This window comes from Carassius gibelio, chromosome A18 (assembly GCF_023724105.1).
Source record: "Carassius gibelio isolate Cgi1373 ecotype wild population from Czech Republic chromosome A18, carGib1.2-hapl.c, whole genome shotgun sequence".
In the NCBI taxonomy this organism is placed as follows: domain Eukaryota; kingdom Metazoa; phylum Chordata; class Actinopteri; order Cypriniformes; family Cyprinidae; genus Carassius; species Carassius gibelio.
The window spans coordinates 21,306,695-21,378,783 of record NC_068388.1 but is presented as its reverse complement, the minus strand read 5'-3'; the positions used below and the strand labels follow the sequence as shown (position 1 = coordinate 21,378,783).

General features: G+C 39.6%; 2 long non-coding RNA genes across 3 annotated transcripts; both read left to right on the top strand.

Annotated features, from left to right (window-relative positions):
* The first annotated feature begins 29,514 nt into the window (after nucleotides 1–29,514).
* Nucleotides 29,515–31,035, top strand: LOC127934499 (uncharacterized). 2 transcript variants are annotated; one of them, XR_008147770.1, is made up of 3 exons: nucleotides 29,515–30,341; nucleotides 30,435–30,501; nucleotides 30,610–31,035. It is a non-coding gene; the product is annotated as an uncharacterized LOC127934499 (long non-coding RNA). The 2 variants fall into 2 exon arrangements; XR_008147771.1 differs by having other exon boundaries at nucleotides 30,435–30,528.
* A 512-nt stretch (nucleotides 31,036–31,547) lies between these two features.
* Nucleotides 31,548–41,154, top strand: LOC127934506 (uncharacterized). Its single transcript, XR_008147778.1, has 3 exons — nucleotides 31,548–31,809; nucleotides 38,811–38,896; nucleotides 39,918–41,154. It is a non-coding gene; the product is annotated as an uncharacterized LOC127934506 (long non-coding RNA).
* Nucleotides 41,155–72,089: the final 30,935 nt, after the last annotated feature.

Genomic DNA, 72,089 nt, shown 5'->3' with positions numbered 1-72,089 from the left:
AATAGAAAATAATTTTAGAAGGATTCCCCAACTATTTTTTAGATATTAACTATTTCTAGATAGATTTTTTTCGGAACGCTCATACAGTAGTTCTAATATTTGGTTTCAGCTGTCATTCTGTCTACAACTAGCATGATCACTGTCTCAGTTTACCACAACGGTGTACAGTTGAAAATATACATGCCTTGAAGTTGAGAGATCAAACTGCTAAAACTTGTGTGGTAGCAGTAGTGTGAACTCTAAGCCATCCTGTTTTCATGCTTTGAAGTGCTTCCCTTCACATTTGTGCAAATAGTTAGCAAACTCTTTGTACTCTGTACAGTGTCAGCCACAGAATCTCTTTCATGTCGCTAACAATATTGATTTTTCAGTCTTTGTTACAAAGCAGTGAAGATATAAGCCCCATTGAGTGGGAATACTAATCAGATGTTTCATCTGTGTATTTGGGAAGCTGGTGAGAAACCCAGCACTGGCCAAAAATCCATGCTTTTCACAGAGGCAGGAGTTAATATACAGTAAGTGGAAAAATCTGTGGATTTTGGTTCATCGTATTTCATTAGGTTCAGCTAAAAGTGCATACAGGTGCTTCTCAATGAATGAGAATGTTGTGAAAAAGTTCATTTATTTCAGTAATTCAACTCCAACTGAGAAACTCATGTATCATATAAGTTAAATGCACACAGACTGAAGTAGTTTAAGTCTTTGGTTCTTTTCATTGTGATGATTTAGGCTCACATTTAACAAAAACCCACCAAATCACAATCTCAACAAATTAAAATGCATTAAAAGTCCAATAAAAAACTTTAAAAACTTTTAAAAATTAGTGAATTGTTGGCCTTCTGGAAAGTATATTCATTTTCTATGGAATCCAGGTCTCTTTGACAGTGGCCTTTAGCTCATCTGCATTGTTTGGTCTCTTGTTTTTCATTTTCCTTTTGGCAATAACCCATAGATACTCTCTGGAGTCTCTTGTTTCTCATTTTCCTTTTGACAACAACCTATAGATTCTCTCTGGGGTTCAGGTCTGGTGAGTTTGCTGGTTAGTCAAGCACACCAACACCATGGTCATTTGACCAACTTTTGGTGCTTTTGGCAGTGTGGGGAGGTGCTAAATCCTGCTGGAAAATGAAATCAGCATCTACAAAAAGCTGGTCAGCAGAAGGAAGCATGAAGTGCTCTAAAATGTCTTGGTAAATGGGTGCAGTGACTTTGGTTTCCAAAAACACATTGGACCAACACCAGCAAATGACATTGCACCCCAAATCATCACAGACTGTGGTAACTTAACACTGGATTTTAAGCAATTTGGGCTACGAGCTTCTCCACCCTTCCTCCACTCTAGGACATTGGTTTCCAAATGAAATACAAAACTTCCTCTCATTTGAAAAGATGATTTTGAACCACTGGGCAACAGTCCAGGAATGGCTTTACAAGAGGAATACGACAACTGTATACAAATTTCTTGACAAGTCTGTGAGTGGTATCTCTTGATGTCTTGACTCCAGCCTCAACTTTCTGTAAACATGCTTTGATACAGCACTCTCTGAACAGCCAGCTTCTTTGGCAATGGATGTCTGTGGCTCCTTGTGATAGGTGTCAATGATTGCCTTCTGGACAACTGTCAGATCAGCAGTCTTCCCCATGATTTTCTAGCCTAGTGAACCAAACTGAGAGACCATATTGAAGGCTCAGGAAACCTTTACATGTGTTTTGAATTGATTAGTTGATTAGCATGTCACCATATTCCAATTTGTTGATATTTGTTGAGTGCATTGGTGGGTTTTGTTAAATGTGAGCCAAATCATTACATTTAAAAGAACCAAAGACTTGAACTACTTCAGTCCGTGTGCATTGAATTTTTTAATTACCCGAGTTTAACAATTTGAGTTGAATTACTGAAATTTTTCACAAAATTCTAATTTATTGAGAAGCACCTGTATTTCCACATGTGTGGTTCCAAAACGCAATAATTCCATTTTGATTTAAAAATGTGTTTTCTTTACCAAGAATGTGGCAAAATGAAAACCACTATTTTCGGTTTTAAACTTTCACATAGCATCTTTAGGTTATAATAACAATAAACATTAAAAATGAAAATCCAGGTTTTGATTTACAAAGATTTATTTTAAAATTGTGTATATATATATATATCCCCCGCCCCAAAATGCAATAAATCCATGATACTTTTTAAGATTGAAATAAATCCATATAAATCAATATGAAAGTTATTTTTCATATTGAAACTGATGAAAATGCACAACATAGTAAGTTGGTCCACATATGATAGCCTCTGAACTTGGTCAATACTAATCTTATATACTAAAAATGCACTGCTCAAAAATAAAAGGAACACTTAAGCAGCACATCCTAGATCTGAATGAATTAAAAAGTCTTATTAAATGCTTTGTTCTTTACATAGTTGAATGTGCGGACAGTGTCCTTAAAACAAGTCTAAATGAAGCTCAGTAGTTTGTGTGGCGTCCACGTGCCTCTAAGACCTCCCTACAATGCCTGGGCATGCTCCTGATGAGGTGGCGGATGGTCTTCTGTGGGAACAAGCATCCACCAACTCCTGGATAGTCTGTGGTGCACCGTGACATTGGTGGATGGTGCGAGACCTGATGTCCCAGATGTGCTCAATTGTATTCACTTCTGGGAAACGCCAAACGTCCTGCCTGGCGTTGGGCTGTAAGCACAACCCCAACCTGTGGACGTTGGGCCCTCATACCACCCTCATGAAATATGTTTCTGACTGATAAGACACATGCACATTTGTGGTCTGCTGGAAGTAATTTTGCAAGACTTTGGCAGTGCTCCTCCTGTTCCTCCTTGCACAAAGGCGGAGGTAGCGGTCCTGCTGCAGGATTGTTGCCCTCCTACGGCCTCCTCCAAGTCTCCTGATGTATTGGCCTGTCTCCTGCTAGAGCCTCCATGCTCTGGACACTACACTGACAGACACAGCTAACCTTCTTGCCACAGCTCACATTGATGTGCCATCCTGGATGAGCTGCACTACCTGAGCCACTTGTGTGGGTTGTAGACTCTGTTTCATGCTACAACTAGTGTGAAAGCACCACCAGCATTCAAAAGTGACCAAAACTGCAGCCAAAAGCATAGGAACTGAGAAGTGGTCTGTGGTCACCACCTGCAGAACCACTCATTTATTGGGAGTGTCTTGCTAATTGCTGGTAATTTCCACCTGTTGTCTATTCCAACAGCATGCGGAATTGATTGTCAGTCAGACTTGCTTCCTAAGCGGGCAGTTTGATTTCACAGAAGTGTGATTGACTTGGAGTTACATTGTGTTGTTTAAGTGTTCCCTTTATTTTTTTGAGCAGTTTACATTCATTAGTCATCGCTTCTAAAATGATTTCAACGGGTCATCTTGTTAATGCTATAAATTATTCACAGCAATAAAAGAAAATTTAATCATGAACAAGAACATGAACAACGTTATCACCTTGGACCACAGCAATTCCAAAATGACATTTCCCTTACATTCAACTTCCAAAAGTGCATTCATCTTTGCCATGTTACATTCATTTAGTTGATTAGTGATACTGTATGTGCTGTATTATCAAAAACATAAATGGCATTAATAAAAACACCAACACTGATAAGCTACACTATATTGCATTAATAATTGAATGTGATTCATCTAATAAACACAATATAGCGTATCTTGTCATTCATTTATGGCTCTGTGTAGTAAATGCATCTGAGTAATTCCATCTGTAAGCAGGCGATGGAGATTTACCGGTACCATTAATCACAAAACCGGCTTTACTGAAATGCACATGACAATCGCATGCGATTTATTATGCAGCCCTTGTTTGTTGATCAAAAAGTAAATGAGGAAAACTAGGATGCCATGTGTATTCAAAGCACTGCCATTACTGTAGATAGTGTGTGGAATGGTGCACTGTCATTGGTTGTTAATGGATATATCGAGTTCTGGAAAAAAAGGGAGACTGGTGTTTGTTGCATTGTTGTGACCAGATATAACACTGATTTTGGCAGAAACTCAATTCTCTCTCTCTCTCTCTCTCTTTTTAAATGGTGTTTATCATGTTTTGGAACCAAACTCTTCCTTTTATCTTTTGCCTTTGTTTCAGTGATCTTGCAGACATGTATTTATAATCCAAGGGTATTCTTAAGGCATAATGAATTCATAATGCATCATAAAAAACCCTTATAATATGTTGTATCATCTCATGAATATTCATAAGGACAGTTTTTAATGTATTACAATATTTACTTATTTGTGGTTATAGCTTTTAAGAGTATGATGATTTATAACACAATTAACAAGTTGCATCCACTTTTACAATGGATTATATTTTATATTGCATGCCATACAATGGTTTTGTTCCGGTTACTGATAAATTAATCGGACATTGGTCTGTTTCTGGGCATGGTATGTCACCCAAAGGCCACATCTATATATCCAAGCATAACCAGTTGGGAGTAAAACAGCAACGCTTAACTGGTGGGTGTTAACCAAAAAATATGTTGCAGATCTGTTCTGAGAGGGCCACGGACAGCAGGGGAAAACAATGGTTGATGTAAATAATACAACTGTCCAATATTTACTATTTGTTTATTTATTTATTTTGTTTTACTGTAAATATTCAGTGATTATCAATGAACCTGTTTAAATGTGTTTTCAAAAAGTGAGGTGACTTTATTTTCACTATTCAACTATGGATCATCAAAAGTAAACTTAAAAGTGTAAAAATACTACTTTCAGCAGCTCATGCATAACCCCAATAGCTTTGATCAGTCTTCAGCAGCAATACTATAGATGTGTTAAACATTACAGTAGTAATATTATGTAAGATACATGTATGTTTCATTAATCAAACATGTTCCTTAACTGGAACATTGATGGATAATTAAAAGTGCTTTTTAACATAAATATTATATTTCCTGCATTAGAAGTATTACAGTCAACACCGTTAATATGGATTACAAGTGTAAAATAAGAGTGATTTATATTTTTTAAAGCACCTGTGTGAAAGCAAAGCTAAAAAAAAGATGTGAGGATTAGAGGAGAAAAATTAAGAGATTTGTAATGCATTCCAGTAAATTATTTATCAGATATGTTGTATATTAAATGGGAGAGCAGTCATTCTGTTACACCAAAATACAAAAAAAAAAATAAAAAATAAGAAATAAAATAATCAGCATGAACCAAACACAGCAGACTGAAAATAGCTCTTACCATAAATATTTGTGTGATAGCAATGTCACATTAAAATACAAAGGCTTATATTATTTTCCTGACGGATACAAATAAAGCTTGAGGGAAAATGTACAACTAATTCAGTCAAACTGACAGATAAGGATTATGTGTAACCTTATTATCTGAAATTATTTGTTTCAGTCAGTTTGAATGGAAGTTCCCTAAAGCGGATGTGCCATGATGCCATCCATAATTTAAAACACATAAGGCTTGTTCGAAAAAAAAACTGGAAACGCAAAACGCCGCCACTGGGAGGGATAGTCCGCGCCCCTCACCCAAGGCCTGTAAGCTGTCGGCCGCGCTCGCTACCAAGGCTTACAGTGCTGCGGGCCAAGCTGTCTCTGCTTTGCATGCCATGGCTATCCTGCAAACCCAACAAGCCAAGGCTTTAACAAATGCACGAGGGTAGGACCAACCCGAGGTTGATGCAGGAGCTGCGCATGGCGACTGACCTCCCCCTTCTGGGTGACGGAAGTCACAACGCAGTCCCTCGGGTAAGCGATGTCCACTCTGGTGGTCCAGTAGTGCCGTTTCAGGTTCAGCCTGGTCTGTATGAGAGACATTGACAAAGTGCATTTTCTCGATGCTCCCATGTCCCAGGCTGTCCTGTGTGGCGACGCTGTCAGGGGCTGTGCCCAGTAGTTCCTGACAGAACAACAGCAGACTGAGGCCATACAGCACATCTTGCCACGACGTGATCCTCTGGTTTCCACCATTCCGTCGCAGGCAGTGCCTCAGCCTGCTCGTCGCCGAGGGCGCCCCCCTGCGTCCTCCACACCAGCTCCGCCCCGTGCTGAGAGTTCTTCGAGGCCGGCGCGTCGAGCCCCGCGCAGGAGAGCGGCACCCCCCGTGTCACTCCCGGCTGCAAAGTCCTCGAGGAAGTCGACTAAGCGGCCCTGACACGGGCAACTCGGAGATGCGGAGAACTGCTTTTCAGGAGATGGCGGAGAGAGCGCCACTCCCTCCCCCGGAGGAGGGCCGGGTGGAGAATCTTCTGGTTCTGTTCCGCCGCTGGTCGAACGGCCAGTGGCACCCACATTTTCATTGGAAGAGCAATTTCTCCTTCCTCCGAGTTGCAAGGCTTGTGGGCTGACAATGAGCGACGCACAGCTTCCTCATTCTCACCCACGACGCCCCCTTTCGCCAGCGGCCAAGAGGTCGCGGTTCGGAGACGCAACGCCTCTCCACGCGTCTCTGGCCAGTTCCTCCGGGAACACGGGGAGTGTGGTTGCGATGACCCAGGACGCAGTGCCTTCTGGGCCTTCCGGCACGACTCCCCATCGCTGCACCACTGCGGGTATGTCGACTGTCCCTTTGGTGCCACTTGTACGGTATCTGGGAGCGTGGCTTGCGCTGCCCAACCCGTCACGCTGGCTCATCCGGACGGTTCGACTCGGCTATGTGATTCAGTTCGCCCGGCGACCCCCCCAAGTTCAATGGCATGCTCGAGACTTCGGTGGCAGTCCAGGACGCCCCTGTCTTGCGCGAGGAGATTGCTGTCCTCCTGGCGAAGGATGCAATCGAGCCGGTCCCTCCAGCCGAGATGAGGACGGGGCTTTACTGCCCTTACTTCATCGTGCCCAAGAAAAGCGGTGGCCTTCGACCTATCCTGGTTCTGCGAGTCTTGAATCGGGCCCTACACAAGCTCCCGTTCAGGATGTTGACGCAGAAACGCGTTATCAAATGCGTCCAGCCCCAGGACTGGTTTGCAGCGATCGACCTGAAAGACGCGTACTTTCATGTCTCTATCCTCCCTCGTCACAGACCGTTCCTGCGCTTTGCTTCCGAGGGTCAGGCATGGCAGTACAAGGTCCTCCCCTTCGGGCTCTCCCTGTCCCCCCGTGTCTTCACGAAGGTCGCGGAGGGCGCCCTTGCCCCACTTTGGGAAGTGGGCATCAGGATCCTCAACTATCTCGACGACTGGCTCATTATGGCCCGGTCCCGAGAAGAGTTGTGCGATCACAGGGACTTCGTGCTTCGGCACCTCAGTCAGTTGGGGCTTCAGGTCAACCGGGAGAAGAGCAAGCTCTCCCCTGTGCAGAGAATCTCTTATCTCGGTATGGAGTTAGACTCGGTGAGTATGATGGCACGTCTCACCAGCGAGCGTGCCCACTCAGTGCTGAACTGCCTGAGTTCCTTCAGAGGCAGGATAGTGGTACCGCTGAAACACTTTCAGAGGCTCCTGGGGCATATGGCATCTGCAGCCGCAGTCACGCCGCTCGGGTTGCTTCATATGAGACCACTTCAGCACTAGTTACGCTCCCGAGTCCCGAGATGGGCATGGCGCCGCGGTACACATCGTGTCACCATCACACTGATGTGTCGCCGCCTATTCAGTCCTTGGTCGGACCTTGCTTTTCTACGGGCCGGCGTGCCCTTAGAACAAGTGTCCCGGCACGTTGTTGTCACAACAGATGCCTCCAACTCGGGCTGGGGCGCGACATGCAACGGGCAGGCAGCTTCAGGGTCCTGGACAGGACCTCGACTGCTGTGGCACATCAACTGCCTGGAGTTGCTGGCAGTGCATCTAGCTTTGCGACGGTTTCGTCCGCTAGTGCTGGACAAGCACGTGTTGGTCCGCACGGACAACACTGCGGCTGTTTCGTACATCAACCGACAGGGCGGTTTACGATCACGTCGCATGTCTCAACTCGCCCGTCATCTCCTCCTCTGGAGTCAGACGTGGCTCAAGTCGCTGCGTGCTGTCCACATCCCGGGGGAGCTCAATCGTGCAGCCAGCGTGCTCTCACGACAGCTCACTTTCCCCGGGGAATGGCGACTCCATCCCCAGACGGCCCAGCTGATCTGGAGTCGATTCGGGGAAGCCCAGGTAGACCTGTTTGCTTCCCACGAGTCCTCCCACTGCCAGCTGTACTATTCCCTGTCCCAGGCCCCCCTGGGCACAGATGCACTGGCACACAGCTGGCCTCTGGCTTTACGCAAGTATGCGTTCCCCCAGTGAGCCTGCTCGCACAGACACTGTGCAAGGTCAGGGAGGACGAGGAACAGGTCCTGTTGGTTGCGCCTTACTGGCCCACCCGGACCTGGTTTTCGGAACTCATGCTCCTCGTGACAGCCCCTCCCTGGCGCATCCCCCGGAGGAGAGACCTTCTCTCTCAGGGGCCTGGCACCATTTGGCACCCGCGCCCAGATCTCTGGAACCTCCATGTGTGGCTTCTAGACGGGACGCGGCAGACCTAAGTGATCTGCCCCCAGCGGTGGTAGACACTATCACTCAGGCTAGAGCCCCTTCTACGAGGCAGGCCTATGCTCTGAAGTGGAGTCTGTTCACGAATTGGTGTTCTTCTCACCGGGAAGACCCCCGGAGATGCCCGGTCAGAGTCGTGCTTTCTTTCCTGCAAGGTAGGCTGGAGCGTGGGCTGTCACCCTCCACCCTGAAGGTGTATGTGGCTGCCATTGCAGCACATCACGATGCAGTGGACGGCCGGTCCCTGGGGAGGCATGACCTGATCGTTAGGTTCCTGAGGGGTGCCAGAAGGTTACATCCTCCTAGGACACCCCTGATTCCCTCCTGGGACCTCTCTATTGCCCTGGCGAGACTTCAGAGGGGTCCCTTTGAGCCGCTGGATTCGGTTGAGCTGAAGTTCCTGTCTCTCAAGACAGCGCTCCTGATCGCGCTCACTTCCATCAAGAGGGTCGGGGACCTCCAAGCATTTTCGGTAAGTGAAGAGTGCCTTGTGTTCGGGCCGGCCTACTCTCACGTTGTCCTGAGACCCCGGCCTGGATACGTGCCCAAGGTTCCCACCACTCCCTTCCGAGACCAGGTGGTGAACCTGCAAGCGCTGCCCCTGGAGGAGGCAGATCCAGCCTTGTCGTTGCTGTGTCCCGTAAGAGCGCTTCGCATATACGTGGACCGCACCCAGAGCTTCAGAAGCTCTGAGCAGCTCCTGGTCTGCTTTGGAGGTCAGCAGAAGGGGAAGGCTGTCTCTAAGCAGAGGTTGGCCCACTGGATAGTGGTCGCCATCGCCTTGGCTTACCATTCCCAAGGCGAGCCGTGCCCCCTGGGGGCGAGGGCCCACTCCACACAGAGTGTGGCCTCCTCCTATGCGTTGGCGCACGGCGCCTCTCTGGCAGACATTTGTCGAGCTGCGGGCTGGGCGACACCTAACACCTTTGCGAGGTTTTACAACCTCCGTGTAGAGCCAGTTTCCTCCCGTGTGTTGGGTAACAGGTAATTGGCGGGAAGGGCTGGCTGGGTGTCTCGCTTGCTGCGCCATTCCCCCTAACACGGGGATGTGAGCGCCTTCTTCTCCCAGTAGAGTTCCCCGGTTGGCGTACCCTGGTCGAGCATCCTCCAGCACCCTCGGCGTCAGACTTGGCGGAGCAGTCTGTCGCCAGGCCCAGTACTGGCGTTAGCATGCCCGGAGCCGGTCAGCCCCTGTACTAGGCTAGGTGTCCATATGGCTGGGTTCCCTACGGGTAATCCCATATGTGTATTCTTCCACGGTAAGGTTTCCCTCTTGGCAAACCCGTGTCTTCCCTTGACAGATCGCTCTGTCAGTCTCTTCTGGCAGCCGTTCCATCCCTACTCCAAGGTAGGACCTGCCTCAGAGACCCTTTCCATATGTAGTACTGCCCCCTGGGTCAGTCCATATCGGTATATCCACATGTCACCTCCCTACGGGTAGGATGTGGTCTCCGTAGCGACCTTTCCTAAAGGTTCGCTTCCCCATTGTCTTGCCAGCTGAAAGAACAAATAGGGAAGATTTGAAGCAATCTTTCACTGAAGGTTGAAATCCCTTCCATTTACTTTATGTGGGCGGAACAGCAGCATGGCCTTCTCCAGCAGCGATGTACTCACCCTTTGGCCCCTTCGGTACCAAGGTCAGTGAATTTGCGCTGGGGCTTTGGGAAGGTTACGACCTTAAGCGTAGCTTTTGTGGCACGCCAAGGCTTGTCAACAATTGCAGCGCCTCAGGGTTGTGACGAGGTTCAGGTTATGGCGTTTTCCATAGGACCCCATTTGTCGGTCGACATAACTCGTAGTGACCGACAGATAGGGAACGTCTCGGTTACGTACGTAACCCTCGTTCCCTGATGGAGGGAACGGAGACGTTATGTCCCCATGCCACAACCTTGAACCATTCGCTGTTGCCGGGACACGTTCTCGGCTCCTCAGCGTAAAACCTAATGAGTGGATGCACCTGTCGCCCTATTTATACCCGCTGGCACGGGGAGTGGCTCAGGTGTGTTAATCCACTTGCCAATTTCATTGGCGTTTTCTCTTAAAATCAGAGATGATTGGCCTCCCAAGTGAGACCCCATTTGTCGGTCGACATAACGTCTCCGTTCCCTCCATCAGGGAACGAGGGTTACGTACGTAACCGAGACGTTCTGAAGGATTATGTGACACTGAAGACGGGGTAATGATGCAGAAAAGTCAGCTTTGCATGACAGAAATAATAGTCAATACATAATTTTTCTTGCTATTTCTCAACATGCACACACACACACACACACACACACACAAAATAAATTACATTTTGGACACCCTGAGATTTTCTAAATATTAAATGGCTCTGAAAGTGAGAAAGAAAGTTTCAGGCCTTACTTTGTCCCGTATTTATTAAAGTATCTAAATTACAAAATATGCTATAATAACAAGAATGCCCATGATGCATTTTATTTACAGAGAACCAAAGGAGCATTAGATGGGTCGCTGACACATTTTAGTACTTTTATACTGCATCGTGTTTTTACACAGGATGTGGTGGCACTGAGTGTGTTCAGGTCAGCTTTAACTCATCTTTTATTACCTGTTTATCCATCACAGGTGATTGGCTCTAGTGAGTCCATTGCAGTGTGACAGTTCTGGATGATTCATAATGAGAGTGCGGCTGGTCGGACGGAAGCCAAGCAAGATGCAGCCAGCCTCATTGCAGTTCCAGGCATCAGAGCTCTGTCCAAACGGAGGAAACATTAGAAGAGCCTCCAGCTATCGAGGGAAACAGAAAAATACAGAGTTGTATCACCATTTGCATGCCAATTCTCTCACAATTATAATCTGTAAAATTTGCTGAAAACAAGCATTTTAGTGAAAAATTCAGATAGTATACACTGAAAATCCTGTTTAGCCCTAATATGATTATATCGTGATAAACTAATTTGGTAAATAGAGATGCATTTAAGCTATGGCAGAAAATGTGATAAAAATGTGAAAAAAAAATGTCCTGTTAAGGGGAAATAAGTGTATATAAGAGTAATAAGAGTGTAGTCTAAATATATGGAGGAGCATTAGGGCCAAGCAATAATAATAATAATAAAACCATGTAGAGATTAAAGTCATTATAATGTAAGATTATACTCTAAAATGTAATTTAATCCAATATAAAAAGTTTAGAATAAACTCCTTAAATTCAGAGAATAAAGTCATGGTATTTCGAAAAAAGAAAAATACATAAATAAATACAAAATTTAATTTTGAATAAATTGAATAAAATGTAAAAATTTGAAAATAAACTCAATAAATTATGTGAAAAAAAAGTGTTTCGAGAAAAGACTTGAAACCATCTTTTTTCTTGAGGTTGAAAAAAATCCTTCTTTAAGAAACCTTTTGTGGACAGATCAATATTGTACAAATGGCCTTCTCCAGCAGTAATGTACTCACCATTGGCCCCTCTCGGTTCCAAGGTCAGTGAATGTGCTTTGGGGCATTGGGAAGGTTATGAATTATGAGTTTGCATTCCCTTTGACACGCAATGGCTTGTCAACATTTCCAGTGCTACAAGTTCACAAAACAAATAACTTTTTGTTGCTGTCTTTGATGCTACAAGACAAAATCCAATTACTTTTCTTAGAACTTGAACTTTTTTTGAAGTAATAAGTATCTTATTTTGAAGTAATAAGTATATGAAGAAGATTCCATTCTTCAGCAAGCTGTTTTTATCCCACACTATGTGGCACACTGTGAACTGGCCTTCATCACTTTTGTCACCGAAAGTAATACTCACAGATTGGATAGTATACAGTATGTGACATTGTAGGTGACCTTTTACTGACCTGAGCTTAAGAACACATGCCTTGAGGCTGATAGTGAGATTTCTGGAAAGTGTAAATTCTGCAATGACATTGTTTCAAGTAGCAGGCGGGTAAATAGACCAGGAAATATTTTAATTATGGTGAGCTGATCCTCTAATGTTAAGTAATTCAGCAACTTGTTGAACTTGCCCACGTTATTGTGTTGTTAAAGCAGGGTTCAACACAGTTTTTTTTTTCCTTTTTTTTTTCTACTGGCCTGATCAATACCACATTATTTAACTGTAGACAACACAGCTAAACTTACATAGAATTCTGCTTGTGATACACTTTGTTATCCTCCACTGAATGGAGTCCCAGCTTCAGATTCATCATCAGTTATTGGAACAATAAGTGAAGTGTGGCCAAGTATACTCAGAATTTGTGCTCTGCATTTAACCCATAGAAGTGTGCCCACATACAGTAGTGAACACACACCCAGAAAAGTGGACAGCCATATTGTTGCAGTGCCCGGGGGGCAATTTTGTTTTCTTTGCTTTGCTCAAGGGTCTCACCTCTATATATTTAATATTTTTATTTATTTATAGATAAATTATTTATATTTATATATAATATAAATTATGTATAAATGTATACACATGCAAAAAAAAAAAAAAAATTAATACATGCATTTGCATGTATTTATATACAAAATAATTATACACAGTTCACACACATATATATTATGCAAACACAAACTTTTATTTTGGATGCAATTCATTTTTTTTTTTCAAGCACTAATATATATATATATATATATATATATATATATATATATATATATATATATATATATATATATATATATAGGGGTGTAATGGTTCACGAAATTCACGGTTAGGTTCGATACAATACACTTGTGTCACGGTACAGTTCGGTACGTTTTTCATTCAGAAAAAAAGAAAGAAATGCCAGAGACATTTCCTTGATTTCTTTTTTTTTTATGTTAAAACTAACATAATAAAGTGTGATATTTTTTACTTTGAGTAATTCTGGAGCTATAATTGATTCTTCTTATGAGCATATAAAACAAAACAGCTTCTTGGAAAAAATGAAATTGTAGTAGTTATAAACCAAGGTTTATTTTATTTCAGATTAACATTTGAGGGCAGCAATTGTATTCATAATGTCAAAATAAAACGGACGAAATGTTACTTGAAGGCATTATAGCCTACTATTCCTGCCAAACTTTCATGGTTCGGTAAGTGTTACTACAGTAAATCCATGGTGAATGTTGCAGATCTGGACACTGGATAGTTCATTCACGGCACAATGTTTCTTCCTGGTTTCCACGCGCTGTTTGATCCGTTAATAATGGAGAAATGTGAATGTTTCTCTCTAGATCTCGCAGCAATGTTATTACTTCTGTGGCAAATTCAAATGCTTTCTTTACTGGATCTTTTATTAGTGCTGTGTAGTAGCAGCGACGCATGATCATGATCGGCTCGCGCTGCACTGGTCCAAACTGATAAATGGTCCATTAACCACACAATAACGAGCAGTTTCGTTCCGCTTGCATTATGTTTGCCATTTGATGTTGGGCACTGTTGTGGTCGCATCGGCGTCTCTTACATTATGAATGCGCTTGCCACGCGGAACCCCAGGTTGGGAACCAATTAACTATTGGATAGCTTAAGGATTCATATTCATATTCATCAGTTATTTGTCAAATGGATCATATGCTTGTTATAGGAATTATGTCCAAAATTATACCCTGCAAGAGCGGGAAAATTCGGACCACGTGCTTGATAAGGTAACATATGATTTATGATACCCCGAACAAAGACAATATCTAATTGTCCAAGACAACATTTGAGGTGTGGCCAAAAGGCCAGTTTAAATACTCAGGACACCATCAAATTCTGCTTTTAGCCTTTGCTTTTCAGCTGCTGCTTTAAATCATGACTTTTAGCATTCTTTGAGTGCGGTAACTGCGTGCGTCAGCCTGCACGCCTGCTGCTGCTTATCCACGATGAGATGAAACACCACCTAGTCTCGTCAAACTTTACTTCTGTAATTTTACTTTAGTTTATTTTATTTTCCGTTTGAGAGTTTTGTGTACTGAGTTAAGTTTTGTAACACTGTGTCTCCGAGTCTGACCTCGAGTGCCCGTTCAACTTCAACCAGCCACACAACTCCGCATCATCAGACGACGCCCAACCACGGACTTCCCAAGATGTCACTTTAACGACTACTAAACTTCTAGTCAATCAGCAACCTTGGGAAATCCCCTTTCAACGACAACAAAGGGAACACACAAGTAACACCTCCAGACTCACATTTGTACTGGTGTATCTAATATAATTTTAACCTCATTAAGGAACTCAATGCGAGGGTTAATTAAGTGATTGATAGTTGCTCATGTCTATGCAATTTCACATATTGCTGTAAACTTGGGATTTCACATTTTCATTCTCTTAAACTCATTCTTCCCTAACTTACTATATTCCAGCAACTTGTGTTAATGTGTGAGTGCTTGTGTTTATGTGTTAGATTAGCTTATCTGTCTTAGATTTATCTAATAAAGCCTTATTCATATTAAAAAGAGAAGTATCTTGCGTTTTCTGCTTAAAATTTAATGTCTTAAACTGCCGATCTTGTTACTGTGCTAATTAATAGTGTTTTCACTATACTTTGGATATTAATATCCCGTGCAGATTTGATGTTAATCGGCTCGTTCAGTGAATCGCTGGCCATCTCAGTGATCAGCCGTGAAATAGTGATTCTGTTCAAATTCCCTTTAAAATCTTAAATGATTCCCTTTGAGCTAAATTAACCTGTTTCCCTTACATATGCGATGCGAAAAGAGGGCCTTGGGTTTGGAAGAAATTCAACTTAAAAGGAAATAAGGAACAATTACTGTTCAAGTTAGAATAAAATAAATATCTAGTATCAATATGCCATTGTTTCTTGGACAAAGGGACCAGAGAAAGATGTGTTTAGCAACGCACCAACAGACTGGATAATTGACAGTGACTCAACAGATACTTCCAGAACATATCTTGTGGAATGTTACATTGGTAACACCAATAAGCCTGTCAACGGATGGCAAGTTAAGTGTGCAGTGATTCTACAGGTAGCAGGCAAATTGCCTTTAATTTTGACTGTGATCATTACATAAATTAGAAAACAGTTTAGGGTTATTCACACAGAATATGCTTTTCTGTACCACTGAACTGATTTTTGATTGCTTTTCTATGTATATTACTTTGGTGTTGTTTTGCGCATGACACAATGCCTCACTGAAGTTAATAAAGTTTTGAAAGACGCAAAGATGCATACTGTGTGAACCAGACTACAAGTGTATTGTAATGGCATCACACGAATAAAGCACAGTTGTTGTTTTTTTTTTTAAAAAACAGCAAAATACTGTTTTGTAAAAACCAGTAACAACCACTAAACCACACATATTTTAAATGTATGAATAAGCTTTATGTGGTAAAAGTTATTTATTTTATATGGATACAACATTACATTGAACTTTAATGTTTCTGAGTTATAAAAATGAGACTGAGAAACTTAAATGTGCTATATGTAGCATCTTTAGTGTACTTAAACATACAATAATCATACAGCAAGTATATTATATCCGTTTGCCAATTTACCCAATAGTATTTCAATATGTTGGGTTGGCATCTGGAAACACAGAGTGCTGCAGACATGGAGGCCAGCAAACAAATTGGATTAGAGATTAGAGACTCTACCTGACATACAAGTCTATGTATACTGGTTTATCATTTTCAAATACCAAAACCACTGCAAGCATATATGTTAAATGATCAACACACAGTGTAATGCCCCTTTGCTTGTCATTTGTGCTTGCCCTTGTTGCATGTTCTCAAACTGACAACCCACATAAGCTTTGAATCTGGGAAGGAGTGGTTGGTGGAAACAACTTTCTCCAATATTTTGAATCTTATTTGCCATACCTGTTTCAACTGCATGCAGTATTGGTCCTTTGATAAAGGCATTGACAACACAAGTTTAGAGAAACAACTTGGGAATTCTAATGCTTTCTTCTTGCTCTTTCCAAATATAAGAGCTTTAAAATATTCTCTCTGTAGTACAGGGTAGTTCAGATCATATTGATTAATAGACTGTGACCATCAGCCTGCATACAGCCCTTGAGATTTGCAGAATTAACAACTGGTTATATGAAGCAACTTTATTTTATAGTGAATCCATACACAGTTCAATTCCTGAGAATAAGGTTTGGCCAGAAGTATGAATTAATGAATTAACAAATGAATGAATGAAGAGATTTTGACTTCTTAAGCAAAATAAATTATTTTGTTATGCCTAATGTGAATGGAGTGATTTTCTGTCAATTCCAGGTTCAGTCAGCCAGTGTTAAATACTAATTCTACATTTACCTGCTGGGAGAAAAAATATATGTGTCATTCAGTATAGACTACAGGAGCAGAGCACTTGTGCTCATTCTACTCATTGTCAGGCTTTACACATGTAGACTAATTTGATGAACTGTCACTGTTAACCCATTGTACTAGATTTACCTGCTAAAGCCTTTCAACGCACTCTCCGCCAAGCACTAGTAATAATAATGGACAACTTGGACAAAAATCACTAAAGATCTTTGAGATGAAAAGTCACGCTTCTTTGTGAAGGTCACAATAGTTTTGATGGGTCATTCCAGACCAGCTTTGTAGCTGAAAAGATCTTGCACTTTATATGAATAATAAATAATGTCACCTGCTATGACATGCATTAGGGATTGGTGCAATTAAAATGATGAGAGACAACATCCAGAGTCAGAGAAGATATGAATGAAAAAATTCTACATCAGCAGATTAGTTGGAAAAAAATGTATGATTTTTTCCATCATTTTAAAGGAAATTGCATTTTGGCCTTGATGTTTTACTTGCAATTTATGTTCTATATTATATAAAATAGCATCAAACATATGCAATATGATAGCTAAATATAAAATGTCTGAGATGAAATTGCATTAAATAATTATAGTAACAGAACAAACTGAAACAGACTAAATCCAGAATAACTGTGGCAATGTACCCAAATGCTTCAAGAAATCTGCAAAGCTACATAACTGTGCAAAGTCTTAGGCACTTGTGTAAAAATGCTGTAAAGAGAAGATGCCATCAAGAATAATGACATAAATAGCTTTTATTAATTAACTTCTATTAACTTAACTGAATTAAATCAACATTTGGTGTGACCATACTATGCCTTAAATAAAGATTTTGACCTAGGTGCACTTGCTCATTGTTTTTCAGGTAGCTTTGCAGGCAGGTTTCTTGGAGACATTGCCATAGTTCTTCTGGATTTAGTCTGTCTCAGTTTGTTCTGTTTCTTCATATTATTCCAGACAGACTGATGATGGTGAGATCAGATCTCCGAGTGGAGCACTGGCTGCTGTCAGATTCCTTGTGCAAATCTCACTGGATTATTACAATTAATGGCAAAAATAATGTTTGGAAATGTAAACTGATATTTACTAATGACACACTACAGCAAAACATATGAATAACTGACTAAAATCATTTTTGTTGAAAAAAATCACTACATTATAGACGTGCCGGTATTCAGAAATATATCCTGATAATGAATATGCACGTTATTCACAATATCCTACAATTCATGGAGTTTAAAGAGCAAAAAACACAATGATAAAGCAAATATAATCTTGTTAAGGTTTAAAAAATGTCTATTCAAAAAGTCTCAGAGGTCAAAAAGAGTTGACCTGGCCTCAAGTGCTTCATTCCAAATTGGCTGGCCTGCCATGACACACACATGACATGTGCTGGCTGGACCTGTTGCCCTCAGAATGCACTAAACCAGAAAGTTATGACACTAATTGTTTTCTACAAATTATATGCTGCATGAAAAATGCAATAGCATGGCAACATGTCAAGACTGTGTGGTCATTAAATACTGATTTTTGTTTTTATCAGTATTTCATAATAAATTCAAATCACATCATATTGCATTAAGACAAAATACATATAAAATATATATATCACTGTGATTGGCTGATTACCTTGTCAGTGTAATAATGCCTACATCTCATGCTCACCAACCCACCTGAATGGGTTAAACTGGTGGATAATGACTGACCAATTATAAAGAAAACAACTCAGCCACTCAGACTTCATCACTTTTAGTAACAAATGAATGGGATTGAACTTGAAATTACTTTCGATAATCACCGTGGACTGTGACCAGCATTACATTTTCAGCTTTAATGGAGCAATGGTCCAAAAAGAAGCTCACTATTGATTATAAATGAATAATAGTAACTTTGCTTCCTCATTTCAGAAGCTTGCCAAACGCTACAACATACTGATGGCTGGACAGACAGTTCATCTTCCTGAACATTCTGGTGAATACTGATCAGGTAAATGATAAATTCAATGCTGAGTGTGACAAATTCTCAAGCACATTTAAGAAAGATTACATTTAAGAGATAACCTCCATCTCTGTTCACCCCCTTGCCCCAATATCCTGTTTATTCTGGGCAGATATCCAAGATTAACAATCACAATTGACAAAGATAGCAGAGAGGTTTGGCACTACAATACTAAACAATATTACTAAAATATTTTTTTATTTATTTTGTTTTATATTTCTGTATTTCACAGGATTCCTTACTCATCAACCATGAGTAAATGAGTATTTTTTGCTCTTTAAATAAACTAAAAGTGGCCACCCACTGTTTGAGCATAGTTCCCTTTCGAAAGTGAACTCCACGCTGTGTCCTCTAGAGGGCGCTTTTGGAACTCTGCCAGCGTGACCTGTGTCTGAAGCATGAATGAAATAATGACAATGAACTTGACATCGGCAGGCAGAAGCCTATGACGTAAGCAAATGAGCGAATATAAAAGGGCACCTGTAGAACACATCTTCCTATTTGTTGCCTTCAAGAGACCTTGTGTACGAAGCACATAGAGACGAGAGTTTGGCTCACTGTTTCGCGGATTTACAGAACTACTAGAACAGAGGTCTGTACTCAAGTTTTTTGCCAGCGTTTGCACAAGCGTGTTCGCCTCTCTGGGAAATTGAACAAGCTTAATGTGATGCAAACTCTATAGGTCAAAAAAGAAGCTATATCTAAACATGATCCAGAAGTGTAGGCATTTTCTCTGGGCCAAGGCTCATTTAAAGTGGAAAACTGCCTGTGGTCAGACGAATCAAAATTTGAAGTTCTTTTTGAAAACTGGCACACCATGTCATCCGCACTAAAGCAGACAAGGACAACCCAAGTTGTTATTAGCGCTCAGTTCAGAAGCCTGCATCTCTGATGGTATGGGGTTGCATGAGTGCGTGTGGCATGGGCAGCTTACACATCTGGAAAGGCACCATCAATGCTGAAAGGTATATCCAAGTTCTAGAACAACATATGCTCCCTTCCAGACGTCGTCTCTTTCAGGGAAAACCTTGCGTTTTCCAACGTGACAATGCCAGACCACATACTGCATCAATTACAACATAATGGCTGCATAGAAGAAGGATCCGGGTACTGAAATGGTCAGCTTGCAGTCCAGATCTTTCACACACATTGATGCATTATAAAGAGAAGGATGCGACAAAGAAGATCTAAGACAGTTGAGCAACTAGAAGCCTGTATTAGACAAGAATGGGACAAAATTCCTATTCCTAAACTTGAGCAACTTGTCTCTTCAGTCCCCAGACATTTGCAGACTGTTATAAAAAGAAGAGGGGATGCCACACAGTGGTAAACATGTCATCCATGTTGTATTCTGAATAAAATATTGAAATTCCACATCACTGCATTCTGTTTTTATTCAAAATTTGTACAGTGTCCCAACTTTTTGGGAATCGGTTTTGTAAATAATATAGTAATATAATATAATATAATGTATAACATATTTTTATTTAGTTTAGTTTGGTGTACTAAAATAACTAAAACTAAAACATGAAATAAAGATATTTATAAAACAAAAAAGGTAAACATACACTTAACTTGAACTAAAATTAACAAAAAAATTAACTAATTCAAAATATTTATCAAATTTAAAACTCGATACTAAAATAACAGAGTATTTAAAATGCTTAATTGGAATAAAAACTTCTCCCACACTCATGTTAACCTTTATTGATACATGTCAAATTCAATTTATACTTATCTATTTACATATTATATCTGGATCATTTGTGGATTCAGCCTGTTCTGGTTGTTATCATATTAAATTAAATTAGTTAATGGTGTAATACTACTACTACTACTACTACTACTAATAATAATAATAATAAAAATCATAAATGGATTAATAAACTCATCACAAGCGTTATCATGTCAAATGTATTACAAATATATCATACTTATACAATAATACCACCTTTTTATTGAAATATTTCCCTCAAATCATCTAGGATGTGATATCCTTTGCATCATTTCTTAGTCAAACAAATTGCATTTGCATGGTTCAAAAATATATACAAATAAAATATTAAACCAGTTTCTCAGATCTTTAACCCTTCAGGCCAATAATAAAACCTTACTGTATGAAGGTTTTAAAAAGCATTTGAGAGAAACATAATACACATATCAAAACATACATGGTGTAGCATGAGTTCAAGGCTAAAGGTGTCTGGAGTACAGAGGGCATGTTTATGGAGGGACGTGCAGGCAGAGCTCTTCCTGCGGGAGGCAGTACTCTTAATGAGTGTAGACAGTCTATACAAGGTTATCTCCCTGGAGAGCGAGAGTGTAAAATGGTTTTCTATCCCTGCAGATGAGTCCCCCGGTTTTCTGTTAGCTTCACAGATGAGAGTGTATGGTGTGTTTGTAGGTTCATATGTCAGAATTGGCGATGCTGTATTGGTTTGAGAGGACCTCATGTTTACGTTTATGGTATGTGGTGCAATTTGAAGACAGCTGACTCACACAGTATGCCGGTTCAGAGAGGTCAATTATCCAGCAAACAGTACGGAACCAAATGTGATGCAACGTGTTAACAACTCCATCTCTGTGTCCAGAAATTCATACTTTCCTGCTGCATGGTATGCAAACACAACAATGTCTTCTTCTTCTTCTTCTTCTTTCGTGTGTCGTCATCAAATGTCCAGCTCAGTAGAACTCAGCCACGTTCTCATCTCAGGTCCCACGTCGAAGAGGCCGGCCTCCGAAGGTGGTTTATACAGTGGACAGGTGGTGATTATGTGCTCAGCGGTCTGCTCTGGCTCCCCACACTCACACACTGCTCTGTCCTCCAGGCCCCACTTCCTCATCGATGCTTTGTAACGTCCCACCCCAGTTCAGACAACAATGTCTGAATACTCTTTATTTATAAGCAAACAATACAAAAAATGTTTAACTGCACTGAGATTATGAAGTGTACAACAAGTGCACACACACACACACACACACATATACATATATACATATATACATATATACATATATACATATATATATACATATATATATATATATATATATATATATATATATATATATATATATATATACATATATATATACATATATATATATATATACATATATATATATATACATATATATATACATATATATATATATATACATATATATATATATATATATATATATATATATATATATATATATATATACATATATATATATATATATACATATATATATATATATATACATATATATATATATATATATATATATATATATATATATATATATACATATATATATATATATATACATATATATATATATATATATATATATATATATATATATATATATATACATATATATATATATATATATATATATATATATATATATATATATATATATATATATATATATATTCACACACAGTAAAACAAACAAACAAATAATTAAATAAAACATTTGTAACATTTACGGTACCGACAGCTGTGGTAGTAAAAATAAATAAATAAATAAATATAATTAAAACAAGAAACCTGCTATAATTAAATATTTTCGAGACATTCTGAGGCAAGGAGTGTTTTTGAACAGTATATTTGAGGTATATTCCCATGAAAAAAGATACATGTTGAGAATTTCAGCAAGAGTTCATAGTTCTGCAGATATTGTGAGGTCACCAAATAATTAAATGCAGATACTCTTGTCCAGGGCAATAAATACACAATACAGTCATGCAGTTATCATGTTCAAACAGTCGTCATCCAATGGAATCATTAAATTGACTCTTTTATTTAATATAATAACAAACTTCTGGTGTTTGGAGACAAGCCATTCCAGCTGGTCAGGAAGCTGAAGAGAAAATCTGATCTGAGAGTTTTTCTTGATCACCTACTGAAGTCCAAACATCATTATGTTAGTCATTACCCAGAGCTCACTGTCCAGTTTGGGCCACTTATTCATCTACAGTAGGGTCTCTAAGATTTGAGAGCAAACACACATATTTTAAACAGTGTTTGAGGAAAATCATAACTTTAAAGGGATAGTTCACCCAAAAATCATAATTATGCTATTTATAACTCACCCTCATGTCATTCCAAACCAGTAAGACCTCCATTTATCTTCGGAACACAGTTTAAGATATTTTTGATTTAGTCAGAGAGCTCTCAGGCCCTCCATTGAAACTGTGTGTACGGTATACTGTCCATGTCCAGAAAGGTAAGTAAAACATTATCGAAGTAGTCCATGTGACATCAGAGGGTCAGTTAGAATTTTTTTAGGCATCGAAAATACATTTTGGTCCAAAAATAGCAAAAACTATGACTTTATTCAGCATTGTCTTCTCTTCCGTGTCTGTTGTGAGAGAGTTCAAACCAAACAGTTTGTGATATCCGGTTCACGAACGAATCATTCGATGTAACCGGATCTTTTTTAAACCAGTTCACCAAATCGAACTTAATCGTTTTAAACGGTTCGCGTTTACTACTTTTTATCAGATAATTTTTTACTCTTACTCAAGTAACTATTCAAACTATTACTTTTATATATTTTTATAAGTACTTTTACTTTTACTTGAGTACTTTTTAGAGTACTTTTACTTGGGTACTCTACTTTTTTTTTTTTTTTTTTTTTCTGCATGGTTCAAGTTAATGGTTTCAGACACGCCTTGTATAAATTAATTGAGTGCGATTTAAACAAAGAACAAGTTATGTTTTAATTTAGCTAATAATAAATAAAGGCCAATAAAGTTCTAAATTCGCTTAATAAATGTCTTCATCACTATCATCAGTCACTTCACCTCATTGCGGTTCCTCACAGCTGTCAGGCACTGAAATATTGTCAAGTCAGGCCGAAAACAGTGATCCAAGTAACAGACCTTCCACCTCTCAATTATTAGGGTGCTTTCATGCTAGCACTTTTGATGAACAGCAAAAGGTGTTCTCTTTGGTATGGTTCAAGTTAACTCCAGTACAGTTTGCTGCTCTCCTGTGCCATCATTAATAAACAATTGGGTAAACAGCTGCTGGCTTGATGATGCAAACAAACTGCAGTTTTGACTCAAATAAAATATGAATGCAGTCCAGCGGGGGCAAAGGGAGCAATCGAACTTGGGTTCGGACCAGGCAATCAAACCAAGTGTCAAAGCCCCCTCAAAAACTTGGCCAGAAACATTCCTTGTTCCATGGGGAAAAAAATATTACACTGGAAATAAGATCTGCAATTTTAGAAGGTAAGAGACCTAAACTAGTGGAGTGATGCCAGATGATGTGAGTACTTGTTGATGAAATAAGGAGGTAGGAGGCTAACCCCTCTCGCTCACAGTGTCTCACTGTGATTTGAAATATCATCAGGCAGTACCCAAAAAGTTTTGCTGATAGGGCAGCAGATGGGTCACTTATGGTTGGAGGTAATAGGCCACTTTTGATTCAAGTAAAAAAAAAAAAAAGTGAAACATGAGGTAAGCTGTACAAGGCAACTGAGCCTTTAGAAGCAGTTCTACAGACAAAAGGGGGCCAAGCGACAGTTATGGATGTACAAGATTTCAGCCAGATCTCCCTCCACAAGAAACTGAGAAGACTGTGAAGCAGAGCTGGCAAAAACTAGTGCAGATTTAAAGCCAGCAGGGTGCACCCAGAGCTGAAAGAGCAGAGGTCAAAAATCTAATGGAGTGCACATAATCTGACTGCAATGCCATTATATTAATGCCCTTCCACTGCTTGATATTGAAAATATAAGAATCAAATGGACATTTCGTTTCAATCAAAAGTTCATATATGCTTATTTTGTGTTTCTCACAGACATCAGTGTGTTTCATAGCTTGGAACTCAGTAGGGAGGAATGTGGAAGAGCCATCACACAATGTCTTCTCTAAAAGTGGAGAAATTTAGATGACTCTTCACATTTTTCAGGTGTTCAGATGTAAATTAACAGTCTATCTCTTTTTGCCCTGTGTTTCATGTTCTGAATGCCATGTATATTTATTTACAATAGGTTTTCTGATTAAATAATTTTGTTAATTTTGCTCTTAAAATAAAAACTTTTAAAATGCCTGTGTCTGTTCCATTAAAAAAAATTGTATGCGTTTTGGTCATTCATTTACATGACAATATTTATTACAAGAGCAGTCTGAACTATTTGCTGAATGTCTCCTCTGAAAAGGTTTAACAAACTATAACTGAGCCCCACAGAGTTTAGATTCAACCCCAATTAATCCAACAAATCAAGTCCTTTAGGCTTATTTGAAAACTACATGATATGTGTGTTGGAGCAGGGTTGGAACAAACTTCTTCAGGGCTTTGGCCCTCCAGGAATTGAGTTTGACACCCCTGCTTTAAAGGCTTATCATTACCAGTCAAGTCAATAACCATTTATTTAGAAATTTTGTGCTGTCAGCCACAAGCAAATGCCTGCAAAGGCAAGAGAAAATTATACAAAAGCATTTGATAAGGGACACTCACTTATCAAATCAAAAATCCATCCATCCCCTGCAGCTGAGCACCTGGTCACATTTGATGAATAATCTAATCCTCTTCAGCGAGCCTGCTTTGGGCACCGAGCTGGGTGAGTTGCTTGAAGATATCATCCCTTGCCAGCTTGCACATTTATCACATCGTCCAGCATCCTCAGCAGCCTGTCGATATGCTGCTCCATTTCCCAAATGGACTCGCCACCTACAGGTCTGAACTTGGCCATGCTGATTTACAGTGTCTGCGTGCTGCCACTATCTGCCTGTGTTATGATCTGCTCCGCCACACTCCAGTGGCCACGGCATGCTCCATCTCGCTTGTAATTCTGTCTAAAACAGCACCTATGAGGTTTTGCCTCTAAAACATTGGTCTTGGCACTGCTGTTGAGGACTGATACTCAGACACACACAATCTCGCACAGACAGAGGGAAAAGCCAGAGCTGTGCCTGAGCTTGATGAGCCAGAAAATACATTGCAGATACAGCATAACATATATTGTGACCTGATAGGACTTTTCCAATTACCTGCCACTGGAAGTAAAGATTTGATTGAGGGTGCTGGGTTCTCTCACCCCTGGCACATCCAGTCCTGATGAAATCAGGAGATTGCTTTGTTTTATTGGTAACTGACCTTATCCCCCATTCTCTGGACACACAATTTACATTACTTGAAAGTATAAGAAATAGAGGTCTGCGAAGACTGTGTATTGGCAAATGCCATGACAATATTTATTGCTTCAATATGGTAGGTTACAGAGCTATGTATCTTTGATTAAATCTAAATGTGCGGTTTGCACTGCAGACAACCTTTCTGTCACATCTCTGCTTTAGAAATACCTTGAAGGACTAGAACCCTGAATAGATTGGGGGTTCTGGTGGGTCACATCCAAAAAAAAAGCTATTTGCAGATGTCCTAAATGGACAGGGGGAAACAAAGATACATTTATATATACTGTATACATACACACACACACACACGTTGCATCTCAGTAAATTAGAATCTTGTGGAAAAGTTCACTTATTTCAGTAATTCAACTCAAATTGTGAAACTTGTGTATTAAATAAATTAAATGCACACAGACTGAAGTAGTTTAAGTCTTTGGTTCCTTTAATTATGATGATTTTGGCTCACATTTAACAAAAACCCACCTATTCATTCTAAACAAATTAGAATATGGTGACATGCCAATCAGCTAATCAACTCAAAACACATGCAAAGGTTTCCTAAGGCTTCAAAATGGTCTTTCACTTTCTGATCTGACAGTTGTCCAGAAGGCAATCATTGACACCATTCACAAAGAGGTTAAGCCACAAACATTAATTGCCAAAGAAGCTGGCTGTTCACAGAGTGCTGTATCCAAGCATGTTAACAGAAAGTTGAGTGGAAGGAAAAAGTGTGGAAGAAAAAGATGTACAACTAACCGCGAGAACCACAGCCTTATGAGGATTGTCAAGCAAAATTGATTTACAGTGAAAAGAAAAGAAAAAGAAAAAGAAAAGATACTTCACAAGAAATGGTCTGAGGCTTGGGTCAAGGCATACAGACGTGTCAAGGAATTTGGCTACAGTTGTCGTATTCCTCTTGTTAGCCACTCCTGAACCACAGACAACGTCAGAGGCGTCTTACCTGAGCTAAGGAGAAAAACTGGACTGTTGCCCAGTGGTCCAAAGTCCTCTTTGCAAGCTTTGTATTTGATTTGGAAACCAAGGTCCTAGAGTCTGAAGGAAGGGTGGAGAAGCTCGTAGCCCAAGTTGTTTGAAGTCCAGTGTTAAGTTTCCACAGTCTGTGATGATTCGGGTTGCAATGTCAACTGCTGGTGTTAGTCCATTGTGTTTTTTGGAAACCAAAGTCACTGCACCCATTTACCCAGAAATTTTGGAGCACTTCATGCTTCCCTCTGCTGACTAGCTTTTTGAAAATGATGATTTCATTTTCCAGCATGATTTGGCATGTGCCCACACTGCCAAAAGCACCAAAAGTTAAAGACCATGCTGTTGGTGTGCTTGACTGGCCAGCAAACTCACCAGATCTGAACCCCATATAGAATATACAGGCTATTTTCAAGAGGAAAATGAGAAACAAGATACCAATCAGTGCAGATGAGCTGAAGGCCACTGTCAAAGAAATCTGGACTTCCATACCACATCAGCAGTGCCACAAACTGATCACCTCTATGCCACGCTGAATTGAGGCAGTAATTAAAGCAAAAGGAGCCCCTACCAAGTATTGAGTAGATGTGCAGTAAATTAACATACTTTCCAGAATGCCAACAATTCACATCAAAAAATGTTTTATTGGTCTTATGAAGTATTCTTAATTGTTGAGATTGTGATGATTTTTGCTCACGTTTAACAAAAACACACCAATTCACTATTACAAGAACCAAAGAATTAAACTACTTAAAGGTCCCCTTCTTCGTGATCCCATGTTTTGAACTTTAGTTAGTGTGTAATGCTGTTTTTAGAGTATAAATAACATCTGTAAAATTCTAAAGCTCAAAGTTCAATGCCAAGCGAGATATTTTATTTAACAGAATTCGCCTACAAAAAACGACCCATTTGGACTACAGCCCTCTAATTCCTGCAGTAATGACGTGACTAAAACAGTTTTTTGACTAACCTTGCGTGGTCTTGTTGCGCTCCGACGGAGAAGGAAGAGCTGCGTTTGTTGTTCGCTGTTATTTTCATCTCTGAGTCCAATCATCTTTGTTTGGCCTTCCCAGGGACGCTGTACTTGGATATTAATGGTTACAATTTATGTTTAACTCGGTTCCCGAAAATTATAATCCACATGTAAAACTAGTACAGCACATTTTGCTGAGGACAGCTTGCTGAGGACAACTTCCTCAATCTCAATCAGTTTAATGCATGATTCGCACAAAGATTATTCCTGAAAGATGGAGCAGTTCCCTCTTTTTCTGGAGAAGGCGTTGTTTATGGACCACAACCGGTAAGTGTATTTTATTATTTAAGTTGGTGCGTTTAACAGTTTCTGTAACTTATTACACAAAGGGCAAAGCTGTTTAGCTTTGTTAACTAGATGTCAGGGCTGTGCAAAAAAACGAATGCGATTTTCATGCGCATCTCGTCAGTTTTGCTCATGTGATTATAAGTACATCTCCAGCACGTGCGTTCTAGCCCAATCACGTTTCCAGGAGGGCAGTGCGAGCGCTCAGCTGCTGTTGAATCACAACACAGGACCCCGCTGACACAACCAGAACTAGTTACGTATTTCTGAAGGAGGGACTTTATAGAACAAAGTAGTTATCAGCCCGTTTTTATGACAGTGAAAACAGTGGTATACAGATTTGTGAATTGTGTGAAAAATACTGTGTTTTTTTTTACACGCAAAACATGAACACATGTTATATTATATGCTGTAAACACAATTAAAGCTTCAAAAAAGCGCGAATAACGGGACCTTTAAGTCTGTGTGTATTGAATTTAATACACAAGTTTCACAATTGGGGTTGAAGCACTGAAATAAATAAACTTTTCCACGACATTCAAATTTATTGTGATGCACTTGTGTGTATGTGTGTGTGTGTATATATATATATATATATATATATATATATATATATATATATATATATATATATATATTGTCACGGGAGGAGCACAAGACAGACACAGTGGGCGTGGCGTCAGGCCTCGGCGAGGCTTTTATTAACAGAAAACATAAAATAAAAGGGAATAAAAGTGGCCAAAGGGGGAAAGTGTCCAAAATAACAGGGAATCTGGTGTCCTCTTCGTGCTGCGGGGTTTGTATAGGTCGGGCAGTGTTCATCGAGGAAGGGTCCAGGCAAGGGGCGGAGTCCGGAGTCTCTCTCGTTGGCCGCGGCGCTGGTAGGGGATGGACGGCCCGGCATCCTGGCCCCTCGGCCGTGTAAACGGGTGCGGTTCTCCTCCGGATCGTGGGTCCGGCAGCTCACGTTTTGGTGGCGCGGGAGTCCCTCAACGCACCCTTCCTAGACCCACGAGGACACCACCCAGCAAACACAGAACGTTGTGAGGACGTTGCCAGTTAGTCGTCATTTGGTCAGCGCGACATTACTTTATGGCAACGTTGTGAGGACGTCGTGGTAAAGTTCCATTTTTTTAAATCTTGGCTAACTTCCCAGAAACGTCGTGGGCACGTACTCAAAAGACGTCGCTAGTTAGTCCCATTTTGGACGTTGTAGCGACGTGGTCAGCTGGTCTTCAGATAACTTTTAATATTATTGCACTAGATGTATTATTATTATTAAGATACCATTTGAACAGCATATTCTTTGGGAAATATACAAAAAAATTAATCAAGCATGTTAAAATAATTATATATATATATATATATATATATATATATATATATATATGCCATCAGTTTAAGAACAATAAAATAAACAATTTACTTAGCAAATGGTGATAATGTTTGTTAATGAAAGAGAGTACGGGACTAATTAACATTTAAACCTTAAACTAGCAGCGCACGTCACTTTCTGAGTGAAGTGCGCGACGTGCGCGTGCCCGTCATTTTGTAACGGTCAACTTCCAGCAGACGGACACGGAGGAAAGGTAAGTCCTATAAATCTACTTTTATTCATAGATTTTAACTGATATAACGTTAAATGCCATCAAAGAGGAGTAGTGTTTTGTATTTTTGTAGGTTTTCTCTTTCAATTTAATAAATAAATGCTCTGTTTGGTTAATTAGCTCAAAAGCAGTCTCAGAGGTGGTCTAAGGTAACGGTAACTGTAAAAATCGAATATAACCTTACCTGTTTTAAATTATTTGAAATTTATCACTATAAACTATACAGTATTAACTTTCTAATTATTCAATTTTTAACCGTAGTAACGTTAATTAGTTTGTTTGAATACCTGCTGCTCGAGCTTGATGATGCTCATGCTATCCATGCTGTGAACTTGAATGTAATCCGATATAACGTTAAATATAAAGTTTAACGTTAATTAGACCGAGGCTGCCGAAATCATGTTCAGTGTAACGTTATGTGGGATTAATAATTTCCCTTTTTCTCCCTCAAGTGGCAGGCTTGTAAATTCTGTCATCTGTTCATTATTGGTGTTGATGGTGTTTTTCACATGCATGCTTTTTAATGCTAGTTTAATTCTCAAATTGATCTGATACTTTCGTTTCACAAAAAGTAAACAAATTGTTCACTTTCTTAGGGCCTGACAACCACCAGTTGAGTCCATGATTCAGTGAGTTCCTTATAAGGAAATATATTTGTTACCACCTAGTAATTTAAATGTATTATTTATTGCTTTAAAATAAACACATATATTTATCATCAGGGGAAGAGACAGTCTGGGCAGCAGCAACAAGACAACTATTACAAGTAGAGATGGGTTTCAAAAACTGGTACTAATTTGGTTCCTGACTTGTTCGGTACTGAAAACATTTACATAAGTTACAGGATCAATAGTGCTGCTATCAGTATTCTTGTAACATTGATTCATTACCCTTTAGACACAACCACATATCCTCCAAATCATCTCTGCGTGGATGGCAGAAAGGATCCAGGATCAAGAGATCATTCTTCATGGAGACTGTTCCACAGGAAGCAGTTTCTCCTGGGTGAAAAACTAAACCTGGTTGTTTCAGCATCACTCAGGCAAGACTAAATACTTTTGAATTGATTTCAGTTGGTTATGTGTTTCAGGTCATCCTGACCATTCTGCTGTCCTGGATGTAAGTCCGTGCAGGAACTACATTTCTCGTTGTTGAAAGATTTGTGCAGCGGTATCCAGACATATAACGCCCCATCACACGGGGCGTCAACGCCTCTCGTTTACTTTTAAATGAAGTGACGTCAAGCATGGTGAAATTAATTCTAGAAATTAATTCTAAATAGAAGTTGAAGACTTCTCAAGCGCCAATGCAGCCGTCCTCCAGTCAGAACATCCTATGCAAAAACCCAAGCGCAGACGCAAGCCAATCGAGTGCATGCAATACCAGAAAACTAATGTGATTGGCTGTCACTATGAGAAGAGACAGTAATTCTGATCCGATATCAGTGTCGTTTTTTGCAAAAAAAAATTTAAATCAATGTAGAATTTTCTATACTTCTGTGTAGGGATGTCAATTTTCAATCATTTCCATGATCGATCGTCGTTTAAATTAATGAACAAATAATCGATTAATCGTTAACCTTAATGCTGCAAAGTCTATTGCAGTAACACCCAGTCACTGGTATGACAGGAAGTGCAAAAGGGTGTGTGTGTGTGTGTGTGTGTGTGTGTGTGTGTGTGTGTGTGTGTGTGTGTGTGTGTGTGTGTGTGTGTGTGTATATATATATATATATATATATATATATATATATATATATATATATATATATATATATATATATATATATATAAAAAACTGTAAAATATATATTTTACAGTAAAGACCAAAAGTTTGGACACACCTTCTCATTCAAAGAGTTTTCTTTATTTTCATGACTATGAAAATTGTAGATTCACACTGAAGGCATCAAGGGCTATTTGAGCAAGAAGGAGAGTGATGGGGTGCTGCGCCAGATGACCTGGCCTCCACAGTCACCGGACCTGAACCCAATCCAGATGGTTTAGGGGTGAGCTGGACCGCAGACAGAAGGCAAAAGGGCCAACAAGTGCTAAGCATCTCTCGGGGAACTTCTTCAAGACTGTTGGAAGACCATTTCAGGTGACTACTTCTTGAAGCTCATCAAGAGAATGCCAAGAGTGTGCAAAGCAGTAATCAAAGCAAAAGGTGGCTACTTTGAAGAACCAAGAATATGACATATTTTCAGTTGTTTCACACTTTTTTGTTATGTATATAATTCCATATATAAATCCACATGTGTTAATTCATAGTTTTGATGCCTTCAGTGTGAATCTACAATTTTCATAGTCATGAAAATAAAGAAAACTCTTTAAATGAGGAGGTGTGTTCAAACCTTTGGTCTCAAACTGATATATATATATATATATATATATATATATATATATATATATATATATATATATATATATATATATATATATATATATACATATATATACATATACATACATACATACATACATACATACATATATATATATATATATTAGACAGTTTCATCGGATGCATGCGCCTGGACCTAAGTTAACTTCCGGTCTGTGTTGTGTATATCGGTCTGGCTGCAGTGCCTTCTACAAACGCAGTTAAAGGCAAGGTGATGAGTAGTCTAAAGTTGGGCTCAGGTGGTTGTGCTGCGGGATGTGTTCCCATACATTTATTTATTTTTGGAGACTCGCCACAATTTTAAAACTGATCGATTTTCAAAAAGGCTTCGTTGAATAAACATGAGTAACGTTACGTACTGCACGTTTAATAATTCCTAACATTTATATGTTTAAACATCAAAACGAGGCACGGGTGTTTTTATATCGCTGTATTTCTGAAGAAAGACTTGCATGTTATATGCCTGATAAAGCAGCGTGTGAGTGTAGCTCTGCTTTGTTTACAGCTGTTACTGGGGAAACGTCTCGGTTACGTCTGTAACCTCGGTTCCCCGAGAAGGGAACGAGACGATGCGTCGATAACGCTTTGGGAACGCATTCTGCGTGAGTGCGTCTGAAGCATCCATGTCAACTAGTCCAATGGCGAGAGTGAGCGTCAGGAGTGACGTCACGACCAGGAATTGATAAAAACCCCAACCGGAGCAACCGGTGTTAGCTTCGACAGTGCCGAAGCAAGTCGATCACAGGAATGAAGGAAGTATGGCAGGGAGACGCATCGTCTCGTTCCCTTCTCGGGGAACCGAGGTTACAGACGTAACCGAGACGTTCCCCATCGAGGGAGAGACGATGCGTCGATAACGCTTTGGGAACGAGAATACCCAAACCGCCATATTACAAGTGCCTGAGTGTCAGACAGAAAACCCAACGCCTCTAGAATTAAAAACCTGAGACCCGGGAGTAGCGTCCAGGTCTAGGCTATAAAACCTGACGAATGTGAGTGGCGAGGACCAGCCTGCCGCATCACAAACATCCTGAAGAGAGGCCCCAGATAATAAGGCTCTAGAGGCCACCATACTCCTAGTAGAATGAGCTCTGACCCCCAAAGGGCACGGTAGGTCAGAAGACTCATAGGCAAGAAGGATAGCCCCAACTATCCACTTACTAAGTGTCTGTTTAGTGGCAGGAAGACCTATCTTAGGTGACCCGAAACAAACAAACAGCTGATCGGATTTCCGAAAAGAAGAAGTCCGATGAACGTAAGTGTCCAATGCTCGCACCGGGCACAAGAGGTTAGACTTTTCCTGGTCCGACGATGCAAACGGGGGAGGACAGAAAGCCTGCAGAACAATAGGTCTCGGAACAACGGTCGGTACCTTAGGGACGTATCCCTGCTTCGGGTAGAGAAATGCTTTGACCATCCCAGGTGCAAATTCAAGGCAGGTGGGAGAAACCGAGAGAGCCTGAAGGTCTCCGACTCTTTTAAGGGACGAAATAGCAAGGAGAAAAGTAGTCTTAAACGAAAGAAACTTCTCAGAGACCGAATCTAGGGGCTCAAACGGAGCCCTAGAAAGGCCTTCTAAAACTATAGCCAGGTCCCAGGCCGGCACTCTAGAACGAGTTGCAGGTCTCAGCCTCAAGGTGCCACGAAGGAAACGAGAGATAAGAGGGTCTCGACCCAGAGATGCACCACCCACTTGGGCGTGGAAAGCCGAGATGGCCGCCACGTAAACTTTTAAGGTGGATGGACATAGACCAGAAGCGAAGCGGTCTTGTAAAAACTCAAGAACTGAGCCAACAGAGCAGTGGACGGGGTCACACTGATGTTGGTAACACCAAGAAGAAAAAACATTCCATTTGAGTCTATAAAGTTTCCTCGTAGCTGGAGCTCTGGAGCTAAGAATGGTCTCCACAACCTCAGTTGAGAGACCACTCTCTATGAGTTGCGCCCCCTCAGAGGCCACACCCAAAGCTTCCAAATCTCTGGCCGGGGGTGAAATATAGTGCCCCCGGCCTGAGATAGAAGGTCTTTCCTGATCGGGATCTCCAAGGGAGAACCGTCGAGGAGATGAATCAGGTCCGCAAACCAGATTCGACTCGGCCAGTGTGGAGCTACGAGAAGTAGACTTACTCCGTCCTGGCGGACTCTCTCCAGAACTCCTGGGAGCAGAGCAACAGGGGGAAAGGCATACAGACGTAGCCTCGGCCACGTCTGTACCATAGCGTCCAACCCCAGGGGGGCTGGATGAGTAAGGGAGAACCATAGTGGACAGTGCGTCGTGTACTGAGAAGCGAACAGATCCACTTCTGCTTGGCCATAACATTCCCATATGAGCTCCACCACCTCCGGGTGAAGCCTCCATTCCCCTGGCCTCAGCACCTGCCTCGACAGGGTGTCTGCTCCAATATTCTGAGTCCCTGGTATATACATCGCCCTCAGAGAGCGTAATTTCCCCAGAGACCACAGGAGGATCTGGTGCGCTAATTTGCAGAGTGGGCGCGAGCGCAGACCCCCCTGACGGTTGATGTAAGAGACCACCGATGTATTGTCTGTGCGGACCAGCACATGATGGTCCCTCAGGTCTGGCAGGAAGTGCCTCAAAGCTTTGAAGACAGCCATCATCTCCAGGCAGTTGATGTGCCAAGAGTGATGATGGCTCTCCCACAGACCCTGAGCTGAGCGGCCTTCCATTACCGCTCCCCAGCCGGTAAGGGAAGCATCTGTCGAGATGGTAACCCGATGACAAAGAGCTCCCAATACCGGACCCTGGGACAGGAACCAGTGTTCTCTCCATATGACCAAGGCGCGGAGACACCGCCGCGTGATCTTGATCGTACGAAGTGGGTTTCCCCTCGGGGAGAACCCTCTGGTCCTGAGCCACCACTGTAAAGGTCTCATGCCCAGCAGGCCAAAGGGGATCACATTGGACGCTGCTGCCATGAGACCCAACAATCTCTCGAACTGTTTTACAGTGCGTGACTGGCCTAGCTTTAGCTCCGAAGTGGCTGCGAGGATGTTGGCTACACGAGCGGGCGAAAGAGAGGCTCGCATCGTGACCGAATCCCATACCACCCCAAGAAAAGTGGTCCTCTGTAATGGAGATAGCACACTCTTCTTGGTATTGAGCCTCAAACCCAACTTTTGCATATGAGCGAGGACGACATCTCGATGCCGAACCGCCAACTGTTCTGATTCTGCTAAAATCAACCAGTCGTCCAGGTAATTCAGAATACGTATGCCCTGCAGCCTGAGCGGGGCCAGAGCTGCATCTACGCATTTCGTGAATGTGCGGGGTGAGAGAGCTAGACCGAAGGGAAGTACCCGATACTGGTATTCTTTGCCCCCGAAAGAAAACCTTAGGAACTTCCTGTGCTGAGGGAGGATGGAGATATGGAAGTACGCATCTTTTAGGTCTATTGTGACGAACCAGTCCTCGGATCTGATTTGAGTCACGATCTGTTTGAGTGTCAGCATCTTGAATTTTAATTTCTGAACTGTACGATTCAACAGACGAAGATCTAAAATGGGACGCAGCCCTCCATCCTTTTTTGGAACAATGAAATAACGGCTGTAAAAACCCGATGCCCTGTCGGGAGGATACACCTGCTCTATAGCATTTTTCGCTAAAAGAGATTTCACTTCTTGCTCCATGACCAGAGCCTGCTCGGGATGCACTACTGTGAGCAACACCCCGTTGTAGCGTGGGGGACGAGAACCGAACTGGATTCTGTAGCCCTTCTCTACTATCTGCAGGACCCATTGAGATATATTCGGCAGACTTTTCCATTCTGTCAGACATTCTACTAAGGGAACCAGCCTCTCGAGGCTGGCCTCTGGTGTAATTAGAACAGCTAGTTCGGGGACCTGAAGCCGAAGCGCAGGAACCACCCGAGCTAACTGCTCTTGGACCCCCCTCAGAGGGAGCGAGCCTGACGCAGCGTCTGGGAGACACAGCGCCAGAGACCCGCTGGAGACCGCTGCGCCCCGAGGCACCAAGGGTGGCGGGGTTGGCAGGACGGCCCCGTGAGAGCACCGAGACCGGACGGGCACCGTATACTGAGGTGTACACCGCACTGTCTCGATTGGGGCTGCCCTCACAGGTCTGACCCATTTGGCGTCAGGACCTTTTCTTCTGAGCCGAAGCTTTCTTAGCGAGAAGAACGGTCCTCAGATCCGGCTTCTGCTTAGATTGCTTTGGCTGTGAGTGCTGGCTCGGTCCCCGTGATTTTTGAGGAGGAGCGCGAGACGCAACACTCTCTTTTTGAAAAACACGATATGAGGAGCATGATGGCTGGGGCTGCCTTGCACGCCCAGCAGCATCAGGATTAGAACGGCGAGGGAGAAAACTTTTAAAAGCTTCAGATTGCTTTTTATTTTCTTGAAATCTTTCAACCACTTCATTCACAGCATCACCAAACAGACCTTCATGAGAAATGGGAGCGTCTAAAAGAAAAGATCTATCTTTATCTTTAATATCTGAAAGATTAAGCCAAAGGTGTCTTTCTGTAGAAACCAAAGCAGCCATAGATCTACCAATAGCACGTGCTGTTTCTTTAGTCGCCCTGAGAGATAAATCCGTAGCCCGACGAAGTTCGCGAATTTCGTCACGGCTGACTCCCTCACTGTTATCTAACTCCCCCAGCAGCTCAGCCTGATAAGCCTGAAGCAAAGCCATCGAGTGAAGGCAAGCTCCAGCCTGACCTGCTGCTGTGTAAGCTTTACCCACTAAATTAGATGTGATCTTTAAAGGCTTCGTGGGCAAAGTCGGGTTCTTAATAGATGACGCTGAACCAGGGGAAAGATAGCTCGCGAGCGTCTGCTCCGCCCGGGGCATCGCCTCATAACCATTTTCTTTCAGCCCTCTTATATCAGAATAAATGCGCACTTGAGGGCTGAAAAGACGTGATGAATATGGCTTATTCCACGATCTAGACAGCTCACTGTGAAGATCAGGGAAAAAAGGGAAACCCCGTGATGTAGGCGATGTTTTAGAAGACAGAAAACGCTCGTCTAATTTGCTTTTAGGACGAGCGCTCTGTTTATCAGATGGCCAAGATATATGTAATTTATCTACAGCTCGTGTTAATACATCAACCAACTCCTCATATGCTGGGGAAAGAGATGGCGAATCCTCTTCCCCCCTGATTGTGTCACCTTCACTGCCCGTTACATCTAACTCCTCGGAGCTAGAGCAACGAAGCAATGGGCTCTCCCCCCGGGCGGAAGAAGCCGCGGGGCGGGCTTCCGACACCGGAGTTTGAGCTATGGATCTCCCAGGTAAGGGAGGAGAAAGAGCCCTCGGACCCGTCTCCAACCCCGCTGAGAGATCCATTTGCGAACCCCAGGAATGCACTCTCCGTTCTGCCTCGGCAGAAGCGGGTCCTGCACCCTGAGGAGCGCGAGGCTCGCCGCTCTTCTCATCAAAGAGTGACAAGCGGGAGCGGAGCATGCGAAGCGAAAGCTTCTCACAATGCGGGCAATCAGTCTCCTCGAAGGCTGATAACGCATGCTCCACTCCCAAACAAACTACACAAAGCTCGTGTGTATCCCCACCCGTTAAATAACGCGGGCAGGGAGAAGCACACGGTTTGAATAGTTGCTTAGCCATAGTATATAAACTTTGCACAAGACAACAGTAAATATGACAGACAGGTTTGACACAGATCGCTTGCTGAGGCACAGAAAGCTAACACCGGTTGCTCCGGTTGGGGTTTTTATCAATTCCTGGTCGTGACGTCACTCCTGACGCTCACTCTCGCCATTGGACTAGTTGACATGGATGCTTCAGACGCACTCACGCAGAATGCGTTCCCAAAGCGTTATCGACGCATCGTCTCTCCCTCGATGGGGAACCTATTTCTCGCACTTTATGTCTATGCTTTAAAACATCTCCTGCTGGCAAATAATGAATTAGCATTTTCATTAAGTCCGCCTGATCCACGCAGCAAACATATTTTGTTTGTTATCAAAAAATATCTACTCTAGAGGGACTTGGCTGTTGTTATTGATTCTATTTGGAAGTCTACCGGTTAGGTTAGGTCCACAAAAGCGCGCATGCGCAGTAACGTTTTTTAATGTTGTTGCCGTTGAAACCGTCTATATATATGTGTGTGTGTGTGTGTGTGTGTGTGTGTGTGTATAATGTAAGTGTGTGTAAAATACATTTCTTTTAAATGTATAGCACAGTAATGAAGGCAGCAACATGTGGTAGATGGGACAGAACAAGAATCTATCATTGTGCTAATGTATTATAATACGAAAGGGTATGGCTCCTATACAGCGTGCAGCACGTAAACACAACCAGTGCGCAGAATGATGCACTTGAAGCAACACAGAGTCACAGCGTGTAGCATTACTCACAGAAATGTTCAAAACACAAAAGGAAGAGATATTGTTGTGTATTATATGTGTGCAATATTTTGAGCCTTTTCTTTTAACGGTTTTAAATATCAGTTATTGTGCGCTCTTGAAGAGAGTTTCATTGTTTTGACTGTAGTAACTAGGGCTGGGATGATATGCTAATCTACTGATTCAATACTATCCCGATACTTGTGTGCCGATTCAATATATATTTATAATTATAATTATATTTATATTATAATTATAATATATATATAATTTAGCATTGTGATTATAGTTATATAACTATTGCAATTCGTGACTTATCCAAATTGTCTGTAAAATGATGTTTGTTTCTGTAGATTTGAGGGAAAGATTAAAAACAAGGAGGTCTGGGAATGACTGAAGGGAACTGACAGCAGTGCGGGAAGGAAGTAATCACCAGAATGTAAGTTCTTTGAGAATGTGTGCTTTGTTTATTACAAGTTGAGTTTTCATTTAAATGTGGCAATGTACACAACTGGTCAAAAGTTTTAAATATATTTTAAAAGTTTAATTTATTTCTATAATGCACAGTTATATTTTCAGCATTAATTACTCCAGTCTTCAGTGTCACATGATCTTCAGAAATCAGAATAATATGATGATTTACTGCTCAATACATTTTTCTGATTATTATCAGTTGTTCCGAACAGTTGTGCTGCCCAAACATTTTGTCTACACTACAGTTATATTTATTTATTATTTATTTTATTTATTTATTTTATTTGGGGGTGGTTGGCTAATAGCAAGAATGCATAAAATTGAAAACCAGTGGTAGAGAAGACTTTTGTAATTTTACAAAAGATTAAATTTTTTTCAATGTTTTGAACTTTGTGTTTTATAAAATAATAATGAAGAAAAAATTCAACTTTCCAGAAATGCTGGAAATCATTTCTAATATGGGGTGCGTTTCCCTAAAACCAACTTTGTTCAAAAAGTTCCTTCGTTACCAATAGAGTTCAGTGGAACTAACAACCGTAGTAAGCTAACTGCAGATGTGATTTACATCATGTATGTCATGATCAGATGTACACTTTGATCTTAGCGGCAATAATGTGATTAGGTGCATGTAAATGCACTGATTTGTGATTATCAGCAATGTTTCCCGATCAGCATATCAGTATATGAAAAAGATCATGTGACACTGAAGACTGGAGTAAAGTTACTGAAAAATTCAGCTTTGCCTCATAATTATTTCAATAAATATGTTTAAGTATATTCAAAAAAAGAGTATGAAAACTGCTATTTCTTTCTTTCTGTTTGCTTTTTTTTTTTTTACAGTTACTTTAAAAAAAATTTTTTATCAAATTAATCTAGCCTTGGTGAGCAGAAGAGACTTCTCTTGAAAACCATAAAGAAAATATTCCAGATTTTGACTGGTTGTGAACATACATGAGCAACATTAACAAGATGATCCTCCCTTTCAGCTCAGAGAAGGATGTTGACAGTGCAGGCCCAGGATGAAGAAGAGGAGGAAGAACACGTTTAACAATTTTCTCATAAGCTTGCCATGTGTTATAATAAAAACAATGAACATGGCTACAATAATATGCTAAATGTTATTAAAAGATTCCAGTTTGCAAGAAGTCTGAGTGTCTGACTCTACACTAGAGGAACTCTTTTCTGAAGAAGATCAGGTGCTGAGAAGAAGCCTTGTTCTACAGCACAACACTGCATCAAGCCTCCTGTCCTTCCTTCAGAAGAGCCTGTCTTCTGCTGCTGGGGTAAGAAACACACTCTTCCTCTTCTCTATCAGCTGTCCTGCACCTAACTCTGCCTCCTCAGCACTGTCTGAAAGAGTCTTCTCCACAGTCAGTAATCACAGATCACAGATTCTTCTGAGAAAGTCAATACTCTCATTTTCTTTAAAACTGTTTTCGTGTGGGACAAATAATACAGTAGAGATGCTAGAAATCTCTATATTGTTCATTTTTCATATCTTTACGCTTTATGAATGTTTTTTATCTGAGAAGCTCAAGAATTATGGTTCTTTGGTAATTGCTTTATTGTTTAGGTTTATCCTCTGATAGTGAGCACAGAGCCCTGATCATGACATGCAAGAAAAAGAAAGAAATCATGTCCATGATTTACTAATTCGTTCCCTCTATGTACTAAAACATGCACGATTACTTTTACATTTCATTGATTTGCTAAATCGTATGCACAATTTACTAATTTGTTCTCTTGATGTATAAATAGTGTACACGTTTTAGCAAATCGAGGGAATGAAATAGAAAATCGTGCGCATGAATTAGCCTAAATGTTTTCCTGCATGCCATGTAATTAAAGCACATCACCATCAGACATTTATACCAGGAGCCTCATACGACGCTCACAGTTTTACTTTGTGCAGTATCTCTGTGCAGTATCTGCTGAATTGTTTCATATCTATTTATCATGTATTTTTTGTTGCACTAAATTATGTTGTATCAATAAGTTTACTGATAATTATTTTTAATTTTCACTAATAACGTCATTAACCATCTCCCCATCTTTAAGACAAAAATGTTCTATTGTTTATATTGTGTAATCTATGAATTGATGTGTTTAGTTTTCTGTGCTCATAACATTTTGCATGTTTAAAAGAACAGGTGCGATGTTCAAAATGTTTTGGCTTCGTATTTGTACAAAGTAGTGCAGAATAAATATTGATTTGTGAATGAATGCAGTGTGTTTTTGTCCATTTTATACTAGAATGTAATGTTTTTGTATTTGTTTGCATTGCATGTATGTAATTAATGTATTAACTATGAATCCCCTATAATTAGATTACAATTAGATTTCATAAGGTTTTTTTTTTGCACCAGAGATGGATTGAGTTTATTAGTTCTTTATGTATTTCAAGGTAATGGTGAGGTGAAAATATGAATTACCAATATGATCCTGTAATGTCACGTCCTCATAACGTGCCAGTTTGGTCGTCAGGACATACTCATCACGTTCCAGCAACGTTCCACTATAACGTCGCCATGACGGATATGGGAATCACAAAGTTACGTCACTGGAACGTTATGTGGTACGTCGCTGAGACCAATATGGTATTTTATAGGAACGTCCTCATAACGTGACAGTTTGGTCGTTGGGACGTACTCCTCACGTTCCATTGACGTTCCACTATAACGTCGCCACGACGGATATGGGAATGACAAAGTTACGTCACTGGAACGTTATATGGTACGTCGCTGCGACCAATATGGTACTTTATAGTAACGTTCTCATAACGTGCCAGTTTGGTCGCTGGGACGTACTCCTCACGTTCCAGCGACGTTCCACTATAACGTCGCCACGACGGATATGGGAATCACAAAGTTACGTCGCTGGAACGTTATTTGGGACGTCGCTGCAACGAATATGGTCTGGTCCAGTTACGTCGTCACAACGTAACTGTGTTAGCTGGGCAGTGTGCATGCACGGGGAAGAGACCGGTCTCCTGAGGAGAGGCGCGTTGGGCTTTTAAACAGCGGCGGGGATGAGGCTCCATTCACATCAGGTGTGCCCCATCACACGCCGCCAGCCCTGACTCGTCCAGCGCCCCTCCTGTCACACACCCACTCCAGTCGGGAGCCTGGTGAAGGGCGGCGATTTAGGACGGGGTGCCGGTGACAATCAGGGAGGAGGCAGCTGACTCGTCACAATATATATAGTAGGGTGACCATATGAGCCATTTTCCCAGGACGCTTATATAAAGAGCAGAGCAGACAGCTCCTTATGCATTCAAATCACTCTCTTGGTACTTTGGTGTCATACAATGATCGGTGCACATTGAGCTTCACGTTAAATGAACGAACAAACACATGTACGTGTATTTGCATTGCTTTGATTGTTCTCTGTAGATCTCACCTTCTCACACACCACGATTAGATGATTATGTAACATACCTGCATGTTATTGGTCAAACTACTAATATATATATATATATATATATATATATATATTAGGGGTGGTAAGCGATTACATTTTTTATCTAATTAAAAACGGCGCTACTTCATCTTGTTCGTGTTTACGGCGGATAGCAGCCAACCATCTTTATGATGCATTACCGCCACCTTCTGCTCTGGATGGTACCACCTCTTGGCCAGTCACGCAAAAAAAATTATTTGATGAAATGATGGCATAGGATGAGAACAGTTAATCTCGAGGAATGAGTCGCCGTGGCCGTACCTCGACAAGTACATGACACTGACCGAGATAACAGAAATAAAATATGTTTTCAGATGCTGCTTCTAAAAATTATCAGGGTCCAGCCTGCCCATTTTTTTTGTACTGTTTAGAGGTCTTGCATTTTGTTCTGCAAAGGCCTACAGTATATTAAGCATGCCCATGCAACAGGGCATTACACTTACTTGTTCGCACATTGTTAATTACATGTATTCTGATTTTTTGTTGCTAAATTGATAAGGAACACAAAAAAATATTAAACTAAACAATTACACCTGCCTATCTGTTTGACTGACACTTTTGAGCACTGAGATAGCATTGACTTGTAATAAAACGTGTTCAACATAAAAATGTAATTTTAAAAGTAGCTACTGTTGATGTAGCTTAGCTTGCTACATTTCCCATGGGGGTAGCTTCAGTGTAGTGAAGCTTAATTTACTGGAGAGTAACTGGTAGCTTAGCTCACTACATTTTCCAAGTAGCTTGCCCAACACTGGCTATAAGAATATGTGAAATGCATGCATGTACATGATTGTTTATACCTTAAAAACCCAGCCTGAACTGTCACCAAATTATTTTTTATTAACACTTTCCAGTATACTCTAAACTCAAATCCATTTGTTCTAGTGAAACAAATTCTGCCAAATGATAATAATATTTAGCTATGATGCAAATGCAGGCCAATTATGTTTAATTTCTTAATATTTAAATCAGATAATGATCACTGTCGTTAAGAGAGACTTTGGTAGATTGTGTTGACTAGACATGGCATGGATCCCATATCATGAACTTAAGAATTTTTGACAAACATTTCTGCCTTTTAGCAACAAGTTCCAAAAGGCCCCCAAATTTAGAATACTAATTTGCTTGCATCTGGTAATTAAACCAAGTTGAATACATTAAAGCAGTTTCTGCACTACTAGTATCATCTAGCAGAACTACAAAAATAAAGCATGTTTTCAAACAACCTTTCTAAGAGCCCCATTTGCGTGCCACGCCTACAAGGTCACCATGATTTTGGCAAGTAAGACACGTTCCTGGATCAACATCACTATCCAAAAATATACACCTAACCCAATACCTATCCCCCATCCCTTAAACCTAACCCTAACCATATTTTTCCTAAAATTATAGGGAAATGATAGGTGAATAACAAGGTGGTAGAAGCATCTAACCCTGATTGTAAGCCTATTGTAAGTTTCTTCACACCTGGATTTTGGGATCCTTTGCTATTCCTCCTTGCAGATCCTCTCCAGTACTGTCAGGTTGGATGGTAAATGTTGGTGGACAGCCATTTTCAGGTCTCTCCAGAGATGCTCAATTGGGTTTAAGTCAGGGCTCTGGCCGGGCCATTCAAGAACAGTAACGGAGTTGTTGTGAAGCCACTCCTTCATCATTTTAGCTGTGTGCTTAGGGTCATTGTCTTGTTGAAAGGTGAACCTTCGGCCCAGTCTGAGGTCCATAGCACTCTGGAGAAGGTTTTCATCCAGGATGTCCTTGTACTTGGCCATATTCATCTTTCCCTCGATTGCAACCAGTAGTCCTGTCCCTGCAGCTGATAAACACCCCCACAGCATGATTCTGCGACCACCATGCTTCACGGTTGGGATTGTATTGGACTGGTGTTGAGGAGTGCTTGGTTTCCTCCAAACATACCGCTTAGACTTAAGGCCAAAAAGTTATATCTTGGTCTCAACTTTCTCCCACCTCCCGACTGCATCTCTGGAGCTCAGCCACAGTGATCTTTGGGTTCTTCTTTACCTCTCTCTCCAAGGCTCTTCTTCCCTGATAGCTCAATTTGGCCAGATGGCCAGCTCTAGGAAGGGTTCTGGTCATCCCAAATGTCTTCCATTTAAGGATTATGGAGGTCACTGTGCTCTTAGGAACCTTGAGTGCAGCAGAATTTTTTTTTTTTTTTTTTTTTAACCTTGGCCAGATCCGTGCCTTGGCACAATTCTGTCTCTGAGGTCTCCAGGCAGTTTCTTTGACATCATGATTCTCATTTGCTCTGACATGCACTGTGAGCTGTAAGGTCTTATATAGACAGGTGTGTGGCTTTCCTAATCAAGTCCAATCAGTATAATCAAACACAGCTGGACTCAAATGAAGGTGTAGAACCATCTCAAGGATGTTCAGAAGAAATGGAAAACACCTGAGTTAAATATATGAGTGTCACAGCAAAGGGTCTGAATACTTATGACCATGTGATATTTCAGTTTTTCTTTTTTAATAAATGTACCAAACATTTCAACAATTCTGTGTTTTTCTGTCAATATGGGGTGATGAGTTTACATTAATGAGGACAAAAAAATGAACTTAAATGATTTTAGCAAATAGCTGCAAAAAAAAAAACAAAGAGTGAAAAATTTAAGGGGGTCTGAATACTTTCCGTACCCACTGTATATATATATATATATATATATATATATATATATATATATATATATATATATATATATATATATATATATATACACTGTATATGCTGAGATCTCTGAAAGATAAATATCTATTTAAGCAGACTTCTCCATTTGCTCTCCGTTTAATCGCATTGCTGCCATGAATAAACAATTAAGATATTAAGTTGTGATTTATTATTATTATTTTTTTTTTTCTCTGTGGGCCGTAAATAATAATAATAAAAAAAGAAAAACAATAACTCACATAAATGTTGTCATTATAGGCTGTTGATTTTGTTGTCTATTACCATAGCTCTCAGTTCCCTAAGTAATAAACAATCTGAAATGGAATACATACATAATTTAAAACAATTGATTCTTTTTTACAAAATTAAGAGTATTTTCTCGAGTCACAGACATCTTAATTTTAACAAATCAACTATGCGGCATTATGTAAGGTTATTTGCTTAGCACCATTTAATTTGAGTTTTTAAATTAAGTTGGCTCTCTTGAGGCGCACTGTTAAGACAAACATCTGAGACAAAGTTGATACTTAAAGGAAGCATAACTGAGGATTTTTTTTTTTTTTTTTTTTCTACCAGTTTCTGGAGGTCATTTTGTGGAGCCATCAAATGTAAAATGTCTGTGGAGTGACTGACAGCCAGTTTCATATCATCATTCATATTTTTCACATCAAAATCTTTCGTACTGCACAGTAGGGCTTTAATGGGGAAATAAACGAGAGCATAAGGCGAATGAACATAAGCTAAAACATTATTTTTTAAAGAAATATGTTCATTTTACAACAATAAAATAGTGAGGCGCTTTCCGCAAAATTTCACTTGAGAGAGAAAGAGAATTTCTTTTTTATTTTTTTTTATTTTTTTTTATGTGATTCTTAACAAAACTGAAGATAGGGAATCTATCTTGTCCCCCTCTGATAAAGAAGTAATTGTTGTGTGAGGGATTATGCTTATGCCTGGAAGGGGAATTCATTTTGTGATGAATAAGGATTTGGGCTGTTATCGTGTCTTTTCCCCTCTAATTTCCCTTGTAACTAAAGTAGAGCAGACATGTAGTCATTACTCTCTCATTATTAGAAACAACTCGGCTGCAGAAAAGCTGTCGTGAGCTTTAAAGTATAGTGAAAAACAAGACAAAAACAAAAGTAATTTAAATAATCATTGTAGATTTGTTGATTCATGTACTATTCCAAAGTTTACTATTCCAAAATTACAACTAATGCAAAACTTCACAATTTTTCATAAAAAAAAATAAAATTAAGATGTAATGTTGATCTATTAAGAACCATAAAGTGTTATGTAAGACATTTTAATAGTATGCAAGGAATCGTCCCAGGTTACGTATGTAACCATGCTTCCCCAAAGGGAACGAGATGTAGGGTGAGGAAAAGCTATTGGAACTCTATCAGTGTGATTGGCTCATCAGTACAATGCCAGAAGTATAGCCTTGAGATGCAGTGTCTGGTTGTAACAATTGGGTAAGGAGCTGCAGCATCGTTTGAAGAAGCCAATACAGAAGAGTTATGGGTTCAGTGGTGTGGGTGACGTGTGGCCATTGAGTGCGCTGACGTGGATCTGACGGGACAAGGGAAGGACAGGAGGGTTCAGGTGACGTGCAAGGACAGTGTCAATGAAATTAACTCCAGAATCCAGAAAGGCATGACAGGTGTGAGTGTTGTTGCCCCACCGAAGTTTTACCGGAAGGAGAGTAGATGATGTTGTTTAGGAGTTCACAGCGGAGATCACACCCGATAGTAGCCTCAAATTTACTACCGGGCTGGCTCTTTTACCGGACATGTGCGTAGGAGATGTCCAAAGCAGTATAGACAAAGTCCTTGGCACCTCCGCATCTCTATCTCCTCCCAGGACATTCAAGCTCTACCCACCTGCACTTGTTTGTGATCAATGACGGGACTGACCATGTTCTCTTGACTCGAGTTACCACTCTTCGGAAGGTTGAGAAGGTGTGTGTAACTGGTCTGCGCCCCCAGACGGTTAATCTGAGCATCCACGCAGAACGCCAAGTTGATGAGGCCGTTGAGACTGGTTGGCAACTCGAGGAGGTAGATCACCTTATGAACACGGTCGGTCAACCCATGCAGGAATCTATCCCACTGTGCCTCCTCGTTCCACTTGCATGCGGCCCCCAAGGTGCGGAACTTGATGGAATAGTCCGCTATGGATAGATCCTCCTGCCTGAAATCCGCGAGTTGACAGGCGGCATCCATTTCCTCCGAGAGGGAGTGGAACGAGGCACCGCATGGATGGTGGTTCTCCCACACCACCGTCCCTCATAAGGCGGCCCTACCAGAGAGAAACGGGAGGGCAAATGCAACCTTGGACTCCTCCAGATTTGCTTAATGCAGTCTATGGCTAGGAGAGGGGTATTATCCACTCTAAACACAAGGGAGAGAATAGCAGTACCCTCTTTAATTTAAGTAGCAGGGGTGTTCATCCCCTTCTGAGGGATAGAACAGCAGTACCCTGTAGTCATAGCAGCAAGGGTGTTCACTCCAGCTGGAAAAAAAACAGCAGTCCCTTTTTCTTTTTGAGGGGTGAGAGACTGTTGAAGCTGAGGTGGTTGCCGCGCCTATGCGGAAAGAGTGGCTGGTATAAAGCACCCTCCGCCTGTGATAGGAGATCTCCCTTGATGGAATCTCCCATGGAGTGCTGTCAAAGAGAGAAATCAGGCCCAAGAACCATACCCAGCTGAGCTAGAACAGGGCCATACTGACGTCCTGACACACTCTCTCCAGAATTCCCGGGAGCAGAGCAATCGGGGAAAAAGCATACAGATGAAGCCTCAGCCACGTCTGTACTATGGCATCCAGCACAAGTGGAGATGGATGAGTCAGAGAGAACCAGAGGGGGCAGTGCGATGTCCCTCGAGTCGCAAACAGATCCACCTGAGCCTGGCCAAAAACTCTCCAACTCTGCTTCTCGATCAGGGCAGGAGACATATGTGCCTTCACCCTGGCCAAACATCTTGATGTCGATCCACCATCCACTCTAACTAGGCTTATATCAACCAGTCATCACACCATGTGCTTGAGTCATGAAATTGTGGGGTGAGAATGCAAGGCCAAAGGAAGAACCGGTATTACACCCCAAAAGCCAACTTCAGGAACTTCCTACGATGGGGAAGGATGGAGTATGCATCTTTCTAGATCGATTGTGACACCAGTCCTCAGACTTGATCTGAGATACAACCTGTTTGAGTGCGAGCATGCTGAACTTCAGTTGAGCAGGGAAGTCAACTTCCCTGACTGAGTGCTTCAAAAGATGCAGATCTAAAATAGCACGCAACCCTTCATCCTTCCTCGGAATGGTGGAGTACCCTGTGTAGGACCCAGACTCTGCTACGCGAGAAGGGACCACTCACAGAGTATCTACTTCTGTTCCATTACCAGAACCTGCTCATGGCCCCACCAGATTGGGAAATGCCTTGTTGAATTGAGGCAAAGGAGAAGCGAACTGGATTCTGTGGCCTCTCACTGCAGTGCGCAGGACCCATTGAGACACATTTAGCAGTAGTTTCCATGCTGTTAAACAGTCTACTAAGGGAACCAGTCTCTTGAGACTGACCTCTGGTCGGGGACAGCTGAACTAGCTGCTCAAGAGACCTCTGTCGAGGTCTCGAGCCTCTTAGCACCACCAAGTGTGCTTGTGTAACTGATGCTTGTGCAATTGATGCTTGTGTAACTGATGTTTGTGCAACTGCAAGCTCATCGACGCCCTCCATTTCAATCTCCTTAGAGAAAGACAGGCGGAGAGTCGTTCCCTCTCCTTGGGGGCAATATTTTTGTCAACTTGTTTTAATTAAAAGTTTTTGTATATATATATTTTAGAACTGATTCATAGATGTCCTTAATGATCTAACCTTATGCACTTTAGTACTTGAGTGAAAAAATAATATATATATATATATATATATATATATATATATATATATATATATATATATATATATATATATATATACTTAAATATTACCTAAATGTTTGCTCATGCAGTGCATTCTTGTTTTTACAGTGGGTCAGTTGTTGCACAATAGATAACAAACAGCACAAACCTGATTTCATGAGCTGTATTTGAGGCGACCATATGTGTGTGCGATTTGAGTGCGCATGAGCCTCTAGGAGTACCAAAAAATTTTTTTTACTTGAAAAACATCTTTAAGATGTTTACAAGATGTTTTTATGCAAATATGACACCTACTGGATAAAGTGTACATGAGTATAAAGAGCAGGATGAGCATTGTTAGCCTTGAAGTGAGTTACAATGACCTCAGATAAATGATGAAGAGTCTGTTGGGACATTTTGTGAGCTCACTGAAGAACACACACTGACACATGACAAACACATTCTAAGAGCAGTGTAAATCAACCGAGCATGTTATCTAGTCAATGCTCCTCTGAATAATACATTACCTTGTCATTAAGTTATCCTCTTTCTAATTAATGCATCATTAAAAATTCAAATCTGCCTGATTCAACAACCACTGCTTGTGAGTTATTTGAGGTCCTCTAAAATGAGAACCTTCAAGAGAACAACAAGAAATGTGCATATGTCAGTCTCTTGCATCCGCTATGATTATTTCTGGTGCAGATCCTGTCCTGATCTTCTGAAAGTTGCTAAAACATCTGCTAAATTATACTTTTTTTGGTAATAACACTTATTTGTTATATTTGCCTTGCTTGTCACATTCAGAGCACCTGGTTTAAGGTATATAAATGAAGTTTTAACTGATGTAGCATTACTATCAGCTCATACAGAAATAATGACTTTAATGCAAATGGTGATGATCATGTAGATGTGGCAGTGGGACGTCTATGCTGTAGCCTGGTTATGAAGATAAGTGTCTCTCAGCAGTGAGGTCCATGCTCGTTAAGACTTGTAAGCCTTAGTGATCTGAAACAAACAAGACGACAGCCAAAAGGTGCATGGTAATATGCTCATGCCTATAATGGGGAGGGAGAGATTGTTTGCGAGTCGCTTGAGCATGCTTACCAAGCAGTGGTGCCACGTATATATGTCCCGTGTCTAATAAGAAAGTGGTAGTGATTGGAGTGATTTGACAGCTGGACGCATCAGCTAGTCGCAGCGTATGACTCCGTGGCCTGACTAAACTAACACTGCGTTCGATTTCAGACAGGAACCCCTTTGGCAAGTCACTTGAGTTTATTGAACACAATTTATCTTTGGCGGTATGGTTCCTTATGGGGGTTTTTGCTCCCGAAATAATTGAACATACAAGAGCTTTAAACATTAACCCCCCCGACTCACCCCCCCAACCCCAAACATAATGGAAGGTATACTGCCTGAAGAAGAAGGCACGCGCCTATGAGGAAAGAGTGGCTGGTATAAAGCACGGTGTCCATGTCAGAATGTAGGCATGCAGTTCGGAGACGTGAGGCAAACCAATGCTTTGGCATGGCTTCTTCTTTCTCTGTGATAAAAAGTGGACCTGTAGGATTGGATTTACTGTGTGAGCTTACCAGCCGGTTCATGGCTGTGAGGGGGCAATATCCGTCGTTGGTTCTAGAAATGTTTATGGTACTCCCGTTACTATCGCTGTCTGTTTTGGAATGTTTCAGATAGAAAGAAAAGTAATTGGTGTGTAATATGTCATTGATTATGAGATTGTGCGAGTCGTCAACATTTTTGGTGTTAATTGTGAATTCCCCTCCTCTGAGAAATACATAAAAGGCAGTGAAGAATACTGCTTCTAGAAGCAAGTTTGAGTGCGGAGAAAAAAGACCTGATCTTAATTTATCCACCATCGTGTGCACCTGTGAGAGAGAGAGGGGCAGTCATTTGTCTTGAATTGCAGGTGTTTCCTTTTTTAATCTGTTGAGAACAAGGCATATGGAGGGATTTTATAACAGGCTTTGAGAGGAAGGATCTAAACATCTAATGTGAAACTGAATGCCTGATATCAATATCTTGATGGTGGAAGGCTTAAGCTTCCTGGATTCGAATCAGTGCGTAATGAAAGCACATATGACAGGTTTGTTAGCTGGGAGTTTAGGCACCAAGAAAGTGTCGCAGAAATCTGAAAAAAATCTGTTTTCCTAGCCCTGATCTGTAGTGTGCGGCTGAATTAAGGTATTTTTGCAATATTGCATTAATTCTAGGGCTGTTTGACTGAAGTTCATGCAGCCTAGTTGTGATGAAGCAGCTCCCGGACACAGGCGTCTGAATTCTTGAAAATTAAACCAAGACAGAGAGTCAGCTATTTTATCATCCAGCCCAGGAATATGTGTAGCTTTAATATTAAAATTGTTCCTGATTGAGATCCAGGTTAATCATCTAATAAAACAGTTAATGAAAGGCATGGAGGAGCAACCTTTATTAATGATGTTCACTGCAGCCTTTGTGTCACAAACACAAGGATGTTTTTTCTAGTCCATTGATCTGCCCACAATAAGCAAGCAATTACTATAGGATATAGTTCCATTAGCGCTGTCGATTGAACAGAGGGAGCCAGTTCCTTAAGTTCTTTTGGCCATCTTTCTGCAAACCATTGTTTGTTAAAAATCCCCCCGAACCTGACGGAAGGAGCTGTGACGGTGAAGAACTGTAGTTTAACTGAAGCTTCTATGTCTTCTTCGTAGAAGAAGGAAATGCTATTCCATTTGTCGCATAATTTTGACCAGAATTTTAAATCGGACCTGCATCCTTCATCTAACGTGACCATGTCATGCATCCTCTCGACCGATTTAGACAGATCTAAAAGTCTGGAAATGAAGGAATGACCTTGGGGAATAATCCTCATCGCACAATTGAGATGGCCCAACAGAGAAAGAAGATCCCTTTTTGTTAGGGTAGGTAATAAGGAATAACTTCTGATGAAACCTCTAATCCTTTCTAGTTTGTCTAGCGGTAGAGATGCTTTCATTTTCACTGAATCTAGCATGATCCCCAGGAAATCGAGGAACGACGAAATGGGCCTTTTGTTTTTATTCTGCGAGAGGAATGGCAAATTTATTGAATGCTTTAACCAGCAAATTGGTGCTGCATGATGGGCTGGCATCTGGAAAGTCAATGAGCAGGAAGTCATCCAACAGGTGAAGAACGAATGGTAATTTGAAATTATTTTGTAAGACCCAGCAGAGTGCTTCCGACAGTTTATCAAATATCTTTGGGCTGCTTTTACACCCGAGGGTGAGTCTGACTGAAAAATACCTTTTTTCTCTCCAGCTGACCCTGAAAAGGTGCCACTGAGAGGGGTGTAAGGGCATGATTTTAAAGGCGGCTAAATTAATTAGCTTAATTGCGTTGTCCACTGTAGAATAAGCCAGGGAAAATGTTTTTGAGGAAATTAAAATATTAATGCTAGGAACCCCTACTGTGGAGTGGGGAGCGAATAAATCAATAATTAGACTTTTTTTTTCAGTTTCAAAGGAGGTTGATCAAAAGGTCCGATCATGGACCCCTTCTATATTTCTTTCCCCATCAGATCATCTACGGCCTGTGGATCTTTGAAAGCTGAAGATTTTGACAGTTGAATTAGAAACCCATGCATGAGCCCTAAACTGAGGTAAGACACAAAACGATTTGGATGCCTTTCCAGAGCTTTGGATAGCTCATTAGTGTTCACCGGAGTGTTTATTTATTTTTGGGGAATTTTGTGCGGCTTGGACAAGAAAACCTTGGGTGACTGTTCCCACAATACCTGCAAGCATGAAAAAATGTGCAATTATAACTAGTACAAAAATTATCATTGAAATTATAACAAATAGAGGTTTGTCTTCAAGGCTTCACCTGTTCTGGCGCTGAAGCGCTAGTGTTGTAATTCGGTCTTAGGGCAGAGAGATGCGGTGTGGGAAAACGAAGTGCAGAGAGAGCAAGACAATGCTCTGTTACCCATAAAGTGTCTGCTAATGAGTGCTGGATTGACCAAAGACCAGTCCAGTTTCTGATTAAAGTGGTGTATGTACATAGTGACTTTAGATGAGAATGATTTGTGATATTCGTAAAATATTGTGCCTCCGTAAGACATCCACAATACACAATCCTTCTCTCGTTAGTTTCTGCACATAGCAATATTAACTGTATATAAGTGAATGTCGTTACCTGACAGGATTTGAGCATGCAGGTCGGGAGAAATGGCAGCTGCTGGGAGAGAGAAGGGCAGCCCAGTGGAAGTGGGAGGTAAAGCTGATCCAAGAGATCTACTAGGAAGAGGCAAGTCGGAAGTAATGGGGCAGTTTGAATGTTGAGCTGGAAGTATGTCCGTCAACTGTGGAGATATTTTTCTTTTCTCCAAGGCTTTACGGCCGGTAGATCCTGGAAGAGAAGATACTGCATTGGTAGACGGGGGCTGCGGGTCTTGATTGACTTCTTGTAAAAGAGTCGAGAGCTGATCATGATCCAGATTCGGAGGCTCTTGTCTGTTAAGAGGGTACAAGGTGGACAGGATCCTTTCTATGGGTCATTCAATGGTGGAAAAATAATTTCTCGCTGCTATCCTAGAGCTGTGTCTCACTAGCTGGGTTGGATCGACGTCTTCGGTGTAATGATCCGGGATCTCATCCGGAGACTCTTCAGATAGGATTTGTACTGGGATGTCCGAAGTAACCATGACCAGAAAGCAGCAGGTAAGATCTGAAAGAAATAACATAACCTTAATTTTCATGCTGTTTGTAGCTGTATCGCAATGCTTGTTAGCCGTTTGAGCATGCTTACCGAGCAGTGGTGCCACGTATATATATGTTCTGTGTCTAATAGGAGAGAGGTAGTGATTGGAGTGATTTGACAGCTAACCGCATCAGCTGGTTGCAGCATATGCCTCTGTGGCCTGACTGAACTAACGCTGCGCTCGATTTATTTATTATACAGTATGTGTTATTGGTTCTTTCATTTGTATCCATGTCAAGGTGCCATATTGTTCATGTAATTGATGATAGTGTAAACTGTAAAAGTATTCAAAGTTTAATATTTCTGTTTAGATGGCTGTTCAAGTCCTTATGGTGAATATGAGCAACTGCAATGTTGATGCTTACCTTAGCAAACACCCATTATTAAAATGAATAATAATACCAATAATAGTGAACTTAAGCTCAGTGAGATGAGGCATGAGAATCAACAATGTCACTAGGTTGTATTTGATATAAAGTCTAAGTCTATAATTGCCCGTGAATAGCTTTTGGAGGCTGCATGCTGTCTGAATCATAGTCATTTCTGAACCTTAGCCTTGAATACATTTACAAAGATTAGGATTCTTTTATTGTGTCATTGCTAAACATGAAAATGAAAGTGGTCCCCTGTCAATTGTGTATATGTCAGCAGATCCTCCCCTGGGCCAGCTGGTTTGAATAAGAAGAGAGGGGAAACAATCATGATAGCATGAATGCTCCTTTGGCTCATCTCTGTGTCAGACATTTTAAGTTATGCCAGAAGGCATGACAAGGGTAGAAAGGGAAGGAAAACGTGGAATGAATGTCTGCAAATGATACGAGGCTTTAGGCAGAGTGTGATGTGCCCTATGCTTCACACTGCTCAGGGAAGTGATACAAGCCAGGGTTATGGAGCTGGCATCTCTAATGCTGGAGGCTATGGACTGATAAGCCTCTGAATCTTAGTCTCCAGGGGTAGCATCATTCACTTTCAGCATTTCAAAATGTTCCCATTCCATATGCAGATGTTCATGAGGTCAACGAGAACCCATATCATGCCAGAGGCCAACCCATGTGTCTGTTTTATTTCATATTTTTTATCTCTCAGAGCTGTCAAAAATACAGTAAAAGCAGTAATATTGTGAAAAAAATATTACAATAAAAATAACTGCTTTCTGTTTCAATATATTTGAAAATGTCATTTATCAAAAAGCTGATTTTTTTTCAGTTGCTATTAAGCCAGTTTTCATTGTCACATGATCCTTCAGTCCTTCAGAAATCATTCCAATATGCTGATTTGCTGCTCAAGATTTTATATATATATATATATATATATATATATATATATATATATATATATATATATATATATATATAGTTATTATTATTTTATAGTTGTCCTGTTTAATATTTTCATTGAAACCATTAATTATTATGTTATCATTCAAAAAAATATGAATAATTAATATTTAAAATGTTCAAAAGTGAGAGTAAATACATTTCTAATGTTGCCAAATATTTATATTTCAAAGGTTTGAATTATATTCCACTGAATTTTCTATACTTTCTATTTATCAAAGAATCCTGAAGAAAAATACAAAAACATTTTTTTTACAAAATAATAAATAGTAAAAAACATGTTTCCAACATTGATTAAAAAACCTTTATTAATAACTGAATACCAATAATAATTATCACAGCTGATTATTCATCCGTAGGATGTATCTTTCACTTGGCCTACACTTTCTATCGGCCTACACCGGGGACTCCCTGGAACTGGCTGGCTGGCAACCAAGTACAAACTTAGGCCTCCCACAGAGGGGATGGGTGACAGTTAAGAGGTAAAGATATGGCCACACAATCCATTGAATAAACAGGGGAGCCAGAGAGGGGGAGAATGAGCACCCTATAAAGACATACCATCCAGTAATGACAAATACAAATGGAATTCAGACTATGAGTTTGAGATGCATCTATGGAAAGGTCTGTGAAACCCTTCATGGTCTAAAGAAACTTAAGACTAGGATGAAATGCCTGGGGAAGGAGCAAACAGTGCAATGCACAGGGTGTGACTCTGGTGAGATGCAGGAGGAGCTTGGACTGGAATTACCCCACAGTGCCCAGAAATTTCAGACACTAGAAGCTCCAGTCCAAGGCAGAGGAAAACCAGCAAGTACAAGTGAAATGGCATGCAGTCAGCAAGAAGAGGGAGTTGCAGCGGTTTCCCAGATAATGTCAAACTTATGAAAAGGTGATGCTGACAGTTGCCTTCAAGTGCTAACTAGTCACTGACAATTTTGCAGCAGAACGGTTCAGTCAAGAAGATGAGTAAATCATCAAGACTCCATAAATCAAGAACTGAAGAGCAGAGAGAATTCATCATCTGTGTCAGGAGCTCCACACACTCAAAAAGCATTACAAGACTGGAGAGGAGGAGGACAAGCCAAGCTGCTTATTGAGGTCCACAACATCATTAGAAAGAAGCTCATGACCATGGGAAAATTAGAGTGGCACAAGAGACAGGGAAGAAAGGGAGACAGGAAGTATGTGAAATTTATTGCCAACCCCTTTGACATCACAAAGAAAAAAAAAAAAAAAAAAAAAAAAAAAAAAAAACAGATCAGACCTGAACCAGACAAATTAAAGTTTCATTTAGGACCATGATTAAAACATGAGGAGCCAAATTCCTCAGAAAGGCAACAGGATGTTGTAAATCAATTCCTAGTGCAACCAGTTAGAAACAAGTCCACTAACCAAGCAACTCTTTCACAGAACAGCTTTCAACATTAAAACAATTAGGAAAATTATTTGAAAATTTCAATTCGGAAAAGGGATTGCCAAATTTGGGGCAAGTAATCAAGATCATTGGATTGACTTACCCCCTACCTAGCAGAACCAGACTGAAATTCCTAAGGGGCCTTTTAACCTCTGGTTTCCACAAAACATCCTTTTTGAGGAATGGAATATAGTCTTTTACAAATGTAGATGCCCCAAAATGACTTCTAAAGTAATATCAGTCCATTGCTTAACTCCATATAATTTATGACACCCACACATTTGACTATCATGTTTCTAATCGCTTATTTTGTATGCCTTTTAAATTACTACTGAATAGTTTAAGGATTCATATTCATGTTTAGTATTTATGTGTTTCAATCTGCTTGCTTGAAATGTTTCTGATCATCAGTAATTTGTCAAATGTATCATATTCTTGTTATAGAAATCATGTCCGAAATTATACCCTACAAGAGTGGGAAAATTCGGACCACATGCTTGATAAGATAACATATGATTTACGATACCCCGAGCAAAGACAATATCTAATTGGCCAAGACAACATTTGAGGTGTGACCAAAAGGCTAGTTTAAACCCTCAGGACACCATCAAATTTGGCTCTTAGATGTTTCTTAGATTTTGCTATCAGTCATGCTGGCTTTTAGTTTTTGCTTTTAGCTTTTGAACCTAGCCATGCCTTTTGTCATCACTTTTACACGTAGGAGATGGAAGGATATAAAACTGGAGCGACTATAGTGAAGGACGAGAGAGGACCAGGCCTGGACAATATTTTATGTTTGCTTTTTATTTTGTGCGCACCAGTCGTCTGTGAGGGGCTGGTGCGCTGTTTTGTGTTTATTTTTGAATTATTAAAATGTTTTGTGCCGGTTCCCGCCTCCTTCTTCCCGATGAATAGGAAGTTTTTATTATTACAGTGGTGCCGAAACTCAGGAGAAGGAGGGACGCGCTGCTGAAGATCCCTCGTCACTGTGGTGAATCCGCGGTGCCATCGAGCAGGCGAGGAGTGTGCCGCGATGGGCGCTCGAGGTGGTGGGCTGGAGCGAGTTGCCAGGGACGGGCGAGCTCGCTCCCGGCCGCCCACGGTATGGAGGGGGCGGCTGCCGTCCGTGAGGGAGCAGAGGAGTTGGCGCCGTTCGCCAGGGGACCGGAGCCTGCTGCCTCCGTGAAGGAATCTGGAGGGGCAGGGAACGGGGGACTCCTGCCGGCTGCCCAAAACCGGAGGAGCCGTCGCCGTCCACCGCCGTCCACTCACCAGAACAGGCAACGCAAACAACTTACCTCCAGACTCAACTCTCTACTGGTGTATCTAATATATTTGTAACCTCATTGAGGAACTCGATGCAAGGGTTAATTAAATGATTGATGGCTGTTCATGTCTATGCAATTTCACCTATTGCTGTAAACTTGGGATTTCACATTTTCATTCTCTTAAACTCATTCTTTCCTAACTTTCTATGTTCCTGCAACTTGTGTGAATGTTTAAGTGCGTGTGCTTGTGTTAGATTAGTTTATATGTCTTAGATTTATCTAATAAAGCCTTATTCATATTGAAAAGAGAAGTACCTTGTATTTTCTGCTTACAAGTTAATGTCTTAAACTGCCGATCTTATTACTGTGCTAATTAATAGTATTTTCAGTATACTTTGGATATTAATATCCATTGCATAGTTAATGTTATAAGTCTCGTTTAGTGAATCGCTGGCCGTTTCAGTGATCAGCTGTGAAACAGTGATTCTGTTCAAATTCCCTTTAAAATCTTAAATGATTCTTTTTGAGCTAAATTGACCTGTTTCCCTTACAATCCCAAAAGGGAGTTGAACCTGGACCTGGACAGCAAAAGAAAATTAGGTCCATCTCATTGCTCAGTGCTGAGGGAAAAATCTTCTTCAGTGTTGTGTCAAGGAGGATGAATGACTTTCTGCTTAAGAATGATTACATTTAAAAATCATTGCAGAAAGAAGGAACTTCCAGGACACTGGAGTATTCATGTAGTTGATCAGAGAAGCACGGGAGAACAGAGGAGACCTGGTTGTGCTGTGTTTTGTTTTGGCCAGTGGTAATGGGTCCATACCACCACTTTATCTTGGTCTACTTTAACAACTTCAGGTTGAGAGTCACTTCTGGATCTGGAACATCAAGTTGGCCTTGAGAAGGGTATTATTACTGGATACAACATTTCAGTAATCCATTTTTCCTGGCCATGGACATGGTTGCCAAAGCTGTTGAGGAGTGCAGAGGCTCGCTGTCCATGTCTGGGGTGTGCCAGCCACCGATAAGATCTTACATGGATGATCTCACAGTCTTGAGATCTTCTGTTCTGGCCAGCAGATGGATCCTTCAAGCTGATCTAATCCAGATCACTAGTACTAAAGTAAAGCAAAGTCACAGTCAAGTTCCACTTCATGCTGGATGGCACTGTTCAATTGAATTCATAAGTGAAAGCCAGTGAAGATTCTCTGAATCATTATTCTGCCAGACATAGTGGCCATCCCAAAGAATTTTTGGGCAGCAGCTCATAATATGTCCATAGGTTGAATGATCTTTTAGCTGGCTCCATACCTGGTCTTGTGCTCAAAAAAGCTGCTGGACCCTGGTTTGGCAAAGTCTTCTGTAACATGGAGTCAGAGACATTCAAATCCATATGTGACCCGACACGGAAACCAGTGACAAAAGTCGGCAGCACAACTTTCGAGCAAAATGAGAAAGAAGCAGGGTTTTTTTTCAAAATTGGTGATTTTCGTTTTTTTGCAGAATCTGTTAGTTGAGATCACGAAGAAGCCTCTCCGTGTTTGAGATAGCAGTATTGGTATATTTAAAAGCATACATTTTGAGGTTGAAATCAGCTAGTTTCGTCTGGTCAGAGGAGAACTGGCCCCCCAACTGAGCCTGGTTTCTCCCAAGGTTTTTTTCTCCATTCTGTCACCGATGGAGTTTCGGTTCCTTGTCGCTGTCGCCTCTGGCTTGCTAAGTTGGGGTCACTTCATCTACAGCGATATCACTGACTTGATTGCAAATAAGTGCCCAGACACTATTTAACTGAACAGAGATGACATAACTGAATTCAAGGATGAAATGCCTTAACTATCATTTTGCATTATTGAGACACTGTTTTCCAAATGAATGTTGTTCAGTGCTTTGACGCAATTTATTTTGTTTAAAGCACTATATAAATAAAGGTGATTGATTGATTGATTGATTGATGCCGCAAAGATGATCAAAGACGAGCTGAACTGTGGCCGTTACACCGAAAATGTTTTGAAGTACTTTTTCGACAAGCCGGATGCATATGAACAAGCGCTCACTGATTCTGAAGACGATCTAAGCGATGATGAAAGTGGCATAATAAGACTGTGTATAATATCCCTAATCTACAACTGAGCGAAGATGAAGACGAGGAAGAATGTATCGGACTGGTGTCAGACGAGTTGGACCGTAAGATATCAGAGGCTATATCGATAGCAACATTTGATAGGGATAAAGACAGAGAAATGGGGAAAATCCGTGACTTTGACTGTAAATGCTACACTAGGTGAAAGGTAGCCAGAAGCTTTCTCCTGTTCCTTATGGGGTGAGTTTCCATAAACATCAAAGTTTGTCGTTTTGTGTTCATTCTAAGAACACATACACATTATCTCATGTTTAGCCCATGTTTAGACCTTACGTTATTTACTTGCATTTACGCGTTACGTTAAGTGTTTCCCGCGTGAGGTAATTTTTAGTTGTACATTACCATGGTGTTCACGCGTGCACAAAACTACTACGGTACCTCAGCATTTCACAGACGCACTGTGAAATGACTGGTTACATGAGCCTAAGCTCTTTTCAATAAAATCCATGCAAAAGTTAATATCAGATCATTTTAGAATACAGTACATGTACCGAATATTCTTCAGTTTTATGCAAAACAGAAATATGACGAATAGAATATCAGACCTCTGTCATACGGCCAAAAATAAATGAAAAAAAAAAGCTTTTTGCAAAGTTGTCTTTGACACATCAAAACTGTAACAATGCATTTTACAAGGTAACACGATGTAACCTTGCTCTCACTCGAAATGTGTCCCCACATTAAGTCCTTGAATTTTAGTTTATCATAGTTGATCATAACTAGAGATGAAATGGCATGAATATTTCATTTCATGATTATAGTTACCAAAATGACCACGGTTATCACAGAATCCTGTTCGAAATGTCCTAATCCATCCATCCATCCATCCATTATTTACAATTCACAAGTTCAATTAGAGTTTTGACAAGAAAGTTTTTATAAAAAGATAAAACTCACATATTTCAGTCTCTAAATCATTTTTAAAAGTCAAAAAAGATAAATTACTGACATTTACAATGCACATTATCCTTTATTATTAATAGTATGCAGTCAAATTTTTCCCATTGTGTCTGTATTTGCTATGCAAACATGCATCTTTACAGGGGGTATGGCTTATGTAAAAGAGATGTAATTATATGTAAATGAGCCCTATTGTCACTCCCAGCAGTGAGAACAGGTGAGATCTGCACAATCTTTAGATGCTGTTTTCTGCTTTTTGAGCTTTTTTGAGTAACTACCTTCAAATGGCCACAACTTCTCCAAATATTATCAGATTTCCATGTGTTACACATCATTGGAAAGCTTGGAGACTACACAGAATCTGTGAATAACTCAAAATGCCCCAGAACCGACTTGTGTCCCTACCTTTCGTGATTGGTCACATATGCAGTACTTTATTAACAGAATGGTCAGACAGGCAATGATCAGAGGACAGCATCAGGTATGTAAGCGGATATCCAAAATCAGAACCAGTAACAAGCAGATGTTGGGGCAGGCAGCAGAGAATCACAGTCAGTATAACCAATCCAAGGTCAAACACGGAAGGAATAAACACAGGGAAAATGCTTGGAAATGCCACTAAACTGAACAAGACTTCACAATCATTGAGAATCCAAACACAGTATGCAATATTTAGGTGGAGTGGTAGAGGGGAACACCATAGAACAACTCTGAATATTTTGTTCACAGTAACACAGTAAGTGAATGTGTTATTAAAATTATAATATTTTGGCTTACACTTACGTCATCATTTTTAATCACTGTCAAATACAGTTATTCTCTTCTCATTTGACTGTTAGAAGCGTTGGGTGTGATTTAGATTTACAGTAAATTAGCATTTAATTTAGTCATAATACTGTGATAAATCACGTGGTATTTACAGCAAAGAAAAAAAAAATCTGGTATTGAAAGCATGAGAAAGAAAATAAACTGAAATAAATGGGAATGGTAATGGATAGCGTTATTGTGGGTTAATCTGACAGAAACTCCCTTACGCCAAATCTCCAAACTTTGAATGCTTTTGTTTTATTATGGAGGAGCAAGTAAATATCCTTTTGTAAAATTTATCCCGAGAAATAATTAGTATTCTTGCTCTATTAACTTTTCAAATAGTACCTAAGAGCCTTTTTTGTGAATTCCCCAATGACAAACATGTCCTAATGTGCACTTAAAGTCTACTGAATGTACTTGTAAACTGAATCCCAGTACTGCATTTAGAGTTCATCACTTCTGTCTAAAAGTATTCAAGAAACAATACATATATTCTGTCTTTCTAATTAATGTTGCTACAATAATTGAAAGCGCGTCATACATTTAAGGACAACAATGTTGCAAAAATATTGAATAATTAAATTAGACTGTATATTTTACAATGGAGGCAAACTGATATGCCAGTTAGGCTGTGATCATACGTTAAAACATGATGTTTTAAAGAAACTCATAAAAATTGTGATTTTGGCTTTTCCCACTTCAAAATACTGGACCTTTTTTACTATATTAAACAATAAAAATAATTTTGACAATGTTGAAATGCAAAAAAAAAAAAAAAAAAAAAAAAAAAATCAAACCTATAATGTAATATCTATATAACTTACAATAACCTAAATAAAAAACTATGATATTTAATATGACTGACAGGAGGTTTTCTGAATGCCAGTTACTTTTTTATTTTTCTTTTTATTCACTATATGTTATATAAGAAAATGCTATGCAATTTATTTGTAAGAATTTCAGGCCCCATTTTTTGGGTACCCTCATCATGGAAAGTGAATGCATGTTCTGATGTACGCTATCTTATTGGATACATTTTGCACACTTAAGTGTGTTGCACCTTCTGTCCACCATCTAAATAAAAGTGGTCAGCATACTGCCATCATATTCAACTTGTATCCAAATGCAACTCCTGTGACTACTTGTAATTAGATTGTAAGGTGAGGTTCACTAAATGTATGACTACATCAGTCAGAATTGCACATTGCCATTTCAGATAGCATATCTATTAAATGAATTTCAAATGTGTGTGTGGCGGAATCTTTACAAAATCGACATTCATTCATGAAGCAGACACTTTTATCCAAAGCAAATTATCTGGGTCACTTCATGTAGTTGACAGCCAATTTAAATTTCCAGTATCCAATATATCCAATCAGATCACCCAAAACGGATGTTAAGTGAAAATCTGGACCTATGCAAAAGCTCAACCATTTTCCAAACTGCTAGTATTCAGTAGCATGAACATGAAAGTTGTATGCACTGGCAATTTGTGTAATGATTCAGGCCACATTAAAAAGAGACTTACAGCTCCAAATGCACATTCTGATTGCAATTTGGAATTAAATGTCTATGGAGTCATCAGAGACAGATGCACATAATAGGGGATCAACCTTTTTTCATCTGCAAGTCTTTGCATGATCTGTTACTGACAGCACATCATGGTCTGATGGCCCCAGATGAGCGTTTCCTACGCTCACAAAAGTGGCAGACCAAAGCATTATTCTCCCCCCAGGGGAAGCCATATTTTCTTCTGCTTTGTTTTTGTTTTTGTTTTTTTTATACACGTTTTAGTTTTCTTTGTCTGTGTTGGGTTTTGAAGATTCTCAGAGAGGCTGCAACAGCTCCCTATCCAATTTCTCCAGAGAGCCACTATATTTTCTGTATGCTGATATACTGCATTTCACTTTTACAAATGGGCAGGGCTATTAAAATGAGCACCCCTATCCTGAAATCCATTTACTCTCTTGCTGGTTTAAAACCATCACTCAATTGAAATAAATTTGTCCCTCCGCCTTCAGGTAATGTTCATTAAAATAACCTTAATGAAATCAGCTGCAATCCATGACACCTATCCATATTTCCTCATATGTTCGGCCTGTTCAAATCTCATTTACAACTTTTCTATCAAAAAGAGCCTCTGATCAATCTGTCAGATCAACTGTAAAAATTGGCAAAAGATTATATATATATATATATATATATATATATATATATATATATATATATATATATATATATATCTGTGTGTGTGTGTGTGTGTGTGTGTGTGTGTGTGTTGTAACTGACTGATTGTTTATATTACAAAAATAGTTAAATATTCATATTATGCATTTTTTGTCAACAATATTATACAAAATAGATTATATATGATACTGTATTTTATGATGTCTGGTATTTTGTTATTAACAGATGGCACATTATTGGAATGCATGTATGTCCCTATTCAATATGCTAGCACAAAAAACATACTTTATGAATACACATCAAATAAACATTGGCTAAAGTCAAGAGATCAAATTCACAATGTAACATGAAATGAGGTTCTAATAAACATATACAAATAAGCAGCTAATGGAAACTTGATAAGGATATAATTAGAAACCAAACACTTTCCTTTTTCATTCAGTGCATAAAACTCATTGTGTGTTTCCATGTCAGAATGACGATAACATGATGGTACCTGTTCACTTTTCTTATGTATGAAAATACTGTAAATTCCCAGTGTTTTTACATTGTACAAACTATGACCAATGTTATCCCTGTGGGTGTATATAATCAATATTTCTTACCAAATGCACTTTTCCTACTCATGAACATTGGTTTAAGTCAAGAGGCCAAAATCATTGCAACATAATGAGAGATACTAATAGCCAGAAATAAGCCACCAATTTCAGACTAAAAACATTTGTTTTTCTGTAATTACAAAGGCTGTAACCTCAACTGCTGGACACTAATTACCTCAGGTTCGCTCATCGTAATGGGGTCCACGCTTGAGTCTCTGACCTCACTGGGTTTTTAACTGTACTTCACAGGTAATGATGGCTCTGGTGTCAACATTTTAGTGGTCTTCAGTGTGCGACTACAGGTTTTGTTTTTCTATAGGTATAGACACCCATAGAGTGTCAGATGGAATGATGGATAGATGGGTGGATGGATGGATGGTTGTAACAATATGGAAAAAATCTATGGATAGATATATGAATGAATGGAACAACATATGGAAGGATGGATTGAACGACAGATAGTACAACATATGGAAGTAATCTATGGCTTGATGAATGAATGGAACAATATATGCATGGATGGGTGGATGGATGGAAGGAAGGAAGGAAGGAACAACATATATGGTTGAAATCTATAGATGGATGGTGCAAAATGGATAGATGGACAGATGGATGGATAGATAGATGGATGTGAAAAACGGATGGATGGATGAATGGAAAAAACAGATGTTCGAAGGATGGAACCACATAGATAATAGATGGAAAGATGGATGGATGGAATGACATGGATTGGATGGATGGATGGAACAACAATTCATGGATTGATCAGTTAATGAACAACATATGAATGGATGGATGGATGAATGGAATGACATAGATAAAACTGATGGAAGAATGGATGGAACAACATGGATGGATGGATAAATGGATGGTTTGATGGATGGAGTAACTTGGATTGATGGATGGGTGAATGGATGTACTGAACAAATGAAATCAGTGGATAGATAGACAGACAAATCCCTTAACTTCACCTAATCATGATTTTACAGTATCTAGAACCAATTTACTAATAAGAAGTCAGTGGAATTTACCATGACAAACAGAAAGAAAAAAACATATTCTGCCTATTATTATGCAAATAAGGATTTTATATGTCAAATAAGACAGAATTTGGAGTATGTTTATAAGATAACATAATTGGACAAACAGAGTGAAGGAGTGAAGGTTTTTGTTTTTTTTTGGAGGTGGATTTCTGTTTGCCTCAATGTGACAACTTCAGCTTGCTGCTAATTGATTATTGCACCTTAGAATGAGAAATGTAACAGAAAACAGAACACATGTCAATCACACACATTCGTATTTCTCATTTAATTCCAGGGAACGTAAGGAAACCGTCACTATAAGTTAATTCTATCCTGCAGTACCAAAGGACTTAATCAAAACCATTGCAATCATACACTCTTTTAGAAAAAATAAATAAATAAAATAAAAGGTACAAATGTTGTCAAAGGGGCAGTATGAGCATTTGCGGTTAAAATATACTTTAGTATATACTTTTTTATATCTATTTTAGACAATGACCTATTGCTTTGATAGATAAGACCATTATTCCTCAGTTAATGACCATGTTAAGCCCCTTTAAATCTACGTTGAAACTGCAGTTTGGACGTTTAACACGTTTGGTCTATTGAAGTCCACTATACATGAACATCTTGGATGACATGGGAGTAAGTAAATTATCAGGACACTTTTTTTTCTGAAAGTCAACCAATCCTTTAAATACACTTCTGATGTGTTTAATAACATACTAAAGTCCACCTAAAGTATTTGATTATATATTTTTTTTCCTGGAAAAATCAATCAATAAGTATACTGAAGTCTAAAATGCAAAGCAATGTTATGTGGGGCAAGACAAAGCTTAATACTTATGCAATAAAAGGCTGATATATTTATATGAGAGTGTCTTGCTTAATTAGAACAAATCAGATGGCATTCTACTGTATCCCGGGTGTCATATTGTACCTCCCAGCTCTTCTGTTGAACTCCATTCATCTGTACTTCATGTGACTCTTGGTGGCCCAGTAACTTCATTGGTTATAATCCAGAATAACTCACACACTGCATTAACAAATTCCAGTGAGAGCTTGATTTACTGCAGCAAACTGCTTAAAGTAGTGCATAATTAATAGCCCATTGTGTACGATCTCCTTTACTGAAGGTCAAAACTTAACACAAGCAATTTGAAACAGTTTCCTCAAAGGTTCTAATGAGCACATCATTATAGATTCAAAACACACGGCAGTGAGATGCAGTATAGCTACTCATCATATTGACACTTATTGTCATTTACAATTATTCTCTAGTGTTTTATAACATCACTGATCTAAGACATATTGTGATCTACAGTAAAAGATGGTAGCTAACACATTGTGGAACAAATTGAAATTTTGCTTGCTGCCTACCTTCTTATGCTGGACACCTTAATCTTAATATTGTTGAATTCCTCTTTATCTGCATGTTTTTGCAAGTCTGCATGTTTTTTTATGAGTGCCTCCAGTCCTGTGCTCTTATCTTTTGAAGGTATTCATTTCAGGAAATAGAAATGTAAAATACAAAAGGTAAAATGATTAAAGGACTCTCTAGATCAAACGCAGAATAACTAAAAGGATTCAGTCATATTCAAAAGCAATAAACAAATTCACCTCCCAAAATGTACCTTTCCCTGTCAGCTTGGCTAGGTATTAAAGGCTCTACACTGACATTTTTAACTTTGTGCATCATGGCTAAGAGGGCTTCAGATGGTGCAAATGAACTGTTTTTTTTTTTTTTTTCTGGAAGTATATAGCCATTTGTCAATATATCTGCAGTGATTTGGTCATACTGCAATCTATATAGAGTGTATTTTAACCAACACAGATGACAGAAAAGTAAATAAATAAATAAAGAATTTGAATAATGTAGGCAGAGCAATCAAAAAAAATAAAAATAAAAAATAAATAATAATAATAATAATAAATAAACAAAACATTTGATTTAAGTTGTGCACCTGATTGTAATGATTCTAGAATTCAAAAGACAAAACTTCCCAGGATTAGAAAGTAGAAAAAGTTCCTTAGAATAATCACATAAATCACGCATCATATAAAATCTAACTTATATGACTTTTTTATTATAATTATTTATTAAAGTGTTCATATTACTGTACCTTCCCTTGTAAAAAAAATAAAATAAAAAAAAAATAATAATAATAAAATAATAATAATAATTTGTTCAATTTGTTTGTATTTGACGTTGTTTTATATGTACTAAACTGAGATGACATAACTACAAATTGTCAACTATGAATTATACGGTTCTGTCTGCATTCTGAGTTTCTAGATATTGAGCCTCAAAGTTTTTTGCATTCCATATAGTGATATGCAGAAAACGTCTCTTTCATACAGTCCAAAAATATTGGCACCCATGGTAAATCTGATCAAAGAAGGCTGTGGAAATTCATCTGCATTGTTAATCCTTTTGATCTTTTATATAAAAACGAATCACAAAAATGTATCCTTACACTGGATAATAAGAGCTTAAAATGGGGGAAAATATCATTATGAAGTAAAGGTTTTTCTCAAATACTTGTTGCTGGACACGATTATTGGCACTCCTGGAAATTCATATAAAATATCTCTGAAATATATTCCCATTCATATTCACAATTTTGAGCACTTCAGCTTGACTATAAACATGAAATTATCCAGCCATGGCTTCCTGTTTCACATAAATATAAAGAGGAGGGAAAACAAAGCCCACATTTCCTTAATTCAAGTTCAAGTTCAAGTTCAAGTCTGCTTTATTGTCAATTTCCACATGTACAGTACATACATACAGAGAATCGAAATTGTGTTAATTTTGTTACTATGATAATCATATATATTTTTGTTCATTAAGGTGTTAGGAATCACATATTTAGTTCTGATAGCAAATACATTATGTATCTTTTGAAAAATTTGCCATTTTATGAATGTCAATTATAGTGGACATCTGTATTCTTGAATAATAGTCAATTTACAGCCCAAAATGTATGTATTCTTAGTTAAAAAAAAAAAAAAAAAAAAAAACTTTATAATCTGGTAAAATTTTTATCTACCAAATGTGTTTGTTTTCGTACTCAAATTATCCTGTTGTCCACTACAGTGGACATGCTGTAAAACAACAATAAAAAATAAAAATAAAAATGTCTAAATTGTAGGATGTTTTTTTAACCCTAAACAGGTATGGAATCACAAAAAAATATGATTAGGAAAAAAATATTTTCCTTGGTTCTCAGGAGGATATTGTCCTAATGAATGGTGAGAAGGAGAATTTGAGTGGCTAAAGACTCTCCAAGGACCACAGCTGGAGATTTGCTGAAAATCGAGTCTCGAAAAAATTAGTCTCGGGATAGGAAAACCTTAAAACAAATTGTCAAACAGAACCTACATAACCACATGTTGTTAGGGAGGGTTTCAAGAAAAATTCTCCTAGCTCATCCAAAAAACAAACTAAAGCATATTCAGTTATCAGACAAGACTCGAACATCAAATGGGACTGGCTTCTATGGTGAGGTGAAATTAAAAAAAATTAGCTTTATAGCAGAAAACATTCAAGGTTTGGTGAACACAGAGATAAAAATACCCCATTTGTACATGAAATATTCCGCTGTATTTTTGATGTGGGCCTATATTTCTGCTGGAGGTCCTGGACATCTTGTTTAGACACATGGCATCATGGATTCTATCAAATACCAACAGATAAAAAAATCAGTAAGTGACTGACTCTGTTAGAAATCTTATAATGGGCCATATTTGGATCTTCCAACCGTACACTAATCCAAACACAAACCTCAAAAACAACACAGAAATGGGTCACTGGGCACAAAACCAAGCTTCTGCTATAGCCATTCCAGTTCTCTGACCTGAACCCTATAGAAAATGAGAGGAGAGGAGAGGAGTGAACTGAAGAGAAGAAGCAACAACATGGAGCTGTAAAGGGTCTGGAGTGATTCTGGATTAAGACATTGTCTCAAATCTCTTGTCAGGTGTTCTCAAACCCCATCAGACATTATTGGAGAAAATGTAGAGCTGTTTAACTATCAAATTAAGTTTTCAAAAAGTATTGAATAAAAGGTGGCCGTTAATTGTGGCCAATGTGTATTTACATTCTTGTTATCCAGTGATAATAAGGATATTTTTGTGAAATTTTTAATAAAAGATCAAAAGGATTAACAATGCAGATTAATTTTCACAGCCTTCTTTGATAATATTTACCAAGGTTGCCAATATTTTTGGCCATTACTATACATGACTTACGAGTAAACAAGTCAGTACAATCAGCAACACACTTAAATCAAATTTTAAAGATAACATTTTTAATGTGTAAGTGGATTAAAAAAAAAAAAAAAAAAAAAAAACTAAAACTTTTGTGAAAATATAGTTACATTTCCAAGGCATAACTCATGGTGCTTTGAGGTGAAAATAAACTGTGATGTTTGCAGATTCAGAGAGATCTATTTAAAGTGATCTTAACAGTTATATAGTGATGCAGAGTGTTATCATGATTATCCAGATTAAATTTGATATAATGTATTCAGAGTGAGAAGTAATGATAATATAATACTGCATAATATATTGATTCAGGGTGATATTCTACATTGTTCAGAAGCATTGCAATTCATTAACTCACCCACACACCAGTGCAGCTCAAGCCTTACATTTTGAATAATTATTACTTATTTATATTCTTTACTTTTAATTAGAAATCTGAATGGGCCAAATGTCTTTTATTATTATTATTATTTATTTTCTTTTTTTATCTGCAACGAATATTGATTTATTTATTTGCTGCAGAGTGCTTCTTGCAGTATGTATCATGTAATTTAACTGCGAACCTTAGATATATTGCTATGGTAAGAAACATTTATTTTACATTTGAAATTTCCTTGAAAACCATGTCACACTCCAACCAGGTTTATCTACAAAATTCCCTTAGTGCCTCAGAACTGTCAGGCGGTGCAGACAACAGTTTAGCTGTGGCTTCCCGGTGACAGATTATGAAGTTGATAAACCAATGAAGACCCCAAATACTCAGAGTGCTTACAATGAGTAGCTAGTGAAAAGCCGAGCACGTTTCTGCTGTAGAAGGCAAATATCTGCAGAGGATAATCCCTAAACTATATTTATATAGGTATTCGCCCCTCACCTGAACCTTAAACTTTATTGAAACTATACATGTTAGAGTCATTTAATGTTATGCTATGAAGATTATACTGTATGTGTATATATGACTGCACTCATACTTTCATGTATTGCTTAATAAAGGGGTGCAATATTTCCATTATCAGGGCAATTTAGTATCCACTCCTCAGCACAGAGAGAGAAAAAAAAAAGAAACAATTACATGAAATGCACCATTTTTTGGTTCACTCAGAAGAGCATTCTAAGCTATTTTGTGGATATATTTCATTATCTTCTCTTTCCCCCCACTCTCTCTCTCTCTCTATCTCTCTCTCTCTCTCTCTCTCTCTCTCTCTCTCTCTCTCTCTCTCTCTTTCTCTCTCACTCACCCAGACCATCACATAAATTCTCACTACAGAACACTGCTGAGCTCCATTTTCACAATAATTTATCTTTAATGCACACTTTCAGCTTCTGTCAGTCTTTCCGAATGCAACATTTTCCTTCCAGTGAAAACTAAATACACACCATCTCCAACTAGTTTGTCTACTCTATCCTGAAGCTTTTAAAGTTGTTTCTTTTTAGGGCTCTTTTAGCTTGTGCTCTGATTGCTATCAGCTTTGCTTGAGAACCTTTTGAAATCTTCATTAGGACTGTATCCCACTAGTAAGGAACACTGAAATCTTAAACAGGTATAGAGAACATACCTTGTAATTTAAATTCCAATTTAAGTTCTTTGAACACACACACACACGTACGCACACACACACACACCCACACACACACACACACACACACACACACATATATATATATATATATATATATATATATATATATATATATATATATATATATATATATATATATATATATATATATATACTGCACACTATGTAGTTTTTTACATAGGTGAATACATTATAAATCCATCTTCTAAACTGTGTTTGATTTCCCTGAATCATTATGTTAATAAGTATTTATTTTATCCTTGCATATCTTGAACTGACTTGAACTTAAAACTGACCCAGAAAAGGATTCCTTCAGGTAAAACCCAGAGAACCAATAGATAAACATGCTAAATTCAAACGGTAGTGTTAGTTCATTATATAATGTTATCTATTGTAAAGGGTCATTTCATAGCAGTGCTCTGCTGATTTTTATTTTCAAGGATGTGTCGCCAAATTAACAACTTCTTCAGCTGTCTAAAGCTTTGAATATGTTTCATAGACAAACACAAACATGCAGAGCCATATAACCAAAAAAAAAAAATGTTTTCCTCAGTGTGAATAAACTAAATCATTACTGACAAAATTTTAGATGATAAAAAATATAAAATTTCAAAATATAATTTTGCATTTAACAAATTATGTATATGTTCAGTATACCTTTGAGAACTGTGAATATCCAACTTAATATCTCCTTGTGTGTTCCATGTTTGAAAGAAAGGCTTTGACATGACATGATGGCATCTACATTATGACAGAATTTGCATTTCAGAGAGAATTGTTCCTTTGATGAAGCTTCACATTGCCTTAATGGGATTGGTTGATTGGAAGATTGTCATCCTCTTAAAAT